Here is a 72,089-nt window from a genome sequence, read left to right as displayed (position 1 = left end):
TTCAGATTCTAGAATAAAAAGCATGCACAGATGTCCCATTTTATTAGTTTCATTTTCAAGGGTAACACTTTACTTTTTAAATTTACTAGAAGTGAGGTTTATAAAATCAGATCAATTTTGCTCTTGCACTGCCAAAGATGAAAAGGGAAAGAAAAAAGAAATTTGGAGCCCTCAGAAAAGAAGCCAGATTCTGTAGGCACCCTGGACTAATGCCTTATCACATGTGTCTCTTGCCTTTGCTTTACTTTAAGAGGCAAAGCACTGTCCAAAGGGGCAGGAGAGCCTTTCCTGTAGAGGGCATTGAATTTTGTTCAGAATACTGTCTTGTGCCGACAACAATGGTTTTCTTATTTTATGCATTTTTTTTTTCTGAACAACCACACAATCCTTTGCCAAAGCATTTGGCAGATTTTAAACGTGATTACTCTAATTCTCTGGTGGTTTTCCCTCCACAGTTCCTGGTGCTAAATTATACAATTGTTTTGTGTGGTAGAAAGTGACATCCTTTCAGTTACAGAATAGGGTTTGAACAGACAGAAATTTGAGCAGCCATTCTACCTGTGGACCCAGATAGACTTTAAAACAAACAAACAGAAAACCTTCCCATGGATAGAGAATCAGAATCTCAGAATTGCATGCCCCTAAGGACAAACTTCATAATCGTGGTGAAGAGGCAAATAATGATCATAGAGGAAACAGAACTTGCTCACAATTTTCCCTTTCTCGTTTTGCTTGGATATGAAAGTACCATGGATAAGTAATAACAGCTTTGATGCAACACCATCCAATCCTTTCTCCACATTGCTCCTGGATGGGGTTTCTGAGCAAATGCATACATGTCAACTCCAAGTTTAAAATTATGCACTCACTCACAACTGTCCTCAGGATAAAGTCTAAATTCTTCAACACAGCCTCCGAATATTTTATCATTTGGCATTTTCCCTGTAAGCTCCACCCTTGCCTCCCTACTCCAGCCATACTGAACAACTTTGGGTTCCTAAACTTAGGCACAGCAGATTTACTACCCCAAATATTTATGCCACCTGGTTATCCTCCACTCCCGCACCTGATGACCATTATTTATCCTCCTCATATTAAAATGTAGTTCCCTTCAAAGACCCTTTCCTGACTTCCCAGGGCTGGGTTTGAGGCTACTCCGTGTTGCTCTAAACTTCTGTATGGATCTGCTATAGCTTGGATCTCACTGTTATAATTCTTTCCATTTACTTTCCCATATCCTTGTGATGTGTATCTCAAATGCATTCTAGCACTCAGCACAATACAGTCCAGATCCCACATTTTGGTCAACAATGGGCCATATGTATGCCAGTGGTTCGACAAGATGATAATCGCCTAGCAATGTTACAGCTGTCTTAATCTGTGTAAGTACACTCTATGATATTCATAGAATGACAAAATTGCCTAAACAACACATTTCTCAGAACTTATCCTTGTTGTTAAGTGACTCATGATTGTATTAGCACAAAATTGGCCCTTAGTCATGTTTACTGAACAAAGTAATGACTCACAAATACAAGAGTATGCTTACCCATTGAACCCACAGTTACAGACACAGTGTCCTGTCCTTAATTTCCTATTCAAAATAGTCCAATTTCTCCATTAGGACACTGATGTTGTATTACTTTACAAATCAACTTTCCAAAGTTTTCCAAAACTGAAGAGCTTTTTAACCCGAAGACCTTAAATCCTCTCTTCCTCCTTCTATTTATTCAAAACCCTCCCCAACTTTCTAGGATTCATGAAGCCTCCTGTCCAACATGCATGACTACTGACATTGTATTGCTTCTCTCTTTCCTTCCACTCTTCACAGATCTCCATTCTGCTTCTTATTACTTAACTCTGTATGGAATCCTATTGTTATTTTATTACTTCATATTTAGTCCATCCCCCAACTAAGCTGTGATTTCCATAAATATAGAGGTTAGTTCTTATACTTATTAAATGCCTCACAGAATCTAGGATGATGCCCATTAAAGTAGCTATGCCTATATCTCTTACCGTTTAATGCTTTTAACTGAATTTTATGTCTTATTTTCTTTGATTCCTATCTGGTTTCCTTGCTATACTCTGATTTTAGAGTGTAGCCTAATCTATATCTAATGGTTCTTTTGTCCTAGTATGGGTGACGTGTCTGTTGTATACAGAGAATATATGTTTGGTATAGTTAATGACAATGACAATAATGGTATGTCTTTAATAAATATATGTTGATTTTTTGGTTTATTTTTTATGGCAAATACAGTTCTACTCCAATAAGAAAACACCCCATCTCTGTGTCCAATCATCTGACTAGTGGGGCCCCAGGAGCTTAAAATTTTCACGGTTCCATTTATCTTTTGCATTTGAACTCACATCTCCAGCTGTATTCTCAGGGACCTCAGAAATAATACCTTTCCTGATAAAAAATGAATTCCAGCAGAAAGAGCAACATTTACATCATAGAACATTTACCTGTGAAGGATTTTTTTTGTAAAGAAGAGCTCACATCAGTTCAGTTTCTGTAGAGCAGAAGGCAAGTAGTATTTAATTACCTCAGCTGCTGAGGCTTCCTTGTAATTATTGCATTTATTTTGAGATTTACAGCGTTAAAGAAGACATTAAGAAGTGATACCCTGAATTCTGCTGCAGTTCTAGGATATCATGATTAAGTTTATAATTAATAATATTCACATGTCAAAAGCCTGAGATAATAACAATACCATTGTTCTATTGTTAGGTTATACAGGGATCTAAAATTGCTTGTCCAATATTGAGTACTCAAGGTTCACATCGTCTTCTTCCCATACTGAAGACTTTGCCTGCTCTAGATATGTAAGTCCTTTTGTGAACAGATGCAGGATGTGTTGACCCCACAAAGCATGACAGCAACGATAACTTGTGTTAGTCCATTTTCTGCTAATATGATTAAAAGCCTGAGATAAACAATTTAAAAAGAGGAAAGATTTATTTGACTCATGGTTTCAGATTTCACTCCATGGTCACTTGGCCCCATCACTTTGAGCCTATGGTAAAGACAGAAAATCATGGTGGAGAGGTCATGGTGGAGCATATTTGATCACCTCATAATAGCCAGAAAACAGAGAGAGAAGGGGCTGGGAAGCTAATATACCCTTCAAGAGTATGCCCCTGGTTCTCTTCTTCCAACTACCCTTTACCTTCTAAAGAATTCACCATCTCCTAATAACACCGTCACCTGGAAACCAAGCCTTCAGCACATGAGTTTTGGGAGGATATTTAAGAATCAAATCACAACTCAACCCTATCCTTCTTTTGATGAGAATTTATCTGAAAATCCTTGGTTTGTTATTATCAGCATAGTTAAGGACAATATCTATTCTAAAAATAATGCTCACAGTTATCTATCACCATGACAATTATTTTACTTCTTTTTAAATTGTCCTACAATCCTTAAAGACCTCAGAACTTAGGTTTCTGGTCTTGCCACAAATGGAAACCAAAGTTTACCTTAATTATTCACTGCCCCTTCTCACCCACTTCCTAATTAATCATGTAATAATGAGAATAGCAACAAGTTGTCCAGTATTGCTGGACTGGACAACTCTGGTGGCACAATTCCCATTGTATCCTTGGGGTAGAGCATTGGATACAAGTACAATGTGAATTGCACCCTTCAAGTTGGGTGGTTTGGAAGGAGAGGCTTTTTCTAGAAGGGAAATCAATGAAAATTTTAGTGACTTAAATGATTATATATATATATATATATATATATATATATATATATATATATATATATATATCTCACACATAAATACACACACTATATTTATACAATATACAAATGGAATAAGTACACATATAGTATATTTATATAGTGCACAAACAGAACACACACACACACACACACACACACACACGACACACACAAAGCTGTAGAAAAAGGACACTCCAGTAGTAGAAACAGCTTGAACAAAGATATGGAAGTGGATCAAGCATGAGGAGCATGTGAAATATAGTGAAATAGTAAGTTTGTAACTTTAAGTGGGTGAAGAGAATTGTCCCGCCCAGTTGGGCTGCTATAACAAAATATCTTAAACTAGATAATTTAAAATAATGGAATCTTATTCATCCCAATTATGGAGGCCAGGAAATCGAAAATCAGACCACCAGCCGGTTCAGAGTCTAGTGAGACTCCCTCTCTGCTTCAAAGATGGTGTCTTGTCACATTTTCCTCACAGGCAGATGCTGCGTCCTCACATGGCAGAAGAGCCGAAGGTACTGGAATGCTCCCCTCAACCTCTTTAACTAGAACACTAACACTATTTATGAGGGTGGGACACTCATAAATCAACCCCACCTCTCAAATACTATCATACTGGGTTATTATATTTTAACATATGAATTTTTAGGGAAACATACATTCAAATCATAACAAAAAGGAAGGATAAAAGCTCCAGACATGGGCAGTGGGCTGTCGTTACAGTTTATGAACAACACTCTGGCACTACCTCCAGAAGTTTAGCCTAGCAACACTGTACATAAGATAATTCAGGAGAAGAGTTGAAAGATGGTGAGGGGACATCTGTAATCATCTGTGACTATAGTTTGGATCTGAACTGTCCCCCAAATTTTCACCTGTTAAGGATTTTTGTCTCAATCTGTGGCTATTGGGAGATAGTGGAGACTTTAAGAGGTGGGGCCTAGTGGGAGACTTTAGGTCGTTGGGAGTGTTCCCTTGAAGAGGACTGTGGAAGGCCAATGACTTTCTTTTTTCTCTTTGCTTCCGGGCCACCATGGGGTAAGCAGCTGGCTCTACAACAGGCTCCCTGCCATGATATTCTGCCTCACTACAGGCCTCAAAGCATCAGGGCTTGTGGACCATGGAATGAAACCTCTGAAGACATGATCCAAAATAACCGAGTGCCTGCAAGCGAGGCGAACCTGCAAGCCACGGGCGGGCGGGTCAGGCCCAGCAACCAGCCAAGAGACAGCAGATACACGCGCCTGCGGGGAACGCGGACCGGACCCACTAGGACAGGTCCGGTGGACGGCTGAGGGCAAGGCCCGTCCCATCCCCCAGTGTCTGCAGGTAGGCGGGGGACTGTGAACAACAGCAGAGCGGGCCCAAAGCCTGCTGAGGGGCGGAACCGGCCCCTCCCCCAGTGCCTGCAAGCGAGGCGAACCTGCAAGCCACGGGCGGGCGGGTCAGGCCCAGCAACCAGCCAAGTGACAGCAGATACACGCGCCTGCAGGGAACGCGGACCGGACCCACTAGGACAGGTCCGGTGGACAGCTGAGGGCAAGGCCCGTCCCCTCCCCCAGTGTCTGCAGGTAGGCGGGGGACTGGGAACAACAGCAGAGCGGGCCCAAAGCCTGCTGAGGGGCGGAACCGGCCCCTCCCCCAGTGCCTGCAAACGAGGCGAACCTGCAACCCATCGGGAGGTTAGGCCCAGCAACCTACGGAGTGACACAGGTGCCCCTGGCGCCTGCTGAGTAGGTGGACCTTTGACCGACCAGCAAAGCAGACCTAGGGCCTGCCAGCATGGTAGATGGTTCACACTAATTGGAGGAGGATCACAACCACTACCTGCCCTGCAAGAGTGATTTTCCAACTATACAAGAGCAATATAAATAAATAGAGGGAAAATATCAAAGACACAACAATTTCACCAAGCAGAAAGAAACGCCAGCGGTATGAAACGACAAGGAAAGAAAGGACCACAGGCAATGCAGGTCAACTCAACTTTAGAAGAGGTAATAGCTGCAACAGATGGAATGTCAGATAGAGAGCTCAGGACATACATGCTTCAGATGATCTGGAGTCTCAAGGAAGACATGAGACAGCAAAATCAGACAATGAAAGATCACATCGACAAACAAATCCAGGAAGTAAAAGATCAATTTCACAGGGAGATAGAGGTAATAAAAAACAAACAAATAGAAATACTAGAAATGCAGGAAACAATAAACCAACTTAAAAACTCAATTGAGAATACTACCAGCAGAGTGGATCACTTAGAAGATAGAACATCAGACAATGAAGACAGAGTATTTCAACTTGAAAAGAACATAGATAGCTCAGCAAGTCTACTAAGAAACCATGAGCAGCACATTCAAGAGCTATGGGATAATATCAAAAGACCAAACTTAAGAGTCATTGGGATACAGGAAGGCACAGAGCTCCAAACCAAAGGATTAAGCAATCTATTCAGTGAAATAATACAAGAAAACTTCCCAGACTTGAAGAATGAGACAGAATCCCAAATCCTAGAAGCCTACAGGACGCCGAATGTGCAAAATCATAAGAGATCCACACCTAGACACATTATAATGAAGATGTCCAACATACAGAATAAGGAGAGAATTTTAAAAGCTACAAGGGAAAGGAAGCAGATTACATTTAGGGGTAAACCAATCAGGATAACAGCTGATCTCTCAACACAGACTCTAAAAGCTAGAAGATCCTGGAATAACATATTTCAAACACTTAAAGAAAATGGATTCCAACCAAGAATCGTGTATCCGGCGAAATTAAGCTTCAGGTTAGAAGATGAAATTAAAACCTTCCATGATAAACAAAAGTTAAAAGAATTCGCAGCTAGAAAACCATCTCTTCAAAAAATCCTTGGCAAAACATTACAGGAAGAGGAAATGGAAAATAACATTGATAACCAACAATGGGAGGTTGGACAGTAAAGGGGGGAAAGTAGTCAAAGAGGATAACAAATCAGGTTTAGGAACATCAATAAACAAATATGGATAGAAGAACAAACCATATCTCAATAATAACCCTAAATGTTAATGGCTTAAACTCACCAATTAAGAGACACAGGCTAGTAGAATGGATCACAAAACAAGACCCAACAATATGCTGTCTACAGGAGACGCATTTGATAGGAAAAGATGTACATAGACTGAAGGTGAAAGGTTGGGAAAAATCATATCACTCATATGGACCACGGAAACAAGCAGGAGTGTCCATACTCATATCTAATAAAATAGATTTCAAGCCAAAGCTAATCAAAAGGGATAAAGAAGGACACTTCATACTGCTCAAGGGAACCATACACCAACAAGACATAACAATCATAAATATATATGCCCCAAATAATGGTGCAGCCGTGTTCATCAAGCAAACTCTTCTCAAGTTCAAGAGTCTAATAGACCACCATACAATAATCATGGGAGACTTCAACACACCTCTCTCACCACTGGACAGATCTTCCAAACAAAAGTTAAATAAGGAAACTATAGAACTCAATAACACAATTAACAACCTAGACTTAATTGACATATATAGACTATACCACCCAACATCAAGTTGCTACACTTTTTTCTCAGCAGCACATGGAACCTTCTCAAAAATAGACCATATACTATGTCACAGGGCAACTCTTAGACAATACAAAGAGGTAGAGATAATACCATGCATCTTGTCTCATCATAATGGAATGAAACTGAAAATCAATGATAAAAGAAGAAAGGAAAAATCAAGCATCACCTGGAGAATGAACAATAGGTTGCTGAGTGATCAATGGGTATTAGAAGACATCAAGGAGGAAATTAAAAAATTCCTAGAGTTAAATGAAAACACAGACACAACATATCGGAATCTTTGGGACACATTGAAAGCAGTTCTAAGAGGAAAATTCATTGCTTGGAGTTCATTCCTCAAAAAAAGAAAAAACCAACAAATAAATGATCTCATACTTCATCTCAAAATCCTAGAAAAAGAAGAGCAAAACAACAGCAAAAGAAGTAGAAGGCAAGAAATAATTAAAATCAGAGCTGAAATTAATGAAATTGAAACAAAAGAAACAATTGAAAAAATTGACAAAACTAAAAGCTGGTTCTTTGAAAAAATAAATAAAATTGACAGACCCTTAGCCATTCTAACGAAGAGAAGAAGAGAGAGAACCCAAATTACTAGCATACGGGATGAAAAAGGCAATATCACAACAGACACTACAGAAATACAGAAGATAATCAGAAATTACTTTGAATCCTTATACTCCAATAAAATAGAAGATAGTGAAGGCATAGATAAATTCCTTGAGTCTTACGATCTGCCCAGATTGAGCCAGGAGGATATAGACAACCTAAACAGACCAATAACAATAGAGGAAATAGAAGAAACCATCAAAAGACTACCAACTAAGAAAAGCCCAGGACCGGATGGGTATACAGCAGAGTTTTACAAAACCTTTAAAGAGGAACTAACACCAATACTTTTCAAGCTATTTCAGGAAATAGAAAAAGAGGGAGAACTTCCAAATTCATTCTACGAGGCCAACATCACCCTGATTCCGAAACCAGACAAAGACACTTCAAAGAAAGAAAACTACAGACCAATATCTCTAATGAACCTTGATGCAAAAATCCTCAATAAAATTCTGGCGAATCGGATTCAAATACATATCAAAAAAATTATACACCATGATCAAGTAGGATTCATCCCTGGTATGCAAGGTTGGTTCAATATACGGAAATCAATAAATGTTATCCACCACATCAATAGACTTAAAAATAAGAACCATATGATCATCTCGATAGATGCAGAAAAAGCATTCGACAAAGTACAGCATCCCTTTATGTTCAAAACTCTAGAAAAATTAGGGATAACTGGATCATACCTCAACATTGTAAAAGCAATCTATGATAAGCCACAGGCCAGCATCATTCTGAATGGAGAAAAATTGAAGGCATTCCCTCTAAGATCTGGTACAAGACAGGGATGCCCTCTCTCACCACTTCTGTTCAACATAGTCCTCGAAACACTGGCCAGAGCAATAAGGCAGACGAAAGAAATTAAAGGCATAAAAATAGGAAAAGAAGAACTTAAATTATCACTATTTGCAGATGATATGATTCTATACCTAGCAGACCCAAAAGGGTCTACAAAGAAGCTATTAGAGCTAATAAATGAATTCAGCAAAGTGGCAGGATATAAGATCAACACGCATAAATCAAAGGCATTCCTGTATATCAGCGACAAATCCTCTGAAACGGAAATGAGGACAACTACTCCATTCACAATATCCCCCCAAAAAATAAAATACTTGGGAATCAACCTAACAAAAGAGGTGAAAGATTATACAATGAAAATTACAGAACCCTAAAGAAAGACATAGAAGAAGACCTTAGAAGATGGAAAAATATACCCTGCTCATGGATAGGCAGAACTAACATCATCAAAATGGCGATATTACCAAAAGTCCTATATAAGTTCAATGCAATGCCAATCAAAATCCCAACAGCATATCTTGTAGAAATCGATAAAAGAATCATGAAATTCATATGGAATAATAAAAGACCCAGAATAGCAAAAACAATACTAAGCAGGAAGTGTGAATCAGGCGGTATAGCGATACCAGACTTCAAACTATACTACAGAGCAATAGTAACAAAAACAGCATGGTACTGGTACCAAAACAGGCGGGTGGACCAATGGTACAGAATTGAGGACACAGTAACCAATCCACAAAACTACAACTATCTTATTTTTGATAAAGGGGCTAAAAGCATGCAATGGAGGAAAGATAGCATCTTCAACAAATGGTGCTGGGAAAACTGGAAATCCATTTGCACCAAAATGAATCTGAATCCCTATCTCTCCCCGTGCACAAAAGTTAACTCAAAATGGATCAAGGAGCTTGATATTAAATCAGAGACATGGCATCTGATAGAAGAAAAAGTTGGCTACGACCTACATGCTGTGGGGTCGGGCTCCAAATTCCTCAATAGGACACCCATAGCGCTAGAGTTAACAAATAGAATCAACAAATGGGACTTACTCAAACTAAAAAGTTTTTTCTCAGCAAAAGAAACAATAAGAGAGATAAACAGGGAGCCTACATTCTGGGAACAAATCTTTACTCCACACACTTCAGATAGAGCCCTAATAACCAGAATATACAAAGAACTCAAAAAATTAGACAATAAGATAACAAATAACCCAATAAATAAATGGGCCAAGGACCTGAACAGACACTTCTCAGAGGAGGACATACAATCAATCAACAAGTACATGAAAAAATGCTCACCATCGCTAGCAGTCAGAGAAATGCAAATCAAAACTACCCTAAGATACCATCTCACTCCAGTAAGAATGGCAGCCATTAGGAAGTCAAACAACAATAAGTGCTGGAGAGGATGTGGGGAAAAGGGCACTCTTGTTCATTGCTGGTGGGACTGCAAATTGGTGCAGCCAATTTGGAAAGCAGTATGGAGATTTCTTGGAAAGCTGGGAATGGAACCACCATTTGACCCAGCTATTCCCCTTCTCGGTCTATTCCCTAAAGCCCTAACAAGAGCATGCTACAGGGACACTGCTACATCGATGTTCATAGCAGCTCAATTCACGATAGCAAGACTGTGGAACCAGCCTAGATGCCCTTCAATAGATGAATGGATAAAAAAAATGTGGCATTTATATACTATGGAGTATTATTCTGCATTAAAAAATGACAAAATCATAGAATTTGGAGGAAAATGGATGGCATTAGAGCAGATTATGCTAAGTGAAGCTAGTCAATCTTTAAAAAACAAATACCAAATGACTCCTTTGATATAAGGGGAGTAAACAAGGACAGGGTAGGGACGAAGAGCTTGAGAAGAAGATTTACATTAAACAGGGATGAGAGGTGGGAGGGAAAGGGAGTGAGAAGGGAAATTGCATGGAAATGGAAGGCGATCCTCAGGGTTATACAAAATGTCATATAAGAGGAAAGGAGGGGCAAGACAAGATAATACAAATGGAAGAAATGATTTACAGTAGAAGGGGTAGAGAAAGAAAAGGGGAGGGGAGGGGAGGGGAGGGGAGGGGGGATAGTAGAGAATAGGACAGACAGCAGAATACATCAGACACTAGAAAGGCAATATGTCAAGCAATGGAAGGGAAACTGATGTGATACAGCAATTTGTATATGGGGTAAAAGGGGGAGTTCATAATCCACGTGAATCAAACTGTGTAATATGATGTATTATGAACTATGTAATGTTATGAATGACCAATTAAAAAAAAAAAAGATAGTTAGAAAAAAAAAAAAAACAAAATAACCTTTCCTCTTTTCAAGTTGATTTCCTCAGGTATTTTTGTTTCATTAGTGGAAAGTTCCCAATCTGGGTGGGAAGTATTAAAGTTATGAACTAGAAAGAAGGAGATAGAAAATAGAAAAGAGGGTGAGCACACAAGAACAATGATAAGAGGATGAATTAACAGGATTGGCAACAGTTTGGATTGAATAAGGAAGAATTCAAGATACCAAGGTGTCTAGTATAGTATTGTTGCCATTAACTAAAGCAAACAAGTCTAAAAGAAAAGATAGTAAAAGATTTGAGAGAGAAGATGATACCTTAGAAGTTGATAACCTGTTATTGTATAAACAAATAAGTAATAAAGTATAGGTACCTGATCTCCTCAAGTACCTACAGATAGTGCTTAAGTTTGATCTCATTCTCCATTAATAGTAATGGAGAATGTAACCCTAAGCACGAATCCTCAGATCTCTGTCTCAATATCCTTAAATGTAAAATGATGATGACGGAAAGTCCCTCTCAGGGTTGAGTGACAACCAATAAAAAAATAAGTAAATAAAACGAATTCACATAGGTAGAAGTTTAGAAGGGTGTGTGATACAGAGAAAGTACTTTCCAGATGCTATTACCATTAAAATTGCAAAAAAAAAAAAAAAAAAAAAATTTCCACTTGGGAGATAAGTCAAGGCCCACTTATTCCTCTAGCAAGAAAGTTCTCCTTCCTCATCTCACTCTGTGGAAGCAGTCATCTACAGCTTCTCAGGCCCAAGACTCCCAGGACTCTCTCTACTTTGAGGGCAGCTCTGAAGGCAGTTCTGTGCCTATGGCTGAAGAGTTAGTGAGGTTGTGTCCCCAAGTCCAAAGATATAATATGCTGTACATTAAGTGCTAGGTTTAGCAATTTGGTGAACCAACCCTCAGGAGCCAATTGTTAAATGGTTAATGGTTATTGAGCATTACCATTATTAAAAATAAAATTATATAAGCTTTAAGTAATTAAGCTATAATAGAAATAAGCTAATGAACACTTGGTACTCATCATTTCAATGTTCTTGAGGTTATTCTTATCTATTATATTTGTAGGGTAGAAAGGCTATTTAATGGATTGCTACTCCCAGTTTCACATTGGTAGCTTGAAATAGCTGTGGTCGGAATATTTAATACACAAAAATTGGCAAAAGTTTGCCAATTAAGATTGGTTTGGATTTTAAGAAGTGATGGAGAACAGGGCACAGTGGCACACACTTGTGCTTCCAGCAGCTCAGGAGACTGAGACAGGAGGATCACAAGTTCAAAACCAGCCTCAGCAACTCAGCTAGGCCTTAAGCAACTTAGTGAGACCCTGTCTCAAAATAAAAAACAAAAATGGCTGAGGTTAGTAGCTTAGTGGTAAAGTACCCCTGGGTTAAATGTCCAGTACCAAAATAAATAAATATAAAAAAATACAAGTAGTGGAGAAAACATGATTGAACTTTTTAAATGTACCATGTCTCTGGCCACAACACTGTGAATAGTGTTTTAAAATTAAGGAAATATTTATCCAATATTCTTCCAGTATTCAAAGTCATTGACCCACAAGTGAATTCCAACATACATCTCTGGTGTTTTGATTGTCCTACTGTTACCAAAGGGGATCAGAAGAGGTCCCAGAAAGAGGAACCTCAACTCAGGTCAAGAGGAACCTGGGCATATATGATAGAAAAGAATTTTCCATGTGTCTGATATTGAGGCACAGAAAGCAAGGAATATACTTCCAGAGGACAATGTGGGACAATAAGGATGTTTGGGGGGTTCTTGGGTTCTTCTTTAAAGGAATCCTGATGAGAGGTAGGCATGGGAAGGTACTGGGGATGATACCAGTCTTCTGATCACAAGAAGTTTTGTGGTGGTCTGGAAATTCTTAGGATCCTTAAGTTGTTGCCTTCTCCATTATCTTATCAATAGATAACTTTAGAAAAGTGCCTGATATTGTAGGTTTCCTATCTCCCCCTGCTCAGTCTATTCTAAAACCGCATGTATTAGTTGGCTAATTAACAGCACACAGGGCAATTTTTATATGTGGGAGAATTTCCAATAACTTTGATTGTGAGTGAAGATTTTTACATTTCCCAGAAACATCAGAGTGTTGGGCCTAGGAAAGGAACTGGCTTGGAGAGTAAAGGTATGAGGAACAGTTAGAGCACAAGGCTTTCAAGTTGAAGTTATATTTTCCTTGTTCTTACCTTTGTCTCTGTCTTTTTATATCTTACTCATTGACTTCAATGAAAATATCCCCCGAAATTCATGTGAGAGTACATTTGTTTCTCAATTGCAGCCATAAATTAACTATAGATACAAGGGATCAGCAAAAATTAATTAAAAGTATTCAGTAAGAATAAATAACTACATTGAATTTACCCCATGAATTTATCTGTCTTCCTCCTGTAGTAAGAGGAATGGTTTATAGGGTTGAGATCAGGCAATGCATAGTACATATTTTTATTATTTACAAGTTGTGTGTTACATTCTTCTATTTATACCTGAAAGTTCAGTCCTCTTTCTCTACACCAATCCAATAATGAAGAAAAAAAATTTGAAAAAAAAAAAGGAAAAGTGTTTATTGCTTTGCTAGCAAAGGAGAAACACAGAGAACTCCTTCCCAAAAGCTGTGATTCTGTCCACTCGCAGGAACAGCGGGGTTTTATAGAGGTGATTCAGAGATGAGAGAAAAGAGATCAGACAGGAGAAGTTTAGGTAATACTTGGACAGGACCTTCTAACAATCTCCCTCCTCCACAATAAAAGCTGGGAGGAGAAGTTTAGGGAAAAGATTAGGGAGGAGAAGTTTAGAGAAAAGAAGATCAGAGAAGTTTAGGGAAAAGAAGATCAGGAAAAAGAAAAACATGTAGTCATAGCATCAAGTGAACCCCTGTTACTTGTTATTATTATTATTTTGTGGTACTGGAATTGAACCCAGAGTGTTCTACCACTGAGCTACATCACCAGTATTTTTTTTTTTAATTTTTCAGTTTTGAGGGAGAGTATCACTAAATGGTGGAGGAAGGCCTTGAATTTGTAATCCTCCTGCCTCAGCCTCCCAAGTCTCTGGGATTACGGGTACATGTCCTATTACACTATTCTTTTTTTTTTTTTTAAGAGAGAGTGAGAGAGGAGAGAGAGAGAGAGAATTTTTAATATTTATTTTTTAGTTCTCGGCAGACACAACATCTTTGTTGGTATGTGGTGCTGAGGATCAAACCCGGGCCGCACGCATGCCAGGCGAGCCCGCTACTGCTTGAGCCACATCCCCAGCCCCCCCATTACACTATTCTTTACAACGATATAAAGTATAATAAAGGCATCTATGTATCTTCAGGCAAACTCTTCTTCCTCCAGAGAGTCAATTGTTATTTATTTAATAGCACATCACTGAGTAAGTTCCTTTTCTCCCCTTATAGCATTCTTACCTCTCCAGGACACAGGAAAACCCCAGTTAGTATGCTGAGTCAGTGACCTTTTCTTTGTAGCAATCTCATTCTTAAGTCAGGTCAAGGACGTGAGCAGTGGGTCAGGGGTATGAGAAAATACTTCGTCAAGAACAAATCAGTTAATCAACAGCCCTGCCTCGGTGGCACTGCAAGGTGTGACGTAGCTATTTCATAATCCTTGCCTGATCTCAGCCCTATAAACTATTCCTCTTACAACAGAAGGAAGATGGATTTAAAAAAAAAAAAATTCATGAGGTAAGAACCAAAGGGAAAGGATATGATAGTTCAAAAGGCCTTAATTGCTAAAAAGATCTTAAGAGCCTACACAATCAACACAGACCAGAAATTCCCAGACATAGGAAAACAGGATAATTAAGACCAGAGCCCACAGACCACAAATTTTGTAAAACTAGTTCCAGTTAGTGTTACCGCTGTTTTACCCATGAGGCTGTTTCACCAATGCTGAATTATAACACCAGAGAAGCACGCCGAGGTAAGTTTAGAGTGGAAAGTAGAAGCTTTTTTAAAGGACAGCAGAAAAGCTTCTCCCTAGAGGAAAAAGGGGTCCCAAGAGGTGGAATCTGTGGAAGGGCGAGGGCTTCCCTCTTTTATAGCTAAGGTCTACTTTCAGCTTTCCCACATTCCTGTCGCATTTCCGTCCTTTGTTCTGTTATCTTGCAGTGATGAAATGTAGGTGGGAAGGCCCAAAGGGTGGGGGACAGGTGGGCCCAGTAATCTGGGCAGGGAGGACTTTTGGATTAGCATCTCCTTGGTTGCTGGGAGCTGCTTCTCTAACATTTCCTTGGGATGGGCCCCTGGCCTTGGGACATTTTTAATTCCCCAGGTGCTGTTCTGGTTTCCTGGATTCCATTCTCAATAATGGCCTTCATTTCATCTTCACCTTAATCAATGTTAGACCTGATTTACCTAACCACACTAACTACCTATCTTTAAATCTGGCTTCATTAGAACCTGAAGCACAGGCCAAGAGACCAATATCTGCCCTAGGGTTGTTAGCTAATGTAATCTGTCAATCCAGAGCCAGGAGGTGATACTTGGATAGGACCTTCTAGCAATCTCCCTCCTCCCCAATAAAAGCTGGGACACAAAGAAAAAAGTTGTCCTCTTTTCTCTGAGAAGATCCACTCCCTTCCTTGAAGGTGTCTTTTTCTCATTTAATTCCCTTTTAATAAACTTTGCATTGGTTGCAGTGGTGCATGCTTTTAATCCCAGTGACTCAGGAAGCTGAGTTAGGAGGATCACAAATTCAAAGTCCACCTCTGCAATTTTGCAAGACCCTGTTTCAAAATAAAAAATAAAAAACAATTAAAGGGTTGGTGATGTAACTAAATGATAGAGACCTTCTAGGTTCAATCCCTAGTATGGAAAGAAAAAAGAAAATCTTTGCTATACTTGAGAAACTGATGTGACTCCATTGAGAAACCAGCCTCTACCTCAGACAAAGCCTGTCCAAGGAAGGGGGTATGACCCTTGTCCTTGGAAAGACCCACAGAGTACTCCTAGGCACACACCCACTCTGCTGAGTTGTTTGCAAATAACAGGAGAGATCTGCAGCACCAGGTGTCCCAGACTCAGGCTAGGTGAGGACCCATAGCAACCCCCTAGCAACCACCAACAGCATGAGACAGGGAAAATACCTGGGATGCCAGATGACCCTCTCAGTAATTTATGGTGGTTGATAACATGTTGGGAAACCATATAGTTCAGCATGTACTCCCCTCGTAGCCTAAACCAATCAGTTCAAACGAATCCCCCTCTTGTACTAACCAATCACCCCTACCCAACTTGTTCCCTCCAGTGAATGTGCTAATCATGTTCTAGAGTTGTTTTATGATTTTCCCTCGGTATGTGATGATTTGCTAAGAGATGCTGTTGAAGCCAGATTTAAAGTTAGGTAGTCAGTGTAGTTAGGTAAATTAGATCCAAAATGGAGGCCATGTTGAGAATGAATTCCGGGAAAAGCAGAACAACTCTTGGAATGTTAATGAAGTCCAGGAAAAGCCCAAGGCCCAGAGCCCATCCCAAAGAAGTGTTAATGAAACAGCTCCCAGAAAACTTGGAAGATGCTGACTCAAAAGTTCTTCCTGCTCAGATTACTTCTTTGGCCCACCTGTGCCCCACCCTTCGGGCCTTCCCACCTACATTCCATCACTGAAAGATAACAGAACAAAGGACAGGAATGGGAGGGGGAACCAGATGAAGACTCTAGGTATAAGAAGGGGAGACAACCGCACTTCCACAGATTCCACCTCTTGGGTCCCCTTCTTCCTCCGGGAGAAGTCTTTTCTGCTGTCCTTTAATAAACTTCTACTTTCCACTCTGACCTTGCCTCTGCGTGCTTCTCTGGTGTTATACTTCAACATTGGGGAAGCAAGGAGTCATCACCGGTCAACAGCGATAACGCTATGATGTATATGAAGTCCCTGCCTTCCCCAAAGAGTGTATAAAACTGCTGCAAACCCTGGGCTCGGTGCCTCTCAGCGTCACCAGTTGCTGTGTGCGTAGAAGATAGAACTAGCTCGCAGTAAACACCTCTTTGCTGCTTACATCGATTTTGGCCTCTGGTGGTCTTTTGGGGGTCCCGAACTTGAGCATAACATACGTATTACTAAGACTTATATCTTACTAGAAATCCTCTCTCAAAGAAGATCTTATCTGTGTTATCACTGGTACCTGCAATGACAACTCAAGAGTCTAGGGTCAAGGCTGGGTGTGATGGCACACCCTTTGAAATCCCAGGGACTAGGGAGGCGGAGGCAAGAGGATTGCAAATTTGAGGTCAGCCTCAGCAACTTGATAAGACCCTGCCTCAAAATTAAAAAAAAAAAAAAAAGTATAGGGACAGAATGGCTCTAAAATGAAGCTAGGACCAGGGATCCTTGGAGTCTTTTTCTTAAGACTGGCCTGAGCAACTACCTAGTGTACATTGAAAGGGTAAAGTTTCTAAGCTGGAAAGCTTGAATGTAAAAGACTAGGTATTAAGTTCCTTTGTTACACCCAGAACCTGAAATTCCTGAGATAGTTAAAACAACGCCCTACTGGCCATTTAGCCTAGGGCCCTGTGCAGTCACAGGGCCCGGACCAATCAGTTTGAATGTGTAACCCGCTTACAAATGACCAATCACCCCCGCCCGATCTGTTCCCACCAATGAATGTGCCAATCACGTCTCAGAGTTGTTGTTCAATTTCCCCGCGCCTCATGATGATTTGTTCTGATGTATGCAAAGCCCACCGCCCTCTCCAAAAAGTGTACTTAAGCTCTGCTTGACCTTTGCTCTGGGCTCTGGGCTGCTCTCCCTTCTTGAGTGAGCACAGAGTCCCAGCGCGCTGGAATGGATCCCCAATAAATCCCCTTTTGCCAATTGCATGGAGTCAGTCTCTTGGGTGGTCTCTCCCTCCAACATTTCGCTGTACCTTTACATACATGATTTCAATGAAACTCCTGAACTGTACTCTTGACTTCTCATCAGAGTTTTGATTTAGACAATTTTCATCTGATTTGTTTCTTTCTTTTGTTCTTATTTTTCAAAATTAGCCTGGAATCCTTCCTTCAATGCTTCCTGAAATAGTCTTTGATAGTCTTCCCAATGACATCAAAACTTAGACATCTCCTAACCTGGCTGGTGGAATGCTTCTTCCTTCTTTCCTTGCCTCAAACAAAGTTTCTCAAACTGAGACCCAGCAGTCCTCATCCAGGTTGAATCCAGCCTCTGGCAAACTTTAGGTAAAAGACAACTGAAAGGATTACAGTGTAATGCCAGATTTGTGGGACCCCAATAGACCTCCAGGAGCCAAATACGATGCAATCACACAAGAGTCTTTATTGCAAGCTCAAGCCTGGACTCAACAATCTTTCCCGACACAGCAGTCCCAGGGAGTAAGTCCCAGTCCTTTATCCAGTGAGATTTTATAGGTTTTGGGGGGATATTCTATGTGTCACAACATCACACAGCAAATCATTCCATACCACAGGAAAATCAAACAACAACTCTTAACCTTGATTAGCACATTCACTGGAGGGAACAAGTTGGGTAGGGGGTGATTGGTTAGTACAAGAGGGGGATTCGTTTGAACTGATTGGTTTAGGCCACGAGGGGTGTACATGCTAAACTACATGGTTTCCCAACATTTGTCAACCACCATAAACTACTGGGGTGTCATCTGGCATCCCAGGTATTTTCCCTGTCTCACGCTGATTAGTGGTTGCTAGGGGGTTGCTATGGGTCCTCACCTAGCCTGACTGAGTCAGGGCCACCTGGAGCCTCAGATCTCTCCTATTATTTACAGACAAACAACTCAGCAGGGTGGTTATGTGCTTAAGAGTGCTCTGTGGGTTTTTCCAAAACAAGGATCATACCCCCTTCCTTGTACAGGCCTTGAGGTAGAAGCTGCTGTTATTTATTTATTTTCAAAAATGGAGTCACACATCAGTTTCTCAACAGCTTCTCCCTGTTTCAATTGCAAATTTCTCTAACAATATGAAAAGGAAGGGCAAGTTGAAGAGCACATTACACATCTTGGGTATTAATGCTTTAAGCATTGCATTCTTCAATTATTAAGGTTGAGGCTTTGGAGATTACACAAAATATTAACTACTTTTTTTTCTTATAGCACAGCCAGTTCAGCAGCATAAGTTAGGTGTAAGGACAAACCTATCAAAGCTTGGAATTGATAGAATTCATAACAGAAGAATCTGTTATGTATCTGGTTACAGTATTTTCTAAAGTGAAAGAAATGTCTACTGCTCATTAAAAACCTGCTCGCTTCACCCAAATGAGCTTTCTGAGCAAATGTGTTTTAGGTACCAAATCAATGATTTTATGTAATCATTTTAAAATTAGAGAGCCAGTTTAAATTGCAACCATAATCAAAATTAATCGCATGACATTCTTTTGAAACATTAGATGTCTGAGAAAATTATCACTTGACTTCGCCACGGGGATGTGTTACCAATTGATTTTAAGACTACCCTGACAATTTCATGGTTAGCTTGGATTCTGTCATTGACTAACATGTCACATCCCATTCTCCATAGCTAATGGTGCTCTTATGAGTACAACATGGATCAAATCTGCTTACCTTTTTTTCAAACTAAGGAAAAACAGGGGCGAATATTTCAAATTAAATTACTATTAGTCTCATTGGGATAAAAGAACTTTAAAATAGTTTTTACCAACTCAGAAAACCCATATTTGTGATTTCATATATTAAAGTAGCTTTCATATTATATCCCATCTTTTTGCATGTTTCAAATTAAGCAATCACTATTTCTTCCTGCTCATGGATGACTCACAAAAATTTTGAATACATATATAAATAGCACATTTTTTTTCAATATGCTTGCCCAAAGCAACAAAAATTTTTAATAATGGGTTATGGTTATAGGTTCTATGATATTATAAGGATTTTGAATAATTTATTTATATCAATAACACTGATTAAATGAGAACATGGGTTTGTATACCAGAGCTTTTCTACATAGGATGAAAACTAATCCCAGAAACAAAACCCAGACATGTACATGTATATCCTTCTATATATGTATATCTCTACATACTGGAAGATATGCACTCAAATGTGCATAAGCTGCAATGAATTTGTTTTCCCCAAGTATAATTTACTTTTTCTGAATTAGGCAGATAAAGCCCAAAACAAAAGGCCATCCTGTGTGGCACCATCCAACTATTTGGAGTACAGATTTCAAGCTTTCTTTTGAGTACCTGACATTTTCATCTTGTTCTGGCAGCCTCATTTTTTGTTTCTCTCTCCTGTTTGGCCAGAAATGAAACCTTGACAATGTGCCACATTCCCCTGAAATCTGATTATATATCGAATCCGTGTGTTTTTCAGCAGCAGACAGGAACTTCACATGGGGCTGTAGAAATCTACACAGCTGGAGTGAAACTGTGATTTTATTCAGACTCTGCATGAGAAGTGGAGAATTATAGGCATAGATAATAAACCGACCTCCAAGAGAAGAGATAAAAGACAAAAGGGGGTCAGTCTATCAGAACAAGGAAGCTCAGGGAGAGAGATGCAGTGTGATCTCAGCTGCAAAGCTTGTACCTGAGACTGCTTCCTATCTAAAGTCCCATTGGTGAGTTCAAATTAACAAATATTTATGTGCTTTCAAACATATTTTTTAGTTTTCAATGGATCTTTATTTTACTTACCTATATGTGGTGCTGAGAATTAAACCCAGTGCCCAACACATGCTAGGTAAGCACTCTACCCCTGAGCCACAATCCCGGCCTTTATTGTGCTTTTTGTGTGCTGGCAAAAATCTAGCTCTAGGAATATCAAGACAAATGAGGCATGGTCTCAACCCCAAGAGAGCTTGGGGCTAGTGGATTTATACACAGTGTGGTGAGACCTGGTGATAGAATAGAATGCTCCAGGAGAGAGAGAGGTATAGCACTTGTCCAGGAATAGTGTGTTCATACAATTCTTCGAGATGGATACAATGTCTGAGATATGTCCAAAATTATGCACACTGATGCATGATGGAAAGACACAAGACTGACATTTTCATCAGAGATGATAATTCAAGCCCTAGGTCTGCACATATTAACTTTTGACCTCTGGTTGCAATGAATAATTAATAATTATCACCGTTTAACATATGCAAAGGGCACTATGCTAAAATTTTTCATCAACTGGGTGAGATCCAATTACTTGCATCCCCATTTGCAGGTGAAGAAACAGCATGACAGAAATATTAAGTTACTTGCTCAAAGTCAAGAAATGAGTGAAGTAAGTAGATTTGGGCTACTATTATCAACTATAACTCTAAACTTGCCAGCATATGGGCCAATTTTCTTATCTGTAAAATGCAGTTAATAATGTTTGTCTTATTTAACCACACAAAATCTTATGAGAATCAAATGAGGTAATGTGGTCAAAAATGCATTTGGAAAGTGTATATCCAATACAACTAACTACAAGATACTAATTATTTTTCCAGTTACTATAACATTAAAATTGCCATGCACTGTTGCTCCTTCAACGTGTGCAGTAACTTTTCTCCCCAGCCCAAGACAACAAAAGCTCTTTGTGATAATGTATTGTGCTTAAAGCTTGAATCATGTACTAAATGTTGGCGTATCACCCATGGGACAAATTCATGAGTACAGACAATTCTTGCTTAAATCCCCTTACTCTAAACACTGCAAAAATTGTGGTATCTGGAGCTCACATTAATAATAGAAAACACCACAAAGGTGTTGCTCAAGGATTCCACCTGGAGGATTCTATCTGATGTCTGTTCATCTACCAACACACTCCAACCTAAGCCCAGGTGTTTTTCCTGGATGAGGAGTTATGCATGCTCTGGATCCTGAACCCAGTATTTCTACAGTTTCTAAAGTTCCTTTCTAGTTAAGCTTCCTAGGTTGAGGCAGATGGGATGGTTGCAAATGCTGAAAAATTCACCCTCTTTAATTTAGTGAGGGAGGAAACTAAAGAAGAAATAAAAGCTTTAAGGGACTCCCAGGTGCTGCTAGTACAGACCTAACCCATGGGCCCTTTCCCCTATGTAGTTCACAGCCAAGAAATGGTAACTGGAAACTTTTCTGTACATTATACTGCCACACAGAGGTCACTGAATAGTTGCAAGGAAAAGGGAGAGTAGAGATACAGCTTGTCTGAGTTCAGTGTTTCGAGTTCAGGATGGAGAATCAAATAGAATAGGACTCTTAAAAATTCCACTTTAAGCCAGGTATGGTAGAGCATGCCTGTAATCCTAGTGGCTCAGGAGGCTGAGGCAGGAGGATTGTGAGTTCAAAGCCAGCCTCTGCAAAAGCAAGGTGCTAAGCAACTCAGTGAGGCCCTGTCTCTAAATCAAATACAAAATAGGGCTGGGGATGTGACTCGGTGTTCCAGTGCATCTGAGTTCAATCCCCAGTACCCCCCCCAATCAAAAAAAGTTCCATTTTAAAATTATTTAAATTTTGTCTCACTGTTTATTTCTAGCAAATGTATAATGGTGAGGGCTAGATCCACAACACCCCTGGGCTCAAAGAACTTGACAGCAGTGATTAATTTCTAAAGGTTCAAATCTACACACACAAGCCTGTATCTATTAACTCTTATACTTCTAGCACTGATTTGGATGCTGTAGGCCAGTACTTCTTAAGCTTGACTGTGTGTGCAAATTGCCTGGCTGTCTTATTAAAGTGAAGGTTTCAGATTTAGTAAATCTAGAATAGAGTTCGAGGTTGTATGTTTCTAACAGGCTCCCAAGCAATGCTTTTAGTGATGACCCATGGACCACACTGAGTAGCAAGACAACAGAGGATGCTATAAATAAAGAAATAAGTATCTCTGAGGCTACGCAGAGTGGTACACATCTGCAATCCCAGCAACTCTGAAGGCTGAGGCAGGAATATCACAAGTTGGAGGGCAGCCTCTACAATTCAGCGGGACCCTAAGCCAGATCCTGTCTCAAAAGTAAAAATAAAAAGGGCTGAAGATGTGTTTCAATGGTAAAGAAAAAAATAAAAGTACCTAACAAATTCTGCTATAACAAGCACTTGTAAGTACCTTGGGGCCAAATTGCTTTCAAAGCCAATGTTAAGGATTTATAAATTTTAACATTCTATATTGTCAGATAATAGTTACCAAAACTTTAGTTTTTCCTGAAGGTAATAATACATTAATAACATCAGACATTTTTAAGTATTTCAGAAATGTCTCTTGTGTCAATATTTAATATGCAGACAGCCACTAACTTAGTGATTTGCATTAACAGGATTCAACAAAGCACCACAGGGGACACCAGGAAGATGGCTGCTTCTTGTCTGCTTCTTGTCTGGATGGCCCATTTGGGCACCAGGGCAATAACTATAATGTCAACTGAATGTAAATAGTTAGGAATCTTTTTTTCTAACATCTGCAGGATTCCTTTTAATTCAGAATAATAAAATAATTATTTAGATAAGACTAGGAAAAGGATTAAACAAAATTCACTAACAGATAATTTTAAAATATCTGTATAAGCAAAATTGTAAATAAAACAACAATTGAATGTCAATCAATTTAGGTAACTGTAATTGCTAATTAATACCTTTTCCCTAGGGCAACATTTCCAATCTGTGTTTGTCCAAACATTAGTGTCCTTTTAAACATGAATAGGTTTGAGTAAAAGACATTTGAGAAATGCAGTTTATTCTCTTAGGATTTATAAAGAATATGTGTTAGTTTAGGACCTCCTAAGAGCAAATAGCAAGAAAGGAGTAGATTTCTTAGGGGAACTACCGTGAGATGAAGACAAGGAGAAAGCTGGAGGAGACAGGAGAACCTCCAGGACCATAATGTAGGTCTGACTTCTGTGCAGAGGTAAAGGAAGAAAAGTTTGCATATAAAGAGGCTCACACTAAGAGAGAAAATATTAACAAAGTATTCAGAAGTCCATCTAGGAGTCCTCCAGCTGAAGTCACTAGTCAAAAGAATCCCCACTTGTCTTTGGAATCATATTCTTAGCCACCAAGAGCAGCCTGAGACTGACCAAGGTCTCTGCAGGGCAAGGGGCCGGTGCTTGGATTTCAGAGCACCAATTGGGACAAGAGTGCCCAGTGAGATATCTGCAGGGTGTTTATCATGGCTCTGAGAGTTCCAATAGAAAACTCATTTAAACTGTTTTTAGCTTGAGTTTATATGGCCACAAACCACCTCACATCTTCCCACATGCACACACTTCCCCTGTCCTCAGCTTTTCAAGGAGCACAGGGGTCCCTTAGAACACAGCTTGGGAAACACCACCTCAGGGTAGAGACTCATTCTTGTTTTGATATTTTTCTTTCTTTGCTCTTGTGTCCTTTCATATCTGCAGTTGTTCAAAGTTCAATGTCTGAAGAGTAATCTTTCTGCCTAATTGCAGTGCGGCAAGCATGTTTTCTTGCCCTGGCTATTTCTAATTCCTCTCAAACTGATTCAACAAAGAACCTCCAGAGAGATGTTCACTGTTGCAGCCCATGATATGTGTTCATCTGATCATTTCCTTTTCTGGACAAAAAGCTAAGCTACTTTCCCCAGCTCCTATCCAAAAAGAAATATATAAGCAATGAAGTAAAGTTCCAGTGTGATTTTCCATGTTCTCTTATTAGCATATCTAAAAACAAAAATTTCCATGTTGGCAGAGTTGAACAGCACCTTGCTGCTGTTGGAAGAAGTGGGCCAGTTCCCTGAATTTTGAAATTTTGAAAAAAGAACTTGGACAAACTGGCCTTGGAATTTGGGCCATATTTGTTATTTCAGCAAAGCCTATCTAAACTAAGATAATAATCCATACAATGCAGGATTCCTGGGGAGAGGGGAGTTCTACAAAGCTTTTTCTCCAAGAAGTTTAATTCTGTATTGTTAAAGTGAGAAGAACTTTCTTGATCTCCCAATTAGGCCTAAATGAACATCTTTCATGCTGTGTGAATACTAGAAGAGTGTCTTTCTCTGTAGTGGTTTCCTGCTCCCACCACAAAGGACACCAACAGTGGTCTCACCACCTTTGCTCCTGGACTGAGCTCAGTCTGGTTGATTTGGCCATTGCTGCTTTACTGCTCCATAAACATGAATAACTTTGCATTAGTCCTTCAATTCTGGGGTTCAGATGACCTGAAAAATGTGCTTCCTCTAACGTTCTGTCACAAAGCCAAAGCTTCAAGATTTATGCCATCATGAAGTGATTTTATTTTCAGGGATTGAATAAGTCATTCTGCTTAAAGGTCTTTTGTTTATGCATTTCAAAAGCAAGTATGATTTATGATGTATCAGAATACATGCAAAATAAGATGTTATTCTTTATTAAATGGCAGCTCAGAAAGATTTCCTTTTGAACATAAAAAATCTTCCCTCTAAAGCAGATGAGAAAATACATAAAGGCCAAAAAAGACAGCAAAACCCTGAATCTGTCTCTCAAGAATCATTCTATCCTCAATTCTCATCTTTAAAAAAAATTATTTCAAGTTTCTAGTGAAAGTTTTTCTTTACCTTCTAGCTTCTTATATACAAGAGATGTAAGAGTTATGAAGAGAATGAACTTTGTGCAGTATATTTTGTTTCCATTATGATTTTTCTCATAAATTCATTTTATATAAATGTTCTTTGAAAAGCTGTATAATTCCCAGCTATGTCACTTTGTAACTAATTAAATCAAGGGCTAGTTATTGTCTATAAAAAGCCATAGTCAATTGATTTATTCAATAAAACATTACTGAATACCTAGCATAAAGTCAGACGTTGAGGGCAAAGGATGAAATAAAATCCAGGAGGAGAACATAGGCAAGGGTCAGCCAGTTGTCCACAAGGACACTTACCTGAGGCTGACAGAGAGCCAAATAAACGATTCATTCTGATGAATCAGTAGCAGAGTGGTATAGATTTAGGGATGAGGGAACTGTTTTCAGATCAAGAAGTCTCTGGAAGGGAACAATGGGTTAACTCAAGCAGAATCTGTTGGGGTGGGTAGGCCTGAATATTGAAGGGCCTATGTGCCCCATATTTTGTCCCAATGGTAATAAGAGATGGAAGAATTCAACTCAGGAAAGTGATACTCAATTTCATTGCAGGAACTCTAGAAAAAGGGAAGAGGAAACTAAAGATCCAGGAGAGTTTATTCCTATGATTCATGCAGATGAGAATGACAGGGGGCTCTGCTAGGGCTGTGACAGGAGGAGTGTGAGGACAGAGATGGATTCAGGCATCAGGAAAGTAACCCTGTTATTCTTTGTTTCTAAGAGAAATTCTGGTTTGACATATCATCTCAAGTTTAAGCACTTTCCCCAGCCCTGCTCTTGCTCTAAATGTCAAAACTGCCACATCAAATTGTCCATCTCAGACATGCCAATCTTGCCACTTCCCCCACTTTAGCTTCTAGTGTTTGAGGGCGAGGGAGGGAAAGGGGGAATAAGGCTGAAATGAAATGCTATCCCGTTACTTTAATGTGACCCCTTTCTGTTGTCCTTAATCATCCTAAGATATGACATTCTCAGGGGAGAATGCAGATGGTGACCAACTTTCAAACATCTTGCCCAAGCACCCTCAAGTTTAAGATATGTAATAAAGTGAATTCATATTTGCACTTCCTTTTTTTAACCATTAAAAATTTTTTCCACAGAATGTCAGATTACTGAATTCCATGGGTTGATATACAGAGTTTTAAGTGACCTACATTCAGTAGTTATGTATTCTAATGGATGTTAGAACATTTGTAACGCACTCATTATTTCAGAAATGTTACTGTTTAAAAAGGGTGAAGTTCCAAAGTAAGTCATTTCAAAGGTGTTGTCCAGATATGCTAGAAATAGCAAAAATTATTTAATTTCCTAAAAGTCAACAGATATCAATTCAATCAAACTCATCATTCACAGTGAGATTAAAGTTCAGAACAATGAATGAGATGCCCACAGTGGCAAAGATAAATCCTTTATCAACACTGAAATCACCTTTCCTCCCAGAGCTTAGAGCCGAGTTTCATTTCCCAGTTCCTTGAAGTAAGGATGGGTGTGACTTCTCCACATTCTCATGCATCTTCTACCACGTTTAAGAATCAAGCAGGGGATTCCTGCAGAAGGATGGACACGTAGAAACAAAAACTCCCAAACGTCAACATGCACTGGAGGGTGACTGGAGGGTGAACTGAGAAGTCTTCAACAAAGTGAGCCTCAGAGATTTGGAGATGGCTGACACAACAGATTACCTGAATACAACCAGTGTTACACAATTGATAGCCAAGTTGAAAACAGGATCCTGGTCTCCTGTTTAGAATAAAATTAAGAATTAAGTCCTGAATAAAAAGATAAAGGTAGAATTGGTCTCCCACTGTATTTACTTCTCAGTTATAATTCTCCTAAAAGAACGAGCTTCTGAGAATCACCAAGGTGACTGAAGAAACCATATTCTTGATGACACATTTGAAACCAATACTCATGACAATTGAGGTACTCAGCTCCACATGGTGGTATATGGATGTTATTCTCTATGTTCTCTTTGCAGATCAAAGGAGAGAGTCTTTTCTAGCAGGTTTGAGTTTAGTCAGATGAGCCCAAGTTGACCTCAGTTCCTCCCCTAGCACCTCATTTATCTGATCTCAGATCTCTAGTTCCATTTGAGGCATTCTATCCACATACTCAGTTATGATTCAGTTAATGATAACCTGATCCCCTTCCCACATGCTTTTCCCTTTGCCTGAGTACTTCCCATTCTTTTTTTCAAAAATTACCATCAAGTCCAGTGATGCCTAATAAAAAACATAGTAAAAACAAACAACTCTCTGCCTACAATGAATTCATACATATCCTGTGAAACTAAAGGGAGGGATGTCTCATCTGCAGTGAAAAACCATCAGAGACTTTGGGTCTTGCACACTGGGTCTTGCCTTGGTGCCAGGATGCTACATGGAATCACAACCGTGCACCCTGAGGAGTTCCTCCCCTGCCCCAGGTACCTATCCCCACAGCCCTGACACATGGAGCAGAAAACTTGGCATTAGCATGGGCCAGGGCTCTCTCAAACAAATAGTATATACTTCCATTTCAAAGTTTTAGACTAAAATGTATGTAGCTGTTTTAACTCTGATGGTGAAAGATTATAGGGAAAACAGAAACAGAACACATTGCTTATATCCATCCCATCTTGGGCTTTAGCTCTCAACAAAGGGTCATCAAATGCTGCCCCTATCATCTTTTCTTGAGGAACACTTCACTAAGAGCCCATTGGTTCATGGTCATGTCTGAGTTCCTCAGAAAGGGCTGGGTTTGTCTAAAGCCACATGCAAAAGAGCATCCAAAGATAGACAGATACAGTACTCCCAACCCAGAGCCCTGCCCAGACCAGTTTCCTGGGTGGCAAGAAGTGGGTGTGGCTTGAAAGGGAGAGATGGGCGAAAATTAAGAGAACAGATAAACCATATTCTTATGATATTTTATAATAGTAGAAGTAACTAAGATTCTACTGATTCCCTATGGATAATCTCAAAAAACAATGCTACTTCAGATATGTAACACAGAAGGGTACAAGAGACTATCAATGACCATTAAACATTAAAAATAAGCATTGTTTATAGACATATATTCATAAAAACAGTGAATGGACTTCATCAACACAAAATTTAGGAAAGAAGAACAAATCAAAGGATGGGCATGCAGATGGCTGATATTCACTTTCAAATTTGGCAGGAGATACACAGGGGAAAGTTATATTTCTGTTTTCAAATAATGTATTTCAGGGAGGCAATAAAATAATAAAAAAGAAGGTTCAAAGCTGAGGTCTAGTTCTTTGCAGTCAGTGGGTATTTGTGTTGGGGGTGTGGGAATAAGGTATGTGCAAATTGCCAATAGCAAGTAACGTAAGGTATGTGTGCAGACTTCTAAGTCCTATAGTGTGGTTTCATGGTATATTTTGGATCCAGATTTGGAAACAAAAACATCCTCTGCAAAGTGATTTTTAATGGATGATCTATTTCTACAAAGTCCCTTCTAGCTTAAGTAAAGCATTCTAAAATCATAATCTTACTAGTAAAAAAAAAAAAGAAAATATTACTGTGTCTGGTTCTAAACTGGGTCCAAATGTTATTGTTATTGTGTCAGGATCCAGCCTGAGATAGACACACATATCATAGGAAAGTAAGTGATCAGCCAACATAAACAGATAGAGATTGACAGGAAGCTTCCCTGGCTGAGTTGCTCAAATCTTTAAGGCTTGAAAGGGGCAAATACAGCACTTCTGTGACCAAAATCAGCCACCTGCCCCACTGAGAAGGGATTGCACTGCCATTTGCAGGACTGCTGGAAAGTTCAGCATATATATACAGATTATGTCACTCAGACATAAACCAGGTGACATTGCCAATTGTTCATTATATAACAAACATAGAGAATTCAATATTGATATAGGACCTATGTTCCCTTATGAAACATATGTTATAAATATAAAAATACTTAAGAAAATGTTGATTTCTTCAAATGGAGACAACTTGAGAATGTTTATCTGCAGGGGAAAAGGAGGGAGCAATGCTAAAACCTTGTAAGAGTGTGGGAGTACTTTCAAATATAAAAAAATTATTCACAAAATATGTAAAATATGTCTATATTTTTATATTCATAATTCCATTAGAGCTTGAAAAAAGTGTAAAACATGAAGTGAATTTCATCTACTCTCATTTTTCCAAAATATACCCAAATCTAATTTTTCCTATGTGAAGGGAATCCAGAAAACATATTTCCTTCTTTTTGCCTCCAGAGTCATTCAGACTGAGCCTGGGGGCAGGTCCACAAACAGAGGCCTCTCCCCAGAGGACAAGCACACAGCACAGAAGGTTCATGAGCCATTAAGACCTACTGGCCCAGAACCACCAATTTTGTGCTTAACAACAACACAAACACAAAGCTCACATTTAATCCTCAATAATCATAATTCATATTTAAGAACAAATCTACTCTCATTTTTCCTTTCAATCTTTAAAATAAAAGTCAAAACAAATGTTTTGCTTTCAATTTTTTCTATCTTGTATCCTACACAGTGCTGTTGAAAAGTGCCAAATATGAATGTGTAAGAAAGTAAAATACAAAATTATGAATAATTTAAGCAACAGCAAAGCTTAGGGTGGGTATCTCTCAAAGGACATATGTAAAGGGGTTGGATTCATTAGTCTCAAGTCTCATGATGAAGTTTGCTCTTTCTACCCCAGAAGACATCTTCTAAAACTAAAAAAACATGATGATGAGTTCCTAAATCCAACCTGAATACAGACATGATGGCATCCTTTTACAAATGAGCATAACATTCCTGGATTAGAATGAAATGTAAGTCACCACCAAATATATTTGAACACATTTAGGCCTCAGCCCACTGATTTAAACTATGGAAGAAGCAGGAGTAGAAGTGCTTGCTGGTGTCTCTTCACCATTTTGCCTGAGCTAGCCTTTCCCTTCTTTGTCAATCTACAGAGATCCTTGGGGAGAGTAAAGAAATAGGAAACAACAAGCCATTTACCAAGCATGAAAATCCCTGCATGCCTCAACACTGAATCTGAATAGCATGCCTCATTTATAAAACCAATTTAGGAGAATGCTTGAAATAGTGATGACATTTGTAATATTATCAACTAAAATTCCAGTCAAGTCTGTCAGCCATGCTAACTAGTAATAAGCCTAACACATGGTCATAAAGCAAGTAGTTTATTCTTCAAAAATTCTAGACTAAATTATAACTACTAAAGTCTAATAGAACCTAATACATTTACATATTTGAAAAGTCATCTATATTGACATTAGTTGGCCAAACTTGAAGAAACTTATGGAAACTAAGAGCAATCCTGTTGATATGGTGGTTGGGTTCTGGAAATGCTCCAGTTCTAGCACTTATTGCAGAGGAAGAACTGCAGGTGGTTCCATGAGGGACACATGCAGGTACCTGAAATGAAACCCACAGCAAGGTTAGCACAAAACACAGACATTCATTTTATATAATCTCAGTTAGGCTACAGTGGTGAAGGCATTCCACCTCCCACTGTCTTGACAAGGTCACAGTGAGGACACTTGTGGGAAACCAAAATCATGAGACCCTTTTTTATATAATTGGGACTTTTTATTTTATAGTCAGCCTAACAAAAGGCATGAGTAGACTTTAAATTCTAGATGGCCAAGAATATAACAGGTGGTTCATGACTTAAAGGCTGCTTTACTATCTCTCGGGACATATAGGACAAAACAGAAAAATATCAACAGTCATTCTGGGAAATGTTACAGGAACACTAGGCACCACGATTGATTATATCAACTAAGAATCCAAGTTCATATCTTCAGTCTTTCAAACCTGCGTAGACAGTTATCATGTCCATTGCACGTAGCCCACCATATGTAGCCTATTTAATTAAGGGTAGGATATGGTATTCATCCAGGGGAGAAAAAGTTAGTTAAAATATATTTTCCTTCTAATAGACCCTCTTTTAACTTTACATAGGGATTTTGATAAGCATAGTTAATGTTAGCTGCAGGGGGATTGACATACAGAGCCTGCCCTTTAGTTAAAGATTACAAAGATTTAAGAACTGCTGTACTTTAACTAAGAAACAAAGAAACTCTCTGAGAAAGTAGCTTAATCAGTTTTATGAGAATAAATGTAGGCATTTTTAGATACTTTTAGAATATATTATAAGATTGTTATAAGGGGACTTTTAGATGGGATCTTAAAGTACAGGTGTGCTTTATACTTAAAGGTTAATGACAGGTTAGGAGACATAGAGTCTGGTTACGTAGTTTGGCATCTGTTAAATAAGGAAATGTCACATTCTGGGAAAATCTGGAAATGGTAAATTGATGACGCATTTTATTAATGATTCTGGACCCATAATGATGAGAAAAAATAGAATAAAAGGAGCCAGAGAGAAAGCAGTAACAGCTCTCTCTCTCCCTCTCTCTCTCTCTCTCTCTCTCTCTCTCTCTCTCTGGAGATTGCTCCAATGGAACGACTCCTTGTCTCATCCCTTGTGCTGATGCCTCTCATCCTTTAGGACCCCCTGGACCCTGCTGGTGCAGGACCCTGGCACTACAGAAAACTCTCTAAGTCATCACAGCAGATAGGAAGGAAGCTGAGTGACTATAATTACTACAATCTGATAATTATCAATCTAGGTCTCTCCAAATTCATTTTCTTGATTTTACATGTATTCTTACTTTACCAACCTAACACCAGATATATAATTTATTCCACTTCTAATTCTGATACAACTATTACCCATTAAGCTTTGAACAGAGCCAAGATAAGAAAATGTCAGTAACTTACTTTGAAGCCTTATACTTCTCCCTAATTGCTTGCTGAGGTCGATGGGGTATGTCAAGGCATGCTTTGTGTAGCTCACTCAGGCAAGGCACAATTTCACTTAATGAGTAGCCTGTAAATGCAGCAAGGGTTTCTGGCTAATCAAGACAAAAGAAAAAAAATTGTTTCACATAACTTTTTAAGATGTAGAAGTCAGAAGACAACCAATTGTAAAGTAAAAGTAAATGTCCATATTCATTTAAAGAAAGCAAGTCCACCTTCTTCAGAGACATTAGATATGAAATACTTAAAATACAGCAGAGTTCTAAATTTCTAAGTTTGCTCATATTTCATATCATAATTCTCAATTTAGGGCAGATCACTTTCCCTGTATCCTCATGAACGTGGTTTTTACCAGTCCCTTAAAGAGTCCTACTTTTGTGACCACCTTATTCGTATAGAAAGTGAAAGCTTCTTAGTCTAAATGCAGCATAAAAACTAAGTATTCCAGAAAATAAAGGGAAATATCCCATTTTTTTTTTTAGTATAACAGTGAGCTTTCAGAACAAAACCTAGGGACCTGTTTTTGATGATACCACCTCCTCAGGAAAGAGGCAACACCAATGTCATGTTTTCTCAAAAGCCTACTGCAATTTCTAGCTATCCTCATTGGACTGATGATTTTTTTTTTCCACGTATGATAAAAGTCAACAACTTTTGCTTGAAGCAGCCAATGACTGCATCTCAAGTCATTAGCAATGGGCACCCAGATTTTCAGGCTCGCTTCTGTTGAATGGGCCTGCAACATGATTGTCTAAACTTCTTGCAACCTCTGCTGGACACAGAATAAAGCCACTGAGTCAAAGCCATGATGACTGGCTGACCTGCAAGATTCAGCAGCAAGTTGCAGTCTACTGTAAAGACATCCAGTTCCTTATTAAACAAACTTGCCCTTCTAAGAGGCAAGCCTGTAAGCCTTAAAAACTACTGAACAGATTTTACACAGGTCTTGAATTTCATCTAGAAAGAAGAATAAACTTACCCAGAAGTGCCTGTTCACAATATAGTTTGCCAGGCAGTAAGCTGCAGCAGCTATCAATGAAGGAAGATATTTCAAGAATGGATCAGCTTCAAGTAGACTCAGTTCTGCTACATACTAAGCACAAGAGAAAAAAACCTCATTGGAGTTAGAAATTTGACAAGATCTAATTGACTGAAGTCATAAGTAAACCTAGAAAAGTCATAGTAATAAATTGTGTCTTCTCTTTGTTCAGACAGTATCCAGTGATGAGTACAGACATAGTTAAAATGAATCACTGGGTCAATAATTGGTATGACTGTCCTTAACCAGAATAATATTTATGTTTTAACAGAATTTCAATACCCTAGTATTTGGCCTATCCACAAAGTACATATGATAGGTTACTTTTCTCGTCTTACACTAGTAGTGCAGGTTTATGCTGGTCAGATAAAGTTGTATTGCTCTGGCACCTGGAATGGGAACAGAGCCTTCAGTCAAAGGCAAAGATATGACAATATTATAGCTATTAATTTGCTAGGCAAATGAATATGGTTCTGAGTCTAGAACAGTACTGATGGGAACATATCATGTCAGAATAAATATACTTAAGAAATGTATATGGACATCCTTATTACTCCCTGTATGGCATAAATGTACTAGATATCATAGTCTGGAGTGACTAGAAAGCAAGTTGATTAGACTAATATTTTAGTACTTTCAACTAAGTTTCTATAACATTAAATAACCAAACAACACTTCATTAGTTAATAGGTTAGGATGATATTAGAACAAAATTAAACTACATCTTAGTTCTCAAACTAAGAAGTGCTGCTTGCATGTGACTCTATATACACACCAAGGGAAGAGTTTCCAAGTTTAAATTCCTTTGATGGTTGAATGATTTGACAACCTGTGCCTGCCAACTGTAGTCAATAGTAATGTCCTGTAACCAGATTTTGTGTTCTTAAAATTAGCTGTCTTTCATTGCTAAAAAGGTGTACTGGGCCCAAGACTAGGGGAAAAAAAACTGCAAAGGAATGTAGAACTGAAGGATGACTGGGAAAGGCTGCTTTTTACCCTCTTTGGTACCAGAAGTTCCTGGAAATCACATGGTATACCTTGGCCAGGTTCTCAGTTCTGACACACACTCCTTGACGCCTTAAGTACTGAAGGAGAAATTGGTTGGTGGTTGGAACTGTCAGATCAAAAGCTAGGACTTTCAGGAGCAGGTGTTCCATCCTTAATAGTTGCCGTTTTGTGTATGTGTCATCAGTTATATAGACAAACTCATCTACTTCAGGTGGATATATCTCTTCATATTTCCTGGGAAAGGTAGAGAATTTTTAGGAGTAGTTTGGCACTCATACTTTACTTCCTGTGTTACCACAGGCCATGTTTTTCAACAGAGACCTGCAGAGTTCTTTATTCCCTCTTTATCCACTTCAATATCACTGAATTTCACAGGGCTATGAAAATATTAAGAGCTTGTTTCCAGATCATGAACATGAGTATTATGAGAACATGTTGTACTTACTGCTAGGAGTAGAAAGAGACACCATGTCCAACTGAGAGTTTAGGTTTTGGTCTCAGATACACTGAAAAATTCTGAATGACAGACAGCACAAGTGAATTCCTATCAATTCTATAGACTTCAAATTATTTTGTGGAAAAGAGAGAAAAAAATTCATAGACCTTTGATTTTTAAAAACATCATGTTTAACTTTGTTTGCTGAATTAGCAATTGATGCTGAATAGTCAAGAGAAGGAGAATGATGTTTCACTATTTTCATTTCTTCCCTTCTGCTTTTGTTTCTACTTTCTTTAGGAAAAATTGGCAAGTGTTTACATATTAATAACTAGACTATTTAAAACCAGAAAAATAGAAACCATCATGCAGTAACAGGTTACATCATGACAGCTCAGATATAACCCAACTCTTTTTTCTCACACAATGAGGTATTACTATGAGTCACTGATAGGAACAGGAACCAACTAAAATTATTTATAAACTATAACCAAATAAATAAACTATTATTGTGAGTTATTTGCTATATCATGAAGACAGTTTTTATGAAATAAAAATCTCTTTAAATAGGACTTTTACTTGTATTAGAATATAGCCAAAAGACTGTTCTGCAAAATAAATTCCTGCATTTGAGCTGATGGCTCCTTTAGTCACGACATTGAACTTGTTGTAATAAATCTTAAACATCTGAATTGAAGAGTGAACATGTGGGTGAAATTCAGTTTCTTGGTAAATCCTGAAAAGATAATGATCTTTTATCAAAAGAGACACAAATAGTTCTAATCATCAAGCATTGCATTTCTTTAATAAATGTGAAAAAAAAGTCAAGTGTTTTGACAGGAGGTAATTTTACATTATTCAAGCTCAAAGAATTACTTACGAAGCCAGAAAAATAGCTGCTGTCCCTACAAGCTGCAATTTCCCTCTTAGAACAGACATGCAGGAAAGAAACCTGTCCAGGAAGTTGACAGCCAGGTACAGAGTTTCTGATCGAAGCTTATATTCTTCGCCAACCTCCACCAGCCAATCCACCAGAATCGTACGCATGCTTTCTGTGATGTCTGGCTGTTTCCTCATGTAGTGTGCTTTGGGTCTGTATCTTATCTGTTTGGGAAAATAATTTGGATATGTAGAAAGTTGTAATATCAGAAAGATCACTCTCCAGTATAGTTGCTATTTTATTTTAAAATCTCATGAGCAAAGGTTAGGAGGATGCTAATTTAGAGACAAATGTTTTCATCATGATAAAGAAGAAACTATGAAATTATGGTTCTACAATGTAATGAGTTAACAACTTGAGGAGGAAATAGCAATATTGGTTATTCCTAAGAGTGAAATACTTAATACATAAATCCTTTGTATAGAAATTGTGCCTACAATTGCTACTTACCATCACTATTACAGGTTGAGTATTCCTTTTCCATAATGCTTGGGACATGATGTCTTGGATTTGGGATTTTTTCTAATATTTACATATACACTATTAGCCATCTTGGGGGTGGGACCCAAGCCTAAACATAAAATTCATGACTTATACACACAGACAAGGATAATTTTATATAATACTTTTAATAATTTTGTGCATAAAACAAAGATTCATGGTGTGGAGTTTTCCACATCTGGCATCATATTAACATTCAAAAAGTTTTAAATTTTGAAATGTCAGACTAGAGATATTTGACCTGCATTATTTTTCATAGATTTCTTACATTTGGATACCACGATAGTGCCATTCACTAGTGGTATGGTCAAGAACTTGTAGCTTAATATTAGGAGTTTGGGATCCTGGAGAGGTTGGGAAAACTCACTTCAGCTTCTCTAAGGTACTGATGAATTTCTTCAGCATATTCAGTCACATTTATCACATCTGTGCCCAAATCTGACGCTTCTTCAGACTGGAAATGGAGAGATGAATCTACCAGCATAGGGGAAACTGCAGAGGTTCAACATTGTCAGATAAGTCATTTAATTGAAAAACTCCTTACCTCTACTCACCCTCCACAGGCAGTTGTGAAAACTAGCCATTATGTCATGTTTTTCTCTTGCTAGATACTTGCTACTGGAACACTGCAGACAGTTGAGAATACAGAGCACCATTAGCTATAGATGAGTCAGATTACCTGTATTAAAATCCAGCAGGAAGTGAAGGTCTGACTTGAGTGTGCTGGTGTCTACTTCATACACATCCTCAAATGCCATCCCCTCTCTTCCTGAGCAGCTGTCTCTGTCCCCCTGCTCAGGCTCGTCCATGTAGATATCAAATCCATGCTTGGCTGGCTCCAGGACCCCACAATCAGAGAGCATTTTCTTTCCAGCTGGAGGGAAGACATTTTCTGATCCAGAAAAACACCTGATTGCTGTGATCTCCTAAAGAGTTAATTTCTTGTTAGAGACTATCCCACAAAGATCAACTAGGAAATGTGAACCTAGCAGCTTGAATAGGTAAGATTGAATCCTAAATTGAAATGTTATTAATTTAATTACAGAAAATAAAGTTCAAAAAGTTATATTAGTCTATATCTGATATACAGAAAGAGCTATCTAAAATTTGCTATTTTCTTTACATATGTATCAAAGGGAACTCAAGATTATAGAAAGAATAAAATCTATATCTCTTCTCCAAAATGAAATAGGTACAACCTGCAGGAGGAAAACTGCAAGTTGGCTTTATGTTTACAGCATCACAAGACATTAAAATACTCAGCATCGTTCATAACATATGGTCACAGAGTTCCTAGAGCCCCCTCCCGAAATATTTAATATTTAGTTGCAGCCACCTATGAAGTTCCCAGTTTCAATCTTTTTTTTTTTTTTTAGAGAGAGAGAAGTTTTTAATATTTATTTTTTAGTTTTCGGCAGACACAACATCTTTGTACGTGGTGCTGAGGATTGAACCCGGGCCGCACGCATGCCAGGCGAGCGCGCTACCTCTTGAGCCACATCCCCAGCCCCCCAGTTTCATTCTTAAGTTATTTAGAAACATGATGATTTTGGAAACTCATACTACTAACTTCTCTCATAAGCTATAAAACCTTTTTGTATATATAATACAATCATGCTTGGTGAAATTTTTCAAATAACTTCTCCCTTTTCTTTATTCTTGTAACATTAACAGTGCAAACAACTGTGGTACCACCACAGTGAACAAGCATAGCACATCAAATGCTGTTGCATCTTAAAGGAAGTCATGTTAGATGGTGTGAAATCATATGAGTTAGGGCAAGTGAGCCTGAGTTATATTTATGCAAATGTTAGCTCTATCTACTATATTAACATTTTGCTTATACTTAATCTATGCTATTAAAGGCTAATTCCAAGTTAGTATGTGGTTATATAACTTTTCTTTCTACTTATATATATATATATGGCTTATGACTAATAAGAAAATAATCTTATCTTTATGGTAGTTTTGGAATAAAAATCACAGGGACTATAAAGGACCACAATCAGAAGTTACGATAATCAGATAACTATGACTCCAAGTCACTATCAAGTTTAACTTTCCTACATAAATAGAGATATTTAGGTTGGGGTATATATTCATTAAACAAATATTTACTAAGAATCTACTATGCTCCAGACACTGCTCTAGGTGCCCAAAATTCAAGAGTGAACAAAATGTTCAGCCCAGAGGCGGAGGTGGGGAGACAAACAACAAAAGATAAAGTAGGAATAGACAGAGCAGAGTAAGAAGGAGAAGAGTGTAGGACATGAGGTCAGGAAGAAAATAGAGGTCAGCTCAAGGAGGCCTTACCATAGGCCATTTAAGAATGATTGGCATTCATGCAGAGGGGAGCCACAGAAAGATTTTGGGCAGAGGAAGACTGTGATCTAACTTATGTTTGTTTGTTTTTGGTGGGGGGGAGGGGTGGTTACCAGGGATTGAACCCAGGAGCACTTAACCGCTGAGCCACATCCCCATCCCTTTTTTCACATTTTATTTAGAGATAGGGTCTTGCTGAGTTGCTTGGTGCCTAAGTTGCTGAGACTGGTTTTGAACTCACAATCCTCCTGCCTCAGCCTCCCAAGCCTCTGAGATTTCAGGTGTGCGCCACCATGCCTGGCCTGACTTATCTTTATAAAAGGATCATTTTAGGTGCAGGAAGCAAGACCACAATAACAGAACCAGTTATAAAACTGACAAATCAGATGAGACACAACAGAGGTTTAAAGCAGGATAGAAAAGGATGAGAGGGAAAGAGGCTCTAGACATTTTTTTAAAAGTAGAACCAACAATACTTTCAAAGTAGATTAAATGGAAGGTAGGAGAAAAAGAAGGGTCAAGGATGAAAAAATGTTTTAGGGTTGGTCAAAGGAAGAATGGCTATTTCTTTTCCTGAGATGAGCAAGACTTTGGGAAGAGCAAGTCGGAGGTAGGGAAAAGGGTTGGTGTTTGGTTTTGCCCAAGTATGAGATGCTTATCACATGATTCAAGTGAAGATATTAAGTGGAATGCTGGGTATATGATCCTACAATATAGCTCAGGGGGGTAGGCCAGAGATAAAAATATGAATCATCAACAGACAGATGGTTTTTAATGGTATTTAATTTAACACCTGAAGAGATTACTGAGGGAGTGAGGCCAGACTGTGACCAAAGCTAAGCCCTGGGGCACTGTGACTTTTAGAGATTAAAGAAATAAAGAATCAGGATACTGAGGGAGTGGCAAATGAGCAAGGTAGATCCCTTGGAGAGGGTAGTGCTCTCGAGTAAGAAGAAATTATTAATAAATTATTAAGACTGGTCAACCATGTAAAATGCTACTGATCAGTCAAGTAAGGAAAGAATTAAGAATTGAGTCAAAAGAACTATAGACAGAATTCATTCAATAAAAACCTATATGATATTCGGGTATATGTACTGTTCCAAGTACTAGGAATACAGCAGAGAACATGACATCCTCTCTGATAGAACTTATGTGCTATTAGGATAGACAAATTCTCAATAAATCTTGCAATAAACAGGACGGTAGCTGCAAAGAGATGTGTAGTTGAAAGATTTTGATGAAAAAATATAATTTATTTATATGCTTATGGGTTTGACTCAGTAAAAAAGAGAAAACTGATAAAAGAATAAAAGTTACTGGAGTGAGATCCTTGAAGAAGCAAAAGAACACATTTTGAGGGAAAGGTCACCTTATCTAAAAGGGACATTTTACTTACAGAACAGGATAGCAATGGCAAGGTATCTGGCACATGGAAACAATGGTTGTTTCTACATTTTCAGGAAAATAGGATATAAAGTCATCACCTGAGAGTAAAGATGAATAGGGGTTATGGAGGATTAAAGAGAGAAAGGGGATAGGGAATAGGTTTCTAAGAAGGTTGTAGAGGATGGAGCAAGGAAATGTAGAGGTGGGACCAGGTAATGTGAGAGATTACTGATTTTGAATTTAAAATGAGACCACTTAGCATAGGCACAACTGCCAATTCACAAGCACCAGGTCTTAAGACTGTAAAAAATAAATATTGCTAAGAAAATTAAGTTTATTAAAACCACTTTCACTCAATTTTCTCCAAAGATTTGAACAGATTACTTTGAATATTTTTTCCACACTAATCAAACCATCAAAAGATAGGTAATTTAAAGATGCAACAGATAGAAAGCTTTTAATCTAGCCTCCACCACAACATTTTTGGGGATATTAAACCTCACACTTTTTCATCTATAAAACAGAAAGAATACCTTACTTCACTGGACTATTGTGACCATCAAGCACTTAGATGTACAATACAGGTTTAAGGCATTTTTATGAAGACTAATCTAATAGCAGAGAGGGAAGATTTTTTTTCTATCTAAATAATTCATTCCTAAGGATCCAAACCCTGCCTTCTCATTTAAGTGTCTGGATTTATTTTTAATCTTCAAAGGAAGGTAACTGTGATAAGTTTAGCACATACAAATAATATCTGAGGGTCCATTATCTTTTTGCCCAACTGCTCTTTGTCAGCAGGAAGATATCTGCTCTCAAAGCAACCTTTTTGAAGTAACCTAGTATAATCTGAAGTAGCTTGATCCAATCCCAATTCTCACATTATCCCAAATGAACACAGCAAAGGTTGCCCAGTATTGCTTTAGGCACTACCTTGAACACAACTCTGACCAAGGAATTCCAGCTCCAAATCACATTTCGTTTCAGCCTATCTCCTGAATCACTTTACATATATTTAATACAAACAGTTCCCAAACTTATTTCCTTAATGTTGGAAAAATAACAAAAGTAATAATCACTGTTTCTGGCTGAAAACAGAACTGGTTAAGATGGTCTTAAGAAATCAACTTCCTTGTAGTCCAGATCCAAGGCTGTTAATATTCTAGGACAGTAGTAGGTACAACTGCAAGAGAAAAGCACCTACTACCATCATAGAAGAGTCATTCTCCACAGCATCTTTCCCAGTGCTTCTGGTCATTACCTGGCCACAGGTCTTCCTGTACTGCCCATTCTCGGTTAGCACCCCTAGCACTGTCCTTTGTGGGGGATCTTGGCCAAGCTGGGCTCTGGTGAGCATCTGAGAAGCTTCAGGACCTCTAGCCACTGCAGCCAGGACGACTCCACTCTTGGAGCTGCTGCGACGCATTGCCTTGGACGCCACAAACTGCTGTCACCAGGAGAAACAGAGAAGCCTGTTAGTCAACCCTCCCTAGCTAGGGCTCCAAGGATTCAGTGAATCTCTAGGAGGCAGAGCACCAAGTCTTGGAATCCCCATTAATTGCTGATCTTCCCAACAAATTATTACGGTTTGAAAGGTCCAGGAGCGACAGCACTAGGGATCAAAGCTGCCCTGAACCAAAACAGTGATTTGAATCTCTGCGGGATTTCATCCAAGACCTACCCGAGGGCTGGTAGGAACGAGACATCCTGCCAAACCTCCACGTCAGGATACTAAGCCCCATGTAAATTGGGAGTTTACACCCAAGAGCCTCAGTCTTCCTCTGCCGCGAAGCTCATCTCCCCTGACCCCAAACAAAAGATCCAGGAATACCCGACTGCCGGAAAGTTATGTACCCTTCCCAAGTGACAAGCAAGGTGCTGCCCCGCGGCCTTCCTCCTACCAGCAGAAGACGTCAAAACCTGCTTGGGAGCCAGAGCGGGACCTCCGCTCCTCCCGGAGCTTTATCTTTATCTTTATCTTTATCTCCAACAAGCAGCAAGTGCACACCGTGATGGGGCTGAGGTGCCGCCTGAGGGGGGCGGGGCGGGCGGGCGGGAGGGTCCGAGGTGTTAATAGATTCCAGCGGGGGCGCCGGGCTCCCTGCGGCGGCGGCGGGGCGCACAGCGCAGATTACTTTCAACCCACCCGCGTCTGTTGAATCGGCCAATCAGCGGCGTCCCCGGGCCTCGCAGGGGCTGCTTCCATGCCAACCGCAGCGGGCCTGCGCGCCTGGGGCCACATCGCCATGGCGACCTCCTCACCTGACGCGCTGCAGGCCGACGCGCCGCGACCCCTGGGCGTTCAGCCCCAGCGGGGCCAACGGGCGACCGCCCCCTGGCTCTTCCTGCGCAGCCCTGCCCGGGCGTGCCGCAGCAGGCGGTCACCGTCGCCACGCGCGCCCCTTCTGGCCAGCGCCCCCGGCCTGGGAGGCAGCACGGCGCCCCACCCCGCGATTGCCGTGCTTTGGAAGGGACTGTTTCCCTCAACCCGTTCCCCCAACAGCCGCTAACTCCTCCCGCTAACGTCTTTTGCGCGGCCCGCTCCTGAGAACCTTGGCTCGGGAGAGCGACGCGGGGCCCTCGGGGCTGCGCAGGCCGCGGCGCCCTGCCCACGCCGGCCCGAGGGCGCGGCTCGCTCCCTTTCCCCGGCTCACACACCTACACTTCCTCCCAGACAGCAGCCGAGGAGCGGCGGAGTGGCCCCAGGTTTGACCCGGGGGGCCTCCTAGTCCTCGCTGCCGGCGAGCCATCGGTCATTTGGGGCCTTAGAGCACCAGAGGCTGCGCTTCGCCTGCCTGGCTCCTGGCGCCGTGGCCCAGTGAGGCGGGAAAGGAGATTTGGGCTTTGAGGGTCGCATGTGGTGCTCGAGGTCCCCTCAAGAGATCTTCCCGGACGTGTTCCTGCTGGTACGGGGTAAAGCCAATCCCGGAACGCCAAGATTGTGGCCCAGGAAGAGGAAGGAACGCTGGCGGCTGCGATGGGGCCTGGGAGCCGTGGAGAGGCACCGAACTGGGATCCCTGCGCGGGCGGCCTGGCCACGCGGGGAGGGAAAGGCTCTGGAGGAGTCTCCCCCAGGGAGGCGGGAATGGGGCATTCAATACGGGCCGCTCCTCGAATCCTGGGAGCCCCTGGCACCTACAGAGGTGACTGCCAACCGGCAAACCAGGTGAAAGAATCTAAAACTAAATTTGGGGGAAAAATGTGTGGGTGTATATTCAAACCTATATATACTCATATTACCCATATTGTCTGTTTATGGTTTTGCTTTTTTAAAAAAAAATCATCCCTAAATCCCCAACGCAGACTCAAAGGGCATTCAAAGACCACGATTAGTTATAACCATTTTTTCCTAAGTGCACTTTATTTATGTTTTCACTAGCAAACGGGTGTGTGTGTGTGGGGGGGGGTAAATTGTTTTGCTTAAAAAATAAAAGTATTCTAACAATTGTGTGAATTGAAAGCCATCTGGTTGACTTGGCTGTTAAGAGGACATTGGGAAGCATCTGGGGTAATTGGTGCTGGATTGCAGGAGAGTCTTAAGAAACTGATCTTGTTCAATATGAAACATTTCTACACGTTTATCGCAGACTTTAATTGCTCTTTGCAATCCCTGTGCCTTTGAATATAAAAGCAACACAAGAACTCAGGTAACGTTGTGAATGCTATAACAGAGGCCGCAGATGCCAACCGGGACCAAAGGTGCTACTTCACATGGTGGCTCTATGTGGTGAAGGAAAGAGTGTATGTATGTCCTCTGCCTTGCTGGCGCTGTGGAAGACTTCCCAGGAGCCTTCCCACAACACACATACACCCACCGCTTCTCCTCTTTCCCACCCCCAGAAATCCTTGTTATTTCGGGTGAAGCTGAAGGCCTCAGGAGTTAACTCCGTCTCGGACTAGGCAGCAAGTATTGCCAACAGCCCCGGTCACTTGGGACAGGACTAGATTTGCTGGGCTGTCTAGATTTGAACCCTCTGTACATTCCTTTTGATCTGTTTTCTTGGGACAAAAAATGACTGAAACCTCATACCCCTTGCTTTTCCCCCAAAACAAAGGAGCCAGTGCAGTGATTGCTTCTGGAAACCATTATTTTGAACCTCTTTTCCAGGTTTTAAGTTGAAGATTGGAGTGGGGATGGGGGGGACCCAGCTTGGCAGAGGCAGATCTTTAAATTTGGATGCTCCTGACTGAAATCTAATTAGATCTAGAGGACAAGGCTATGAAAATGTCTAGTGTTTCTAAACTGTCTTTAGCAAGAAAAAATATTTAAAAAGAAATAATCAAATGGAACCCTCAGATTATTTCATATTCATTTTCTACCCTTATTCTTCACTGAAATAGCTATTCCCTAATCTAGCTCTTTAATACATACAAAATATTATCATTACATGTTAACACCTTTCTTAGAAAAGATGAATATGTACCTATGGTTTTCTTTCATATATATAATATTTGACATAACTTAAATACTAACTGATCTGCCCTATGTATGTATTTATTTATTTATTTTGAGTACTGGTGATTGAACTCAGGAGCACTCAACCACTGAGCCACATCCCCAGCCCTATTTTGTATTTTACTTAAGAGACTTAAGAGACAGGGTCTCACTGAGTTGCTTAGTGCCTCCCTGTTGCTGAGGCTGGCTTTGAACTTGTGATCCTCCTGTCTCAGAATTTCACATCAAATCATTATAATCCTCTGGTCAGATTTTAAATTGGTGAGTAAATGAACTAGTTTTTGTAAATGTGTGTAACATACAGTATGATTTCAGATAGTTGGGTAACTTGTGCAATACTTATTCCTTTCTTGGCTTTAAAAAAATGTTCAATAAATATTGTGTTTCAATGATTTATGGCTTAAAACCAAACTCAACTGATGAATAGGTACCCAATTTTTATTAAAGAAAAAAGAAGACTAAGCTGGGAATGATTGTAAACATCTGCAGTCCCACCTACTCAGGAGGCTAAGGTAAAAGATCCCTTGAGCCTAGGAGTTCAGTATCAGCCTGGGCAACATATGGAAGTCCCAGCCCAAAAAAACAAAACAACAACAAAGAAAATATATAAATCTTTAAACTTAGAAATAGGAATAGGAACCAGTGAGACCAGAAAGTACTTCCTTGTAGTTTTAGTGTGATTCATTTAATTATGTAGGAGAAGCACAGAAACTAATCTGCCCTTTTGATTTTTAAAATTTTTCTGTTTTACATATTATGCTGATAATAAATTATATTAACATTACATTTAATTGTAAATGCACCTTTTATATATCTATAATATTTGACATAACTTAAATACTAATATAACTTTTTAAACAAAAATAAAATTACTTTAGTGGCACTTCTTACCTGGTACTGAGGGCTCAGCTAGCTTTGACTGTAGAATTAATTTCCATGATAAGAATGACAGCTGAATTCTTTACTAGAGATTTTTAACACCCCCAAATTTTATTAAAACTGACTCCTTCCCCTTCCTAATTACAATTCAAAGACAGTCTTTTCTGTTTGCCAGTAACTACCTGTCATTTTCAGAAGTGGTTAATACTTCTATTACATTCACTCAGTGTAGCTAGTTATTAACCTCCTATTCAAACATTTCAGTTTTCATTAATTTGTATGAAATCAAGTAGATTTTCAGGATAGGGCTGAAAAAGAGATGAAAAAGCAGAAGAAAGAGTCAATTTTATTGAAGGACAGAGACCCATTTGGTGGCATATTTTGCCTGCTCATGGACATGCCTCTGTCATTTGCAGGTGTATCTTTAACTTAAGAACATAGCTACATAGTAAGATGGGAGACAGGTGCTAAGGAGCCAAAACAACCAAGTATAATTTGTGATATTTTAGCCCATGGCTCCAGGGAAGATGACCAAGGATCAAGCAAAGTCCAGCTTGGGAAGCAGTCAAAAATATTTAACCTTAGGAAACATATTTTATCCAGTTTAAAAAGTACACAATGAGTGAAAGTTCTCATTAAAACTTGTAAAAACTTACCTTCTCTCAGTGCAAGTAATGTGACTACATACATGACATTTAGCAAAATCTATTTGAGTACCTATCTTAAAACAGGCAGTAGCTGGGTATGGGTACAAGTTAAAATGTTCCCTGCCCTCAAGGAGCTTTTGTTCTAGGCAAGCAGAGATAACAGCTATGCTGCAGCATAATTAGTACTTATTTCATCCTGGGGGGTACAGATACATAAATAAGGAGCAGTTGGAGCTTAGAGAAGAACAATGCATGTTGCTGTGGAGATTTGGAAGCAGCATCCAGATCTAATAGTTAAGATGATAACAGTCTTTTAAAAAGTAATATAGATGGGAGTATGATCTATTTATATCCTAGAAAGGGGACACCCAAAGAACAAGAATTTCCAGCTGTATTTTTCCAGCACCTTCCAAAGGAGAGAAGTAAATTGTGATGTTCAAAAATACCATTCAAGATTGCCTCTCCTGGCTCTATTACAGACTCTCTGAGCAACCATCTCATGAAGAAGTCAACCTCCCAAGAACTTGGTGAAAGGAATAAGGTTCTGGTGACTTTAGTTACCATGAACCAATCCTTAATAATGTGTTCACCTAGAGATGCACTATTAAAATCAGATTTCTGTGACTGCAGAGATGAGGCCTTTCACAGATTCTGCACCTAGGGAAATCAATGTCAGTCAGCAAGACAATGGAGATATTTTCCACTTAAAAATGGAAAAAAATTGGAAAACTTTTGAGTTTTAAGAATTTTATTAAAAATATATTATCAACATGGCGGCCGGCGAGGAAGCAGCGACTCCAACGTCTCCACTTTAACGGGATATGAAAGACTCATCGAAACAGCTGCAGCCTAGCTACGGAGGAACTTCTAGCATAACTTCCTTAAGAGGAGAGCTGCCGTGAACTGGTAGGTTTACTCGAAGTGACAGGTTGCCCCAGAGAAGTGGATCTTGGAAGGCCACGCGGGCACAGAGGTCTAGTCCCCCAACCATCAGCCGCTCCGGCAGGCGGCTCCCCCTGGAGGCCTAGCTCTCGCCCTGGGAGAAGCGGCCCCACCCGCCCGCTTCCTAACCAGGCGGCCACAGCTACTCAGCGATAAAGGTGCCCACGTGGCGGGTGCAGAAGTTAAGTCCTGCAGACGCCAGCCGCCTTTGCAACCCGCGGGAACCCTGAGCGGCTTAGCCCGCCCCGCCCGAACCGGCGGGTGCAGAAGTTAAGTCCTGCAGACGCCAACCACCTTTGCAACCCGCGGGATCCCTGGGCGGCTTGGCCCACCCCGCCCGAACCGGCAGTCCTCCACCATACGGGCTCCCCCGGGAGGCCTAGCTCTCGCCCTGGGAAAAGCGGCCCCACCCACCCGGTTCCTAACCAGGTAGCCACAGCTACTCGGCAATAAAGGTGCTCACGTGGCGGGTGCAGAAGTTAAGTCCTGCAGACGCCAGCCACCTTTGCAACCCGCGGGAACCCTGAGTGGCTTGGCCCGCCCGGCCCGAACCGGCAGTCCTCCGCCATACGGGCTCCCCCGGGAGGCCTAGCTCTCGCCCTGGGAGAAGCGGCCCCACCCGCCCGGTTTCTAACCAGGTGGCCTCAGCTACTTGGAGATAAAGGTGCCCTCATGGTGGGTGCAGAAGTTAAGTCCTGCAGACGCCAGCCACCTTTGCAACCCGCGGGATCCCTGAGCGGCTTGGCCCGCCCCGCCGGAACCGGCAGTCCTCCGCCATACGGGCTCCCCCGGGAGGCCTAGCTCTCGCCCTGGGAAAAGCGGCCCCACCCGCCCGGTTCCTAACCAGGCAGCCACAGCTACTCGACAATAAAGGTGCCCACGTGGCAGGTGCAGAAGTTAAGTCCTGCAGACGCCAGCCACCTTTGCAACTCGCGGGAACCCTGAGCGGCTTGGCCCGCCCCGCCCGAACCGTTGGCGGGTGCAGAAGTTAAGTCCTGCGGACGCCAACCGCCTTTGCAACCAGCGGGATCCCTGAGCGGCTTGGCCCGCCCCTCCTGAACCGGCAGTCCTCCGCCATCCGGGCTCCCCCGGGAGGCCCAGCTCTCGCCCTGGGAGAAGCGGCCCCACCCGCCCGGGTCCCAACCACGCGACCGCAGCTACTCGGTGATAAAGGTGCCCACGTGGCGGGTGCAGAAGTTAAGTCCTGCAGACGCCAACCGCCTTTGCAACCCGCGGGATCCCTGAGCGGCTTGGCCAGCCCCGCCCGAACCGGCGGCGGGTGCAGAAGTTAAGTCCTGCAGACGCCAACCGCCTTTGCAACCCGCGGGATCCCTGAGCGGCTTGGCCCGCCCCGCCCGAACCGGCAGTCCTCCACCATACGGGCTCCCCCGGGAGGCCTAGCTCTCGCCCAGGGAAAAGCGGCCCCACCCGCCCGGTTCCTAACCAGGCAGCCACAGCTACTCGACAATAAAGGTGCCCACGTGGCAGGTGCAGAAGTTAAGTCCTGCAGACGCCAGCCACCTTTGCAACTCGCGGGAACCCTGAGCGGCTTGGCCCGCCCCGCCCGAACCGTTGGCGGGTGCAGAAGTTAAGTCCTGCGGACGCCAACCGCCTTTGCAACCAGCGGGATCCCTGAGCGGCTTGGCCCGCCCCTCCTGAACCGGCAGTCCTCCGCCATCCGGGCTCCCCCGGGAGGCCCAGCTCTCGCCCTGGGAGAAGCGGCCCCACCCGCCCGGGTCCCAACCACGCGACCGCAGCTACTCGGTGATAAAGGTGCCCCCGCAGCGGGTGCAGGAGTTAAGTCCTGCTGATACCAGCCGCGTTTGCAAGCCGCCGGCACCCAGTGCGGCTTGGCCCACCCCGCCTGAACCGGCAGTCGGCCTCCACCATCCGGGCTCCCCCGGGAGGCCTAGCTCTCGCTCCGGGAGCAGCCCCCTGCAAGCTAGGGGAACCTTTGACCCATCGGGAGGTTAGGCCCAGCAACCTGCGGAGTGATAGAGGTGCCCCTCGTGCCTGCTGGGTAGGCGGACCTTTGACCGACCAGCAGAGCAGACCTAGGGCCTCCCAGCGTGGTAGACGGATCACACCAATTGGAGGAGGATCACAGCCACTACATGCCCTGCAAGGGTGATTATTCAACTATACAAGAGCAATATAAATAAATAGAGGGAAAATTTCAAAACACAACAGTTTCACCAAGCAGAAAGAAACGCCAGCAGTATGAAAAGACAAGGAAAGAAAGGACCACAGGCAATGCAGGTCAACTCAACTTTAGAAGAGGTAATAGGTGCAACAGATGGAATGTCAGATAGAGAGATCAGGATATACATGCTTCAGATGATCTGGAGTCTCAAGGAAGACATGAGACAGCAAAATCAGATAATGAAAGATCACATTGACAAACAAATCCAGGAAGTAAAAGATCAATTTCACAGGGAGATAGAGGAAATAAAAAACAAACAAATAGAAATACTAGAATTGCAGGAAAAAATAAACCAACTTAAAAACTCAATTGAGAATACTACCAGCAGAGTAGATCACTTAGAAGAGAGAACATCAGACAATGAAGACAAAGTATTTCAACTGGAAAAGAACATAGACAGCTCAGCAAGTCTGCTAAGAAACCATGAACAGAACATCCAAGAAATATGGGACAATATCAAAAGACCAAATTTAAGAGTCATTGGGATACAGGAAGGCACAGAACTCCAAACCAGAGGAATACACAGCCTATTCAATGAAATAATACGAGAAAACTTCCCAGACTTGAAGAATGAGACAGAATCCCAAATCCTAGAAGCCTACAGGACGCCGAATGTTCAAAACCATAAGAGATCCACACCTAGACACATTATAGTGAAGATGTCCAACATACAGAATAAGGAAAGAATTTTAAAAGCTACAAGGGAAAGGAAGCAGATTACATTTAGGGGTAAACCAATCAGGATAACAGCTGATCTCTCAACACAGACTCTGAAAGCTAGAAGATCCTGGAATAACATATTTCAAACACTGAAAGAAAATGGGTTCCAACCAAGAATCGTGTATCCGGCAAAATTAAGCTTCAGGTTAGAAGATGAAATTAAAACCTTCCATGATAAACAAAAGTTAAAAGAATTCGCAGCTAGAAAACCATCTCTTCAAAAAATCCTTGGCAAAACACTGCAGGAAGAGGAAATGGAAAATAACATTGAAAATCAACATTGGGAGGTAGGACAGTAAAGGGGGGAAAGTAGTCAAAGAGGATAACAAATCAGGTTTAGTAACATCAATAAACAAATATGGATAGAAGTACAAACCATATCTCAATAATAACCCTAAATGTCAATGGCTTAAACTCACCAATTAAGAGACACAGGCTAGTAGAATGGATCACAAAACAAGACCCAACAATATGCTGTCTACAGGAGACGCATCTGATAGAAAAAGATATCCATAGACTGAAGGTGAAAGGTTGGGAAAAATCATACCACTCATATGGACAGCGGAAACAAGCAGGCGTGTCCATACTCATATCTAATAAAATAGATTTCAAGCCAAAGCTAATCAAAAGGGATAAAGAAGGACACTTCATACTGCTCAAGGGAACCATAAATCAACAAGACATAACAATCATAAATATATATGCCCCAAATAATGGTGCAGCTGTGTTCATCAAGCAAACTCTTCTCAAGTGCAAGAGTCTGATAGACCACCATACAATCATCATGGGAGACTTCAACACACCTCTCTCACCACTGGACAGATCTTCCAAACAAAAGTTAAACAAGGAAACTATAGAACTCAACAACACAATTAATAACCTAGACTTAATTGACATATATAGACTTTACCACCCAACATCAAGTAGTTACACTTTTTTTTCAGCAGCACATGGAACCTTCTCAAAAATAGACCATATATTATGTCACAGGGCAACTCTTAGACAATATAAAGGGGTAGAGATAATACCATGCATCTTATCTGATCATAATGGAATGAAACTGAAAATCAATGATAAAAGAAGAAAGGAAAAATCAAGCATCACTTGGAGAATGAACAACAGGTTGCTGAGTGACATATGGGTTATTGAAGACATCAAGGAGGAAATTAAAAAATTCCTAGAGTTAAATGAAAACACGGACACAACATATCGGAATCTATGGGACACATTGAAAGCAGTCCTAAGAGGAAAATTCATTGCTTGGAGTTCATTCCTCAAAAAAAGAAAAAACCAACAAATAAATGATCTCATACTTCATCTCAAAATCCTAGAAAAAGAGGAGCAAAACAACAGCAAAAGAAGTAGAAGGCAAGAAATAATCAAAATCAGAGCTGAAATTAATGAAATTGAAACAAAAGAAACAATTGAAAAAATTGACAAAACTAAAAGCTGGTTCTTTGAAAAAATAAATAAAATTGACAGACCCTTAGCCATGCTAACAAAGAGAAGAAGAGAGAGAACCCAGATTACTAGCATACGGGATGAAAAAGGCAATATCACAACAGACACTTCAGAAATACAGAAGATAATCAGAGACTATTTTGAAGCCTTATACTCCAATAAAATAGAAGATAGTGAAGGCATAGATAAATTCCTTAAGTCTTACGATCTGCCCAGATTGAACCAGGAGGATATAGACAACCTAAACAGACCAATAACAATAGAAGAAATAGAAGAAACCATCAAAAGACTACCAACTAAGAAAAGCCCAGGACCGGATGGGTATACAGCAGAGTTTTACAAAACCTTTAAAGAGGAACTAACACCAATACTTTTCAAGCTATTTCAGGAAATAGAAAAAGAGGGAGAACTTCCAAATTCATTCTACGAGGCCAACATCACCCTGATTCCGAAACCAGACAAAGACACTTCAAAGAAAGAAAACTACAGACCAATATCTCTAATGAACCTTGACGCAAAAATTCTCAATAAAATTCTGGCGAACCGGATTCAAATACATATCAAAAAAATTATACACCATGATCAAGTAGGATTCATCCATGGGATGCAAGGCTGGTTCAATATACGGAAATCAATAAATGTTATCCACCACATCAATAGACTAAAAAATAAGAACCATATGATAGTCTCGATAGACGCAGAAAAAGCATTCGACAAAGTACAGCATCCCTTTATGTTCAAAACTCTAGAAAAATTAGGGATAACTGGATCATACCTCAACATTGTAAAAGCAATCTATGATAAGCCACAGGCCAGCATCATTCTGAATGGAGAAAAATTGAAGGCATTCCCTCTAAGATCTGGTACAAGACAGGGATGCCCTCTCTCACCACTTCTGTTCAACATAGTCCTCGAAACACTGGCAAGAGCAATTAGACAGACGAAAGAAATTAAAGGGATAAAAATTGGAAAAGAAGAACTTAAATTATCACTATTTGCAGATGATATGATTCTATACCTAGCAGACCCAAAAGGGTCTACAGAGAAGCTATTAGAGCTAATAAATGAATTCAGCAAAGTGGCAGGATATAAAATCAACACGCATAAATCAAAGGCATTCCTGTATATCAGCGACAAATCCTCTGAAACGGAAATGAGGACAACTACTCCATTCACAATATCCGCCAAAAAAATAAAATACTTGGGAATCAACCTAACAAAAGAGGTGAAAGATTTATACAATGAAAATTACAAAACCCTAAAGAAAGACATAGAAGAAGACCTTAGAAGATGGAAAAATATACCCTGCTCATGGATAGGCAGATCCAACATCATCAAAATGGCGATATTACCAAAAGTTCTCTATAAGTTCAATGCAATGCCAATCAAAATCCCAGCTGCATTTCTTGTAGAAATAGATAAAAGAATCATGAAATTCATATGGAATAATAAAAGACCCAGAATAGCAAAAACAATACTAAGCAGGAAGTGTGAATCAGGCGGTATAGCGATACCAGACTTCAAACTATACTACAGAGCAATAGTAACGAAAACAGCATGGTACTGGTACCAAAACAGGCGGGTGGACCAATGGTATAGAATAGAGGACACAGTAACCAATCCACAAAACTACAACTATCTTATATTTGATAAAGGGGCTAAAAGCATGCAATGGAGGAAGGATAGCATCTTCAACAAATGGTGCTGGGAAAACTGGAAATCCATTTGCATCAAAATGAATCTGAATCCCTATCTCTCCCTTGCACAAAAGTTAACTCAAAATGGATCAAGGAGCTTGATATTAAATCAGAGACACGGCATCTGATAGAAGAAAAAGTTGGTTATGATCTACATACTGTGGGAGCAGGCTCCAAATTCCTCAATAGGACACCCATAGCGCAAGAGTTAACAACTAGAATCAACAAATGGGACTTACTCAAACTAAAAAGTTTTTTCTCAGCAAAAGAAACAATAAGAGAGATAAACAGGGAGCCTACATCCTGGGAACAAATCTTTACTCCACACACTTCAGATAGAGCCCTAATAACCAGAATATATAAAGAACTCAAAAAATTAGACAATAAGACAACAAGTAACCCAATCAATAAATGGGCAAAGGACCTGAACAGACACTTCTCAGAAGAGGACATACAATCAATCAATAAGTACATGAAAAAATGCTCACCATCGCTAGCAGTCAGAGAAATGCAAATCAAAACTACCCTAAGATACCATCTCACTCCAGTAAGATTGGCAGCCATTAGGAAGTCAAACAACAATAAGTGCTGGAGAGGATATGGGGAAAAGGGCACTCTTGTTCATTGCTGGTGGGACTGCAAATTGGTGCAGCCAATTTGGAAAGCAGTATGGAGATTTCTTGGAAAGCTGGGAATGGAACCACCATTTGACCCAGCTATTCCCCTTCTCGGTCTATTCCCTAAAGACCTAATAAGAGCATGCTACAGGGACACTGCTACATCGATGTTCATAGCAGCACAATTCACGATAGCAAGATTGTGGAATCAGCCTAGATGCCCTTCAATAGATGAATGGATTAAAAAAATGTGGCATTTATACACAATGGAGTATTACTCTGCATTTAAAAATGACAAAATCATAGAATTTGGAGGGAAATGGATGGCATTAGAGCAGATTATGCTAAGTGAAGCTAGTCAATCTTTAAAAAACAAATACCAAATGACTCCTCTGATATAAGGGGAGGAAACAAGGACAGGGTAGGGACGAAGAGCTTGAGACGAAGATTTTCATTAACAGGGTTGAGAGGTGGGAGGGAAAGGAAAAGAGAAGGGGAATCGCATGGAAATGGAAGGCGATCCTCAGGGTTATACAAAATGACATATAAGAGGAAAGGAGGGGTAAGACAAGATAATTCAAATGGAAGAAGTGATTTACAGTAGAAGGGGTAGAGAGAGAAAAGGGGAGGGGAGGGGAGGGGAGGGGGGATAGTAGAGAATAATATAGACAGCAGAATACATCAGACACTAGAAAGGCAATATGTCAATCAATGGAAGGGTAACTGATGTGATGCAGCAATCTGTATACGGGATAAAATTGGGAGTTCATAACTCATTTGAATCAAACTGTGAAATATGATGTATGAGGAACTATGTAATGTTTTGAACGACCAACAATAAAAAAAAAAAATGAATATTAAAAAAAAAAAAAAAAAAGAAAGAAAAAAAAGGAAAAAAAAATATATTATCAGAGGAGATTGAGAACTTGGGTTTTACACAATCTATTATAGACTTAAAATTCATCTAATAAATCATAGATCAATATGAGGTAATTATATCATTAAAGTTAGCTATCATGTATTGATTAGACCTTTCTAATTAATAAGCCTGTTTATACCAAATTTTCTTCGCAAATCAGTTATTCTACCATCATGTCTGCAACAAAGTTGATTCCATGAAATAGATTTCTTGTATTTTACATTTATGTCAATCTCTAATTAAAAATGCTATGGACTTTCCATATCACGGGTCTGTATTTGGTTGTATATGAATACTTTGCTGTTGTTAACTCCAACAGTCATTTATTGAGTAATAATTATGTGTGTTTCAGTTTGGATATGAGGTGTATCCCCAAAGCTCATGTGTCAGACAATGCAAGAATTTTCAGAGGTGAAATGATTGAGTTATGAGAGCCTTAGCCTAATCAGGGGATTAATCCACTGATATGGATTAACTGGGCAGTAACTACAGAGTGTAGCTGGAGAATGTAAGTCACTGGGGGTGTGCCTTTGAGGTTTATATTTTGTCCCTGTTGAGCAGAGTGCCTCGTCAACCCCACCTTCCTGGTGCCATTTCCCAGCTGCTTTCCTCCTCCATACTCTTCCGCCATGATGTTCTGCCTCACCTGGAACCCAGAGGAATGGATTAGACCATCTATGAACTGAGACCTCTGAAACTATGAACCCCAAATAAACTTTCCCTCTTCTACATTGTTTTTGTCAGTTTTAGGGGTCACAGGGATACAAAAGCCAACTAAAACAATTTGCCTATCAAATTTTTCATTAATTAAATCCTGTTGCCAGTAAATCACAGAATATTTGTAAAAATCTGTGTTGCATTGCCTCATTTCTTTAATTGTTCATACAGAAATCAATAATATCAATGATGGTTGCAACAAATAATTAGTAGTTTCCATTCTAAAATTTACTTTTTTAAAATTCAGATTTTTTCATGCTAAAAAAATAATAATAATTCTATCCAGGGGCTGGTACACACCTGTTAATGACTTTTTCATGACTCTCAGAATTTTCAGGCCTAAAGAATTTATATGGTTATTACTTGTGAAAATTCTGTTTGGATTGATGAAATCTCAAACTTGTACACTTTCTTGTAGCAACAATGAGTCACAAAATTGTTTGCATGGATATGTATTTATTCTTGGAATTTATGTATTTTCTTTTTTTTTTTAAAGTTTAATTTTTTTATTTAAAAAATGGGGGGGGGGAAATGGATGTATAACCAATGTGATCCTGCAATCTGTACACGTGGAAAAATGAGAATTCATACCCTATTTGAATCAAATGTATGACATGTCAAGATCATTGTATTGTCTTGAGCAACTAATATAAATAAATAAATAAAGGGGGGGATTATCAGCTTCAAATGTTACACACTGAAAATGTACTATTAGATGGAACAATTGTCATCATTGGTTAGCAAGAACAGGTTCAATAAATCTAATACAAGGATGTGCCCACAACTGAGCTTAAACCATTAATGCCTTACAAGATGGCAGATAAATAATAAGAAAAAAAACTGTGTCCTTAAATGACCACATGAACTTGCAGTTGACCTGAAAAGTAAAGCAATAACTTTAAAGGTTAACCTTCTTTTTTAAAAAGTAATTTTATTCATACATTGTAATTCTACATAACAGTGGGATTCATTATGCTATATTCATACATGCATATGACATTATTTGATCAATCTCATTCCCCAGTATCTTCCCTTTCCCTCTTCTTCTAATTTACCAATCCAGCAAATGAATATAGGAGGGGCTGGGGTTGTGGCTCATCGGTAGAGAGCTCACCTAGCACATGCAAGGCCCTAAGTTCAATCCTCAGAACCACTTAAATATAAATAAATAAAATGGATATAGTATAATTTGTCTAATAAATTCCTTATGAAATCAGGCACAGTGTGGTATGCCTGAAATCCCACTGGCTCGGGAGACTGAGACAGAAAGATCATATGTTCAAAGCCAGCCTCAACAACTTATGAGGTGTTAAGCAACTCGGTGAAACCCTGTATCTAAAAATAAAATACAAAAAAGGGGTGAGGATGTGGCTTAGAGGTTAAGTGCCCGGAATTTATGTATTTTCTGATTGAATGAAGTTGCTTGATGATTGTGTCCATAACACCAGAACCGTTTCTTATTACTGATCATTTTGTATCAATGGTCAGTGAAAATATGTCCACCTGAATTTCTATAAAGAGCACAATACATCTTAATTCATTATAGTTATAGAAATAGAGTTGGCATAATGAGTAAGAATTTTATGCCAAGTTCAGTCTTATATAGAAAGAAAGAAAAAAGAGGCACAAATAATTTGTCCAAAGGTAGTGTAAGATAAACTCTTTCTGAGCAGTTCAGAGAAAGTTCTGGTTAAAAGCTAGGGATGTTCAGTTAATTAAGGAAATAGGAAAGGTTTCTTAAAGGTTTGTGATTAGCCTTGAAATTTGGATTTGGTTTTGATATGCAGGGTTTGAGGAATCTATTTTCAGGAAGCAAGTACTACATGAATAATGACACTGAGAAAATTTCAAAACATGTTATGGGGAATGCTGGTATTCTATAACACCTGAGATTATGGGACCTGTGAGAACAATTGGGAACATTGGGATGATGTCTTAGAGGGTTCCGAATATATCTGAGTAAGTTTACTGTGGCACTTCTGATCAGAGTAATAGTGAACTTAGAACTTCATTGATGGAAGACCAATCAGAGAGCAATGATTGACTCAAGATTTTAGAGTAGAAGATGTTTTGGGAAAAATTTATTAAAGGAAATGAAGACCAGAACCAGAGTCACACCATGGGCACTGGAAGGAAAGGAGGCTCAATAATATCATTATGACCATGAAATCTATGTGATTTACCAAATGATTTTATGCTGGGTTTGAATGAGAAGATGGAGAGAAACATGGTTTTATAATTTCTAGATTAGGTTGATAGGGGGGTTGACAAAAGTAGAAATGCCACAAGATTAGCTAAATTTTGAATTAAAAGGCGGTAAATACTGAGTTTAATTTGGGGTATCATTATGACAGAATTCAGTCTAATAACTGCCAAGGACCAATGTTCCTCTTCACTTCCATCCCTGGATGTGTAGGAATTACAATAATGAATTATACTTGTATTCAGAGGTTAGTTATGGAGTTGGAAGTAAAAAGAAAATTAATTCTAATACATTTTTCAAATATGTTTGCCTGGTATCCTCATTGTAAGATAAATATTAGCAGCTAGGTGGCTATACTAGAAAAAAAACATGAAAAGATTAACTGCTACCTATCACATCAGATGTCACTCTCCCTTTCAAGGTCCTCTCTTGAATAAGTTCCTTAAAATCAAAGACTGTTTGTTGATGAAATGATTCACTAATAAGATGTAGTTATACTTGTTACAAAAATGAGCCAAAGATGGCCCCTGTATATCTGCCCTGTTATTCCCTGCAGGCCTAGGACTGTAACTCACACATAACTAACTCAAATTCTTGTACATCCAGTTGTTTCTAATATACCCTAAATAAGAATATTTTTAATCATTTGGAGCCTTCCTGGTTTGCTTACTCCAGAAACTGTACCCAATAGTTAGCCTTAGATAAGACAAACTGGGGCTATACAAGCCCCCAAGTCCCTGTTACCCTTGCTAGCTCTCTTTCCCAGAGTCCCCCATTATGTGATGCAACATCACCAAACCAATTAACCTCCCTCTCTGATTCCTTGCCCTCTTCCACTTTGGGGTGGTGGCTCCAGCGGCCCCATCCATTGTATCTGGTATGTCTCATGAGTGGAAGGACTTCTCACCCCTATCACCACTCCTACGTGCAAACCTGACAAAGTACCACCCAAAGAAAGTGCACTATGTGCTACTGCCACCTGGTGGTCATATCTTTCCCCCATCAGCCTGGAAAATCTTGAACTTACCTCAATACTAGATGAGTACCTGAGGGGAAATCTGATGTATTTCAATGCTTTCTCAAGCCTACCATTTTCTTTTTTCTTCCTTTTTAGTAAATTCTTGTTTTGTATTCATTGAAAAAAATTCTTAGATTCGTAAAGGTAGGAGGGTATTGAAGATCATTTCGTTAGATCCTGTCCTATGTAGGTAAAACATTGGTTCAGACTACCTTCCACCAAATAATTCATAAAAGTGACATTTTGAAGTAAATTTACACCCACAAATTCTAATTTTAATATTTAAAAGTAATCATAAATGGCTTTAAAGATTTACCTACAGAGCTTTTCATAATAGAAAAATTTAAAATATAGATATCTTAAATAAGGAATGTATTAAATAAAGTATAAGTATGATAATAGTCTATACTGACAACCATACAGCAATAGTCTGAATAACTATTATGCAGCCATGTGAAATGAAATAAACAAAAATGACAGAGAAATATATTTGATACAACAAATTTTATAAAACGGTAAGTTTGGTATTATGCAATTCGTTTAAAATTTGCATATGTTTAGAAAAAACAAAAATGTTAAATGTTAAGGAGTTATCTGTGCATCATAGGACTAGTTTATAGTTGAATTAATTTGGTTTGTCTATGGTTTCTAGATGTCACATAATGAAAATGTTAGATTTGACTTCCTGACCTAGAAGTCAAATGTTAGATTTGACTTCCTGACTCCTGTTGGTGGTTGTCTATGGACTAATCCCTGTATTCTTGTCTGTCTTGATGCAGCTGCTGATGCCAAGAGGCCTGAAAGGCCCAGCCGGATAGCTCCTTGTGCCATCCTCCCAGGTCCATTCCAAGTCACCATGAAAGTAGCTGGGGACCATGCTTACCTCCTGCTTCCCATGTTTCTTTCTGCAGGCCATTTGGGGCCTGTCACACTGGAGCATTATAACAAGCATGTTTTCCATGACCTGAACACCCCAGCCAGCACATCCTGATCATGTCTTCATTCCTGGATGGCTTCTCTTGGATCATGTTATTCAATTCCAGTCACCTCTTCTGTAATCATGATTTCTCTGTGCTTTCATGGTGACATCTGGGACCACATATATTGGCCCTGCTTGGTCAGATCCCTGTTGTAACAATAAAGTCTATTTAAACCTTGAAAAAAAATTAAATAAAAATGTTAATTACTTCATAAGAAAAAGGATTTAAGAAGTAAATTATCAACCAATATGCTGACCCATGCAGGAGCCCAGGCCCAGACCTAGGATCACCCCTTCTGACCCATGTGGGAGCCCAGGCCCAGATTAGGTCCAGGACCACCCTGCTCACCAGCAGACCCACCCTGAAGCCCATGCTCAAGCCTAGTCCCACCCATGCTGACCCAGGGCAGAGCCCAGGCCCAGGCCCAAGACTGCCCCCATCAATCCACCCAGGAACCCAGGCCTAGCCCACTTCCATCTTGGGACACTACAGTCATCGCCATAGCCCTCCCCACATAGTAGCCTCCACCTTGGGACAACAGACAGCCTGGAGGCAGCTGCATCTTCGAACAGGGAGCCGAAAGCCTTTGTAAGGTGCACCCTTTCAGCTCCAAGTCTGAAAGTGGTCCCATCTTGGGGCACCCCCATTTCTATCTTAAGTTACCTCCACTATTGCCACCATAACCTTTAGTTGCAGTAACATCATCTTGGGAGACCAGCCAGGGACTGGAAGCACAACATGAAGGTGTGGTACAGGTAATATACACAGACACTACAAGACTATAGGGTAGAAACTGCAATACTTCAGACCCCCACTGCAAGAAAGGAAGACACATAGACAACATAAAAAAAAACAAGGAAAGAAAGTGTCCCAAACAAACCAAATTATTACAATAATAGAATCCATTGACAGCACAGTAGATGAAATGTCAGAGAAGGAGTTCAGAATTTACATAATTAAAATGATGTGCAAATTAAAGAATGACATAAGAGAGCAAATACAGGCAAAAATCGATCACTCTCACAAAGAGATAAGAGAGCAAATACAGGTAACCATTGATACACTAACAAAGAGATAAGGAAAAAAATATAGGAAACCACTGATCATACTAACGAAGAGAAAAGGGAATATATACAGGTAGCAAAAGATTAATACAATAGACACTAGTATGGCCCTATGTATAAACGTGGCTGTATAACCAATATGATCCTGCAATCTGTACACGTGGAAAAATAAGATTAAGATTACTTACCCCATTTGAATCAAATGTATGATATGTCAAGATCATTGTAATGTTTTGAGCAACTAATAAAAAATTTTTAAAAAAGAATACTTCATGAAAGATATACAGATTCTGGGGGAAAAAACAATCAGAAATCCTTGAAATGAAGGAAACAATAACCAAATAAAAAACTCAATAGAAAGCATCACCAACAGACTAGATCACTTGGAAGACAGAGCATCAGATAATGAAGACAAAAAAAAAATCTTAAAAATGAAGCTGACCACACAGTGAAGATGGTAAGAGCATGAATAGAACATCCAAGAATTATGGGAAAGCACCAAAAGACCAAATCTAAGATTTATTGGTATAGAGGAAGGCACAGAGATTCAAACCAAAGGCATGCCCAATCTCTTCAATGAAATAATATAAGAAAATTTCCCAAACATGAAGAATGAATTGGAAAATCAAATACATGAGGCTTATAGGACACCAAATGTACAAAATTACAACACATCTACATCAAGGCACATAGCATACAGAATAAGGATAGAATCTTAAAGGCCACAAGAGAGGGGAATCAGATTTCATATAGGGGGAGACCAATTCAGAACTCAGCAGTTTTTTCAACCTGGATCCTCAAAGCCAGGAGATCCCTGAACAACATACACCACGCTCTGAAAAATAATGGATGCCAACCAAGAATCCAGCAAAATTAAGTTTCAGATTTGATGACAAAATAAAATATGATAAACAAAAGTTAGAAGAATTTACAGCAAGAAAGCCTGCACTACAGAGTATTTTTGGCAAAATATTCCATGAAGAGGAAATGAGAAACAACAAGGAAAATCAGCACAGGGAGGAACTACACTAAAGGAAAGGCCAATCAAAGAAGAAACCAAGTCAAGTTAAAAACAAAAATAAACCAAAATGTCCAGGAAATCAATCATATTTCAATAATAACCCTCAATGTGAATGGCCTAAACTCATCAATTAAAAGACATAGACTGATTGGATTTAAAAAAAAAAGACCCAACAATTTGCTGCCTCCAAGAGACTCATCTCATAGGAAAAGACATCCGCAGACTGAAGGTGAAAGGGTAGGAAAAAAAATGTACCACTCACACGGATCATGTAAATAAGCAAGGTTTCCATCCTCATATCAGATAAAGTGGACTTCAAACCAAAGCTAGTGAAAATGGATAAAGAAGGACATTTCATACTGCTTAAGGCATACAAATCATCAACATCTATGCTCATTTGGGGCATCTATGTATGTCAAACAAACCCTTCTCAGCTACAAGAATCAAATAGACCACAACACAATAATACTGGGTGACTTTAATACAGTTCTCTCACCACTGGATAGATCTTCCAAACAAAAAAGAAACTATAGAACTCAATAAAACAATCAATAATTTAGACTTAATAGACATATATAGAATATTCCATCCATCAATGAGTGAATACACTTTCTTCTTAGCAGCACATGGATCCTTCTCCAAAGTAGAACATATGTTATGTCACAAAGCAAGTCTTAGTAAAGAGAGAGAGAGAGAGAGAGAGAGAGAGAGAGAGAGAGAGAGAGAGAGATACTACCCTGCATTCTATCTGACCATAAAGGAATGAAATTAGAAATCAATGATGAAATAAAAAATAGAAGCTACTCCAACACCTAGAAACTAAACAATTCACAAAAGAATTAATAAAAATACTCCTCAAATCATTTCATGAAATAGAAAAGGAGGGAACCTTCTAAACTCATTCTATGAAGCTAGCATCATCCTGATACCAAAACTGGGCAGAGACACATCAGGGAAAGAAAATTTCAGACCTATATCCTTGATGAACATAGATGCAAAAATTCTCAATAAAATTCTAGCAAATTGCATACAAAAATATTTAAAAATAGTGCACTATGATCAAGTAGGATTCAAGGGATGCAAGGTTGGTTCAACATATGGAAATCAATAAATGTAATTCATCACATCAATAGACTTAAATATAAGAATCATAGGATTATATCAATTGATGTAGAGAAAGCATTTAACAAAATACATCATACTTTCATGTTCAAAACAATAGAAAGACTAGTGATAGTAGGAATATACGTCAACATTGTAAAAACTATCTATGCTAAATCCAAGGCTAGCATCATATCTAAATGGGAAAAAAATGGAAGCATTCCCTATAGAAACTGGAACAACACAGGAATGTCCTCTTTCACCATTTCTATTTAACATAGTTCTTGAAACTCTAAACAGAGCAATTAGGCAGATGAAAGAAATTAAAGGGATATGAATAGGAAAAAAAGAACTCAGACTATCATTATTTGCCAACGGCATGATTCTATAATTAGAGGATGCAAAAAAAACTCCACCAGAAAACTTTTAGAATTAATAAATGAATTCAGCAAAGTAGCAGGATATAAAATCGATACCCATAAATCAAATGCATTTCTATACATCAGTGATGAATCCTCTGAAAGAGAAATTAGAAAAACTACCCCATTCACCATAGCCTCAAAAAATAAAAAATACTTGGGAATCAATTTAACAATCCAATTCCAATTAAAATCTTGATGTCATTCTTTATAGAAATAGAAAAACAATCATGAAATTCATTTGGAAAAACAAGAGACCCAGAATAGCCAAAGCAATCCCTAGAAAGAAGAGTGAAGCAGGAGGCATCACAATACTAGACCTTAAACTATAGTACAGAGTAATAGTAACAAATACAGCATGGTATTGACACCAAAATAGACATGTAGACCAATGGCACAAAATAGAAGACACAGAGACAAACCCACATAATTAAAGTTATCTCATACTAGAAAAAGATACCAAAAACATACATTGGAAAAAGATAGCCTCTTTAAAAATGGTATTGGGAAAACTGGAAATCCATATGCAGCAAAATGACATTAAACCCCTATCTCACCATGTACAAAACTCAACTCAAAGTGGATCAAGGACCATAGTAATATAGACCAGATACCCTACACCTAATAAAGGAAAAAGTAGGTATAAATCTTCATACATCCTATTAGGCCCCGACATCCTTAACAATACTTCTAAAATGCAAGAAATAAAATCAAGAATCAATAAATGGGGGAATGGGATTGTGGCTCAGTGGCAGAACACTTGCCTCACACATGTGAGGCACTGGGTTTGATCCTTAGCATGACATAAAAATAATAAATAAAATAAAGGTATTGTGTACATCTACAACTAAAAATATATATATATATATATAAAAGAAAGAATCAAAATGGGATGTATTCAAGCTTCTTCTCAGCAAAAGAAACAATCAATAAGGTGAAGAGAGCCTATACTTTGGGAGCAAATTTTTGCCACATGCATGTCAGATACAGCACTAATCTCCAGTATATATAAAGAACTCAAAATTATGAATCACAGAAAGTAATTGATTCTCAGAGAAACTACACTGTGTCAATGGCTTTATATCATGTTCTTATTACAAATTATAGTAGGAAAACAACTTAGGAAGAAAACAGTCAAGAAAAAGATATATATTTTGTTCAGAGCAGAACTCAACTGACCCCCATGTGTCTTAATGTGATGTGACTGTTCTTGACCAGTGAATATTCTACCTTGTGCTGAGAAATATAGTGGCCACTAGCTGCATTGTGCTTATGTAAATTAAGCTAAATAAAAAATTAGTTCTTCAGTTTCACTGGTTGCATTTCAAATGCTCAATAGCAACATATGGCTATTACTGTACTGGACAAGGCAGATAGATATAGGGTATTTTCATCATTACAGAAAATTCTATTGAATAATGTCTGATCCTACAACTTGCCATGATAATTTACTTCTTTTTTATTGTTTAAGTTTGTTTATTAATTTATTCTAATTAGGTATACATGACAGCAGAATGCATTTTGATTCATTGTATACAATTGCAGCACAACTTTTCATTTCTCCAGTTGTACACAATGTAGCATCACACTATTTGTGCAGTCATACATGTACCTAGAGTAAAGATTTCCATCTCATTCTACCATCCTTCCTGCCCCCATGCCCCTACCCCTCCCCTCCCCCCCCCTTTGCCCAATTAAAGTTTCTCCATTTTCCCCATGTCACCCATTATGGATCAGCATCCACTTATCAGAGAGAATATTTGGTTTTTGGCTTTTTGGAATTGGCTTATTTCGCTTAGCATGATATTCTCCAACTCCATCCATTTACTTGCAAATGCCATAAGTTTATTCTTTTTTAATGCTAAGTAATATTCCATTGAATATATATACCACAGTTTCTTTATCCATTCATCCATCAAAGGGCATCTAGGTTGGTTTCACAATTTAGCTATCGTGAATTGAGCTGCTATAAATATTAATGCGGCTGCGTCACTGTAGTATGACGATTTTTAAGTCCTTTGGGTATATACCGAGGAGTGGGATAACTAGGTCAAATGGTGGTTCTGAAGCCAGAATTATAGGTAATTCAAGTCAGATCAGATCTAGGAGGCCAATTTGGGTCTGGGAAGTTGGAGAGAGATTGAAATGTTAATTCCTTCAGAGCCCTTCTTCCACCCTTATCAAGATAACCTGCTTCTGCTCCAACCTGTTGCTAAGGTAACCTGTCTCAGGGATTGTCCCTCCCTACAGGGACTTGTTAAATATGCCCCTATCCTTCCCAGATCACACCAACTTGGCCCCTCCAGCCCATTGGCTTCTCACTTTTTGGCCATCCCACCAAGCATCTCCTGGGTAGTCATGTACTCAGGAAGGAGAAAGATAAAGGGGAAGAGAGCAGAACAAAGGAAGCCTAAGAAGTATACAAAAGGCAAACTCCTCACTTCTTGGAAGATCAGGATACCAGCTATGTCCCCCTTCTCCCTCCTGGGAGAAGTCTATGTTACCACTTTTTAAATAAACCCTGTTTTATATGCTTGCCTCAGCGTACTTCTCTAATGTTACACTTCAACATGCGAGGGAGCAGAGCTTGTCACCAGTAACCAGAGTATCATATTCCAAGCTTTCTAAGGAATCTCCATACTGCTTTCCAGATTGGTTGCACCAATTTGCAGTCCCACCAGCAATGTATGAGCATGATTTTTACCCACATCCTTGCCAACACGTATTGTTGTTTGTATTCTTGATAACTGCCATTCTGACTGGACTGATATGAAATCTTAGAGTAGTTTTGATTTGCATTTCTCTGATTGCTAGAGATGATGAAGATTTTTTCATATATTTATTAATCGATTGTATATCTTCTTCTGAAAAGTGTCTGTTCAGCTCCTTAGCCTATTATTTTTACTTAGCTTAACTTACATAAATCACAATGCAGCTAGTGGCCACTATATTTCTCAGCACAGGGTAGAATATTCACTGGTCAAGAACAGTCACATCACATTAGACATACAGTGTTCAATTGAGTTCTGCTGTGAACACAAATGTGTATCTTTTTTTGACTGTTTTTTTCCTAAGTTATTTTATGACTATAATTTGTAATAAGAACATGATATAAAACCATCAACACAGTGTAGCTTCTCTGAGAATCAATTACTTCATGTGATTCATAAAGAAGACCCACTGATTAATAAACCAGGGAAGTTTATCCAAAAATTATTTTTTTTTCTTACCATCCTTTTTTTTGGGGGGGGGGGTCAGGCAATAGTCCAAAGCTAGAACCATAACAAATAAAAGATCAAGTTGTATAATAACCAGGTGCCTTAACCAAATGTTTGTCATTTAATTTTATAAACATTCTATTACTTAAAATGCAGGACTTAGTTCATGTAAACTCTACCTTAGTTTTATTTTTGTTGATAAAGTTGTATGTTGAACTTTATAAGCAAATTGATACTCCTCTTCCCTAATTTAAAATTTACCACTCAGATTAACACCAGCATTTGTGAAGTTCTCATTTCTGAACCAGAGCTTTACCAGCACCCAGAACAAAATTTATTTGGGGTACATTGCTTTGTTTCTTGCTTCCTGACTGAAAAACTCCATTACAGGAATGAACCTGGAATATAATTAGCTGCCTATCTTCTTTCCAGAAAATAAGAACTAGTTCATTCATGCAGCACTGCGCTCACAGTTCTGCTTTTCTTATATTACTAGAAACAATTTTTGTCACTAGTTTCCTTCATTGAGTAGGGTAACATTTTCCTACATCCTGAAGTGCTTTCCTTCATATATCTTCTCAACTGATGAAGCAGCATTCTATATTGTGATTCAAAATTCTGGAGCTGTGAAAGGAATGACATTAGATACACTACTTAAGATGATGATTATTCAAGTAGAAATTTTTTGGGAGATATATTTTCAATTACAATTAATTGAGAAAATACATAGCTAGAAGTGTTACTCATTTTGGCTTTCAAATCCAAGAGAATTCATTTAGAACAAATTAAAATTATTTTTTTTTCTGAAGCTGGCAGGGACAATTGCTAAAAAAAAAAAAAGGAAGAGAAGTGAAAAGTTTTCAATTGAGGCTAGAGGGAGGGAAAGTAAGCTAGTGAGATATAAAGAAGAGTTTGATGGCTTGTAGTTGTACCAATCCTTTGAGAAAATAATCTGAAAATGTATTTACACTGTAAATTAAAACCAATTCAAATAAACAGTGATGAAGTAATATGAACTGTATAAATAGGATTTGGAAATAAGGGAATTTTCCAAGCAATATCTGGGATGATTAAAATCATATTTTTCAGTATTTCTGTTTGCTTATTTTGAGTGCACAGTCAATGTTTTATCCCATGAGAAACAGATATCGAACCATGTTTAAGTTGCCTACATTTTCCAGAAAGCTGACCAATTTACAGGGGGAAAAAAAAGTTCAAAAACAAGTATAAATTTGCTTTGTTGGTAAGTGGAAGAGGAAAAACCAATATAGAAATTTCTGAGATCCCATTTCAAGTTTCTATCCATCTCAAGCCAAGACCAAAGCAAAAGTGAAGAGTAAACATCTCACAACATTGAACCTCACCAGAAGAAATAAAGGCAAATAACCTCCTTAAGCTGGGATGGTCAGAGCAGGGTTTGTCTTCTCAAATATGTTGTGGTCCAATGTTTCAGCCTCTAAATATTCATAAAATGCAGCATGCTGAGGGTTAACCATCTGTCAGTTCAAAAACAGCAATTGTTGAGAGCCACAGCTGAAGGGGCCCCAGCAAACTTCTAGCTGCCAGCTGATTGGCTCCTCTGCGGTGATGCTCATTGGGCTGTTTCCCCACTCTTTCAGACCACGGAGCTGTTCATTGGGGGACTTTTTTTGGCTCCGCCCACGTGACCCAGCCAATGGGCCTCAAGAGCAGGAGGAGTCGGGGGTGGGGGTTGAGAGGCTTGTGGGAAGCCGGTGGTGGCAGTTGGGCTCTGAGGGAATTCCTGAAGAGTTGTGTGGTTTGGCGTGTGTGTTCTAAAAATAAAGTTCGTTTCTGCTTGACAAGTGGCTCATGAATTGTGCCCAGCCAGACTTCGGCAAGCAATGATTTCTGTGTGATAAGTAAAATGCAATTTCTAACTCATAGCTGTGAATTAATAATCCGTAGCAATGTAGCCCAAGGGTATTTCAGGGTGGAACTGATTTAAAACTTATTCTTTTATATTTTGATTTAGATCATTAATCAGAAAGATTTTGTTTAATTATTCTTTTTCTACAAGCCATATCTTCATTTCTACTTCAAAGCCACATTTTGGGAGAAAGATAACAATTGTTTAATTTTTTTTCTGAATATGGTTATGTTCCTTTGGGGGTAAAATTTTATACACATGTTATGTTTGCAAAAGTCTTATAATTTGAGAATTGAAATTCACATTTTACATTTATAAGAAGTAGTAGGGCTATCATTAAAAACTTTTAAGAGCAGAAATAAGCATAACCAACACCCATTTCTGATTTTCATGATGGTTTTCTAGATGTGCTTCAAACATACCACCAACTGGCCCTTAATACTATCTTTGATTTAACTTGTCTGTCAAGCCTTTCAAAAGATTGAATGAATATATTCTTTCATATAATTTCACAAGAATAAAAGTTTGAAATGTAATTTGTAATTGTTAGGATGTTTCAGGAAAAATTACAAACATTTAGGTTTGCAATTTAATGTTTTATTTCTAAAAATTAACTTCATGCTTACCTATGTTGGGGTGCCTACTTTTTTAAAACATATTTAGAACAAAAGTGAAGTGATTGCCATTTTCTGGATAACTATTATGGTTTAGATATTAGGTGTCCCACAGAAGCTCATGTGTGAAACAATGCGAGAATATTCACAGGTGGAATGACTGGGTTATGAGAGCCTTACTCTTTTAGGGTAATGAGTGATAACTGAAGACAGGTTAGGGTGTGGCTGGAGGAGGTGGGTTATTGGGGGCATGACTTTGGGGTATCTATTTTATATCTGGAGAGTGGTCTCTCTCTCTCTCTCTCTCTCTCTCTCTCTCTCTCTCTCTCTATCATCTCTCTCCCCTTTCTGATGATCATGTGAGCAGCCTCCTGATCATCATATGAGCAGCTTCCCTCTGCCACACTCTTCCACCATGATTTCAGGCTTACCTCCAGCCCTGAGGAATGGAGCCAGCTGTCTATGGACTGAGACCTCTGAAACTGTGAGCCCTCAAATAAACTTTGACTCCTTTAAAACTGTTCTTGTCAGGAATTCTAGTCACAGCAGTGAAAAGCTGACTAAAACACTGATTGTCAGACTTTCCCATTGGTAAGTTGGTAAGCTGTATGGTAGGGCTTGGACTCATGGAAGCATGTTAGGTGGGCAAGAGCTACATACAGTCATAAGATTTATTGCCCTTTCTATTGTGTACTTACCCTGTCATTTTCAGTAAGTGCTTCCCTAGGTTTCAGGACCACAGCAGTGAACAAGGGAGATGTTCTCACAGAATTTACAATCTAATCTCTGCTTTTACTATAGTGGCTGTGAACCCATTTGATCAATTATTTTATATTCTTTTTTCAACTCTAAAACAGTGACATTTAAACTAACCTTTCCTCTTACACAAATGCCTACACTGAGGTACCATCAACATCCCATTGACACCTGTCATGACAGGGTGCTGCAAGGTGTCCACTCACTAGCCACCTCCACAGGACCTCTTCTTGCTGCCCTCAGAGAGGCCATGTCCTTTGTAAGAACAGGACTTTTGGAGTTCTTGGTTCCTTTTGCTGCACCTCACTTCTTCTAGCTTTGCTTCTCCCAGTAGCTGCAGGAGACCTAACCCTTCAAATGTGCCTTTTTTTTTTTTTGGCAACATTAAAAAATATGGAGGTGGCAGGGGTCTAATTGCAATTTCATAAGGGTATTATTTTTGGAACCAGATCCATTTTTCCTCATCAATCTAAAATTGTGCATTTTAAATGTCCATTCAACATTAGCAAGCTGCTTCTCTGGGCCAGCCATTGTTACAGAAACTAGGATATCGCAGTAAAAGAAAACTCTTGCACTAAAGGACTTTACTTTCCAAGGGAGGGATCAGAAAAGCAAAGGGATAGATAGATAGATAGATAGATAGAGATAGATAGATAGAGATATAGATATAGATGTAGATATAGAAATAGATAGATATGAAACTGAGAGAGATAATGGTAATGGCTATGAAGAACATTCAAAGCAGTAAGAGGATGATGAACAGTTGAGGGAGAACCTGCCCCATGTGCGGTGGTAGGGAAGGCTTCTGATGAGGTAACACATGAGCAGAAATCTGAGTAAGAGAACAAACTCCGTGGCTATCAGAGCAGAAAGCTCCAGGCAGAGGAACCAGCAAAGACAAAAGGCTCTGTTTGGCTTGTATACTAGTTTGCTACAACTGTAACAGAATGCCACAGACTGGAGGATTTAAACAACAGAAGTTCAGGAGACTGGTGGTCCAAGATCAAGGTATTGGCAGATTCAGGTTCTCCTAAGGCCCCTCTCCTTGACTTGAAGATGGCTGTCATCTTAGTATGTCCTAAATGCTCTCACATGATGGAGATATTCTTTCAATTTCTGCTTTCCTTACAATGAATTATTATGCCTCAAAAGATGGCATTTAGACTTATACTGGGAACTTATGAGGTCATTTGACTGACCCCATAAAAGAGACAAAGACTTTTAGTACAGATTTGGTAATTATTCTTCCAGATAGGTCCTTCTAATTGTACTGTTAAGATAAACAAGATTATCAAGTTCACTTTTTTTTTCTTTGTAAAACAATTAGTATCTGGTGGTGATAACAAATGTATGTCTTCTGGGATAATGAAAAACAACTCTCCTACTGATTCACCATTGGCTGTTTTGTTTTGGAATAAAATTTCCAACTATTGCGTCACATGCTAATCAATGGTATTTTTGTCTCAAACAACTTAAAAGATTTTTATCTCAAAAGACAGAAATAAGACCAGCACAGTAGTGTTTTTTCCAGCCTATTTCCAGCTACTCTGGAGGCTGAGGCAGGAGGATTGCAAGTTTGAGGCCAGCCTCAGCAACTTAGCAATGTCCTCTCTCAAAATAAAAAAATAAATTGATCTGGGGATGAAGCTCAGTAGAAGAGCACCCACGGGTTCAATCCCCACTACCACATACAAAGACTTAAAGTTGGAAAAATATTTGGTGAAGACACCAGTGTCAAGATATAAGTGAAGAATTTGAGTGAAATTATTTCTGAAATGAGAAGAAATATTTCTAAGTTGACATTTTATAATATTATTTTTTAAGTATGATCATGTAACCAGGTCAATACTAACTCATTCAAGTAATTATCAACCATTTTATTAACATACATTATGTTCCAATATTCACATTGTCCAAAAAGCTTTTTAGTACTGTTTGCATTTTGAAAAGAGAATCATCTCGTATTTAGGGTTATCTTTTAATTTATAAGTAAAATATTTTTAAATGCTAGAATTATTTTAAGTCCAAATTCATGAATAACATAACCTATGGTTTTACTAAATTGATTTCTATTTTTATTTTTATTTTTTGGTACCAGGGATTGAACTCAGGGGCACTCAACCACTGAGCCACATCCCCACTCTATTTTGTATTTTATTTAGAGACAGGGTCTTTCTGAGTTGCTTAGCGCCTCACCATTGCTGAGGCTGGCTTTGAACTCCTGATCCTCCTGCCTCAGCCTCCCAAGCTGCTGGGATTACAGGTATGCTCGACCATGCCCAGCAACTAAATTGATTTTTTTGTCACTTTGTATCATTGTGTGAGTGCTAATATGAAATTTTACAGATCAATAGGATTAATCTTTGAGCACAAGCAACCCAATTCAGTGCTACATATACAAAGGCTCATTCAACAGAGTTCACTAAAGTAATTCAGTGTGTTTGATTTAGATGGTTCCAACATGGGTCATAAAGAAGTGGTAGAGCCTTGGCAGAGAGCACGAATACTACAAGGCCGGACAAGATCTGCTGCCTGGAAGAGCCAAGATCAAACACACTGCATTACATTGGAAAAGAACCACAGTTCACGCACCTGCACAA

General features: G+C 39.4%; 1 protein-coding gene across 2 annotated transcripts; it reads right to left on the bottom strand.

Moving 5' to 3' along the window:
- Positions 1-30,852: 30,852 nt before the first annotated feature.
- On the bottom strand, positions 30,853-41,393 carry Ccna1 (cyclin A1). 2 transcript variants are annotated; one of them, XM_026395134.2, is made up of 8 exons: positions 41,211-41,393; positions 36,918-37,164; positions 36,606-36,730; positions 35,678-35,901; positions 34,391-34,595; positions 33,294-33,407; positions 32,276-32,409; positions 30,853-30,904 (listed from the first exon to the last, which is right to left on the bottom strand). In XM_026395134.2, the coding sequence occupies exons 1-8, from the start codon at positions 41,373-41,375 to the stop codon at positions 30,853-30,855; spliced, it is 1,266 nt and encodes a 421-aa protein (XP_026250919.1). In that variant the 5' UTR covers positions 41,376-41,393. The 2 variants fall into 2 exon arrangements, with proteins under 2 accessions (XP_026250919.1, XP_077648483.1); XM_077792357.1 differs by having other exon boundaries at positions 35,750-35,901; positions 41,211-41,375.
- Between the last annotated feature and the right edge of the window lie 30,696 nt (positions 41,394-72,089).

The sequence above is a fragment of the Urocitellus parryii genome, chromosome 2 (genome assembly GCF_045843805.1).
Source record: "Urocitellus parryii isolate mUroPar1 chromosome 2, mUroPar1.hap1, whole genome shotgun sequence".
NCBI classification, from domain to species: domain Eukaryota; kingdom Metazoa; phylum Chordata; class Mammalia; order Rodentia; family Sciuridae; genus Urocitellus; species Urocitellus parryii.
The sequence above is the reverse complement of the archived record's forward strand: the minus strand, read 5'-3'. Positions and strand labels throughout refer to the sequence as shown.

Bases quoted from the DNA above. Each gene is read 5' to 3' on its own strand.
- Ccna1 (XM_026395134.2), bottom strand. From the start codon at position 41,375: ATGCGTCGCAGCAGCTCCAAGAGTGGAGTCGTCCTGGCTGCAGTGGCT. The intron at 36,731-36,917 runs GTAATCTGACTC...GAACCTCTGCAG, and splicing joins CCTGCTGGATTTTAATACAG to TTTCCCCTATGCTGGTAGAT. The intron at 34,596-35,677 runs GTAAGTAATTCT...TACCTTTCCCAG, and splicing joins GCAGCTATTTTTCTGGCTTC to GAAATATGAAGAGATATATC.